Source organism: Podarcis vaucheri, assembly GCF_965113315.1.
Source record: "Podarcis vaucheri genome assembly, chromosome: 17".
NCBI lineage: Eukaryota > Metazoa > Chordata > Lepidosauria > Squamata > Lacertidae > Podarcis > Podarcis vaucheri.
In genome coordinates, this window is record NC_138755.1 from 6,147,376 (window position 1) to 6,202,672 (window position 55,297).

General features: G+C 48.5%; 1 protein-coding gene and 1 pseudogene across 13 annotated transcripts; one reads left to right on the forward strand and one right to left on the reverse strand.

The window, feature by feature from the left end:
* Positions 1-254: 254 nt before the first annotated feature.
* On the forward strand, positions 255-44,248 carry CCDC120 (coiled-coil domain containing 120). Of its 12 annotated transcripts, none has more exons than XM_082205461.1 (9): positions 255-404; positions 31,153-31,298; positions 33,414-33,547; positions 36,508-36,621; positions 36,708-36,930; positions 37,570-37,626; positions 39,151-39,394; positions 40,385-40,489; positions 41,332-44,248. In XM_082205461.1, exons 2-9 carry the CDS (start codon positions 31,250-31,252, stop codon positions 42,059-42,061), a joined length of 1,656 nt encoding a protein of 551 aa, XP_082061587.1. In that variant the 5' UTR covers positions 255-404; positions 31,153-31,249; the 3' UTR covers positions 42,062-44,248. The 12 variants fall into 12 exon arrangements, with proteins under 12 accessions (XP_082061587.1, XP_082061586.1, XP_082061593.1 ...); XM_082205460.1 differs by lacking the exon at positions 255-404 and adding an exon at positions 504-689; XM_082205467.1 differs by lacking the exon at positions 255-404 and adding an exon at positions 12,507-12,529.
* Positions 44,249-45,557: 1,309 nt separating this feature from the next.
* On the reverse strand, positions 45,558-46,954 carry LOC309522333 (THO complex subunit 7 homolog; annotated as a pseudogene). The gene is made up of 2 exons: positions 46,269-46,954; positions 45,558-45,813 (listed from the first exon to the last, which is right to left on the reverse strand). The product of its transcript is annotated as a THO complex subunit 7 homolog (transcript).
* Between the last annotated feature and the right edge of the window lie 8,343 nt (positions 46,955-55,297).

The window sequence follows — 55,297 nt, forward strand, 5'->3', positions numbered from 1 at the left end:
GCAACCTACGTCTTCTCTCAGCCCCCCAAACACACACCTGAGAGTATAAACGGCAGGGTCTTCCAGGATTAAAAGGGCGTGGAGGGGCTTCCGAGGAGGAGAGACCCCCGCCCCCTCGCACATACATATACACGCAGCAGGGATGTTCAGATCTGTGTCTCCAGCGCCCGAAGGGTTAAAGCAGAGAGCAGGAGAATAAGGCGCGCACACGCGCGCACATGCACACACACACACACACACACCCTGACACACACACACACACACCCCGTCCGTCGGGGTGTGCAGCCAACAGCCATCCTGCGCGACAGCCGGCCTCTGCGTGTCTGTGTTTGTGTGAAAGTGGGAGACGCGCGCACGCGCCACCGGGGAAGAAGGATGACCCGCCAGGGGCCGGACGCGAGGAGGTAAACAAACAATAAGACCACCTCTCCCCCCCCCCGCATTCCCGCCCGCCGTGTCTCCGCCTCCCCCGCCCCATCTCGCCCTCCTGCTCGGAACCCCGGGAAGGAGATTACCCGAGACCCCCTTGTCGATGGGGCGGAAGAAAGCTGGCTCGGCCGGCTGGAGATGGGGTCGGCGCCGGGAGTGAAGACCCCGGCCACACATACACACACCTGGCTTGTTTACACGGCTAAAAGGAAAAGCCCAACCCGGATCAAGAGGGAATCCACATTGTCGGGTAGGAAATGGTAAGCATTCAGGGAGATGGGCAATTGAGGAGGGGGCCTCTCATTTATATATGTGTGTGTGTATATGTGAAAATATATATATATATCTGGAGTCTCTATTGTAGTTCCCTATCCACCCACCTTAAAAGTTTCCAGGGGGTGGGGGGGAAAACCGCTCACCCATCTATTTCAGGGTACGAGGTGGAATATTGTGGGGAGGGGGAAACAGCCTTGGCGGTGGGCCAACCCTCCAACAGTGTGCTGGGGCTGGGGAGAGGAGGAGGAAGAGATGAAAACAACACAAAGGGGCAGAATTGGGACGGGAAGACTTTGCGCTCCATAGGAATTCCTTAGCTCTGATCCAAGGGTTTTGTGTGTTGTGCATGTTCTGTAGGGGCGTCGGGGGACAAGGGATCGGAAACCACATCTTTATTTAGATTTAAAGTCCGCCCCTTTCCTATGTTTCAAGGCAGTTAAAGGCATGCATGTTTCTCTCGGCTATCCTGCAAGGCGGCGTAATTGTCAGCATTGCTCCCATTTTACAGATCGTAAATTAGCAAGGAGAGACAGGGGCTTGCCCAGCACCAGTACCAAGATCTGTGGCAGGGCTGGGATCCGTGGCCACAGCTCTGTTCAATGGCTGTAGTGCAGCCCCAGGTTTAGGAACTGTGGGGATGGGTAAGGACAGCAGACAGAAGATCTGGTAAAGCACATCGCTTTGCCTTTAAGCAAGTCCCCCAGAGTTGTGGCAGAGCAAAACCCCCAATCTCTCCTTATAGGACACCCTGGCAGGCCTGTCTAGACCACTTCCCACTCCTCTGCAGGAGAATCTGTGTGAGTTGGTGGGCATGATTAAGTATCAGCTGCTATATATGGTAATGTTGGTAGGGGGCATGCAGCGGAAGGGAGCCTTTCTCCCCACCTCTGGAGAGTCAACAGAGGGCAGAAACCTCATTAGATGGACAAATGACATTTGAGTGATACCTGGATGTGGACACTGTGACCTTTTCCCCTCCTCTAGTCAGGAAGCGGCTGTGATTTGGTGTGGGTTAGTGCATTCCTGGCATAATAACCCCTCCCTGTGCAGGAGAAGTGTCTGAACCTTGAGTGTTTGGGTGAAGGATCGCTGCATAAACAGCTCCTCTCCGCAGCCACCCCAGAAATAGAAGCCTTTCCGTCTTGGAGAAATAAACCTCTTGAATACACAGTTGCTCAGCCTTCGCCAAAGAGGCGGCTGCATCGCTCTGGCAAGACAAACTTGCACTTCCCATTTGTTTGGGTTTTTGGTGCTGGTTGGGAAGATACAATCCCCTTGTGAATTAACCTGACGCCGAGACCAAAACCACCCTCTGTAGTAACCAGGGCTGACACCGATCGCGGCAGGAACACACCCACCCATCTCATATCACACTGCGAATTAGCCACAGGGACCGGTTAAATATTGAATGAGTGAAACAGGGCAGAAAGCGGAATGAAAGGAGACCCAGCCTGATCAGGGGCAAAGCCTGCGGGAGACAGCGGGTCAACAGCTCAGCAGTGTGTGGAGGGGTGCCTGAGAATCGGGACCCCTGTGTTTGGAAGCCACCCAAACAGCAGGAGTAAATGAAGTCTAGGAAGACCAAGGCTGGACGAACTTCTGGGTCCTGTTCCCAACTGCAAAGCAATTGCTGGCCTAGTGCAGGGAGACTGGGAGCAGCTCTGCGGCAGGCTGACCTAGTTTAATTTACCGGGCTGGTGGTGAATCCCATCCACTCCTCTCCCCCACCCCCACTAAAACCGGTGGAAGAATCAATGGGATTTTTCTGTAACTAGAAAGCAGACACCAGAGGGGTAGACATGCTAATCTACTCCATCAAAGATAACAAGGACGCATGAAGCTCAAAGTGGTACAGATTTATTGTGGCATCACTTGAGTCCACTTTTGTCAGGTGCAGACATCATCCAATAACTTAACCAGCGGCTGGGGGCCAGGCCTGGGAACTGAGAGAGGGCTGAATCAAAGGAGAAACAAGCTAGAACTCCTGGATTTGAATGTGTGCGCCAGGTGTGAACCCTGGATCAAATTTGGATCAGGACCCACAAGCCAGTCCAGGATTTCCACCTCCAAAGGTTATTAGTAAGGACTTCAGCATGTGCCAGGGTGGGGTGGGGAGAACACAGATTTGGTCCAAGGCAGATCAGCTGCTTCTGTGTCGCTTCCTGGACTGTTCCATTCCTCCAGGGAAGCCAGGGAGGAAGGAAGCACTTGGTGAATTGCCTAGCAACTATCTAATGTTGTTACCATTGGGAGGGAAGGGTTGCAGGGATGTGGGTGGCGCTGTGGTCTAAACCGCTGAACCTAGGGCTTGCCGATCAGAAGGTCGGCGGTTCGAATCTCTGCAACGGGGTGAGCTCCTGTTGCTCGGTCCCAGCTCCTGCCAACCTAGCAGTTCGAAAGCACACCAGTGCAAGTAGATAAATAGGTACTGCTCCAGTGGGAAGGTAAACGGCGTTTCCATGCGCTGCTCTGGTTTCGCCAGAAGCAGCTTAGTCATGCTGGCCACAAGACCCAGAAGCTGTCTGTGGACAAACGCTGGCTCCCTCGGCCTATAGAACGAGATGAGCTGGGACCTAACGGTCAGGGGTACCTTTACCTTTATCTGATGTTGTTATCATTGGGAGGGAAGGATTGCAAGTTTGTGAGCTGGGTCCACTTGGTGGAAATTGTAGAGAGACTGGCCTGAAGCATCTAAAACCTACTGGAACAGGAAGTGCAGGAACAGGAAAAACTGATTATACAGTGAAGAAAGCTTTGGCGGGGGTAATGAGAGGAGAGAGGAGAACATATTTCAGAGGAGTTTATCCCCCCCCCGCCCCCGCTACAATTTCCAAACTACAGTTCACAGTGTTGTTGGGGAGAAGTTATGTGTCTTTAATGTGTGGTGTGTATGCAGCCAAGACTGAGAAGGAAACAATGCTTTTGTTTTAGTTGACTGTACGCACGCACCCGTGGGAGCCTTTTTGGCTGGAATGTGGGGTAAAAACCGTGTGTTTGTGTGTCTGTGTGTCTTTGAAGCTCAGAGGCTAATAGTTTTCACAAGTCCTTATGCAAGGTGCAGTCCAGGTCTCCGCTGTGTGTGGTGCATTCCACGCCCTGAGTGCTTTCCTTTTAAGCTGGACTTTTCATGTTCACGATCCACATTCCTTCATTCCCCTCCTCAGGGCGGGTCCAGGAGAAAGGAATCTGGGCCCAGGGAAGGGAAAGGAGACCTGTTGTAGAGGATTAGAACAGGAAGAAGAGAGCGCCCTAGACTTCTGCTGTGTTGTGTGCGGACGGTGGGTGAAAGGATTTAGAGAGTTAAGCCCTCCAAATGCAATGGCAGGGAGCTTTGAGGGGGCCCCTTGTCTCCTGATGGGAAGGGGCATTAGTGGGAAGGAGCAGGGAGAATTATTCATCCGGCGTCCCTCCCTGGTCTCCCCCTTTTTTCCCCTTTCTAAGCCGATTTAAAGTCAGGTGACAGCTTCTTCCCCTGCAAACTTTCTAATCCCAACTTCAATGGAAGAGGAAGGAGTGGGAGGCAGACGGATAAGTGGGAACCAGAGAAAGTACTTAGTGGTCTAATCCTCACGCCCCACCCCCCACCCCAACAGACCCCAAATCCTGGCTTCCACTCTCTTGGCCCAAATCACCTAGACTCACCAAAGGAGGGACAAAGCCTGTGGACATCTTGCTGGGCACTTTTGAGAGCAGAATGTGGGACCAGATGTTCTCAGCTTAGGTCTTTATAGAGTCCCAGATTCTTTCTTCTCCTGGGTCTCCTCCCTCTCCTCTTGGAAGTGCTTGATGGGAAAATGATGAAATCAGTTCACGGGGTAGGAAGGTAGCTCCATGGGGCCTCATCTTTATGACAGGAGGGTGGCCTCCAACATTTCTCCGATGAAAATAGGGATGTCCATCACCAGTGCTTTGCTTCTAGAAAAAAAGTGCCAGCGCTGTATACCCATGCAAAATCCCAGAAAAAAACCCCCACTGATAATAATTTTATCACTTAGATTCACTCTGTCCCCTTATATGTGATTTGGTATATAAATTTCCCCTTGCCTTTTTTGCTGGCCCATGTAGGACCAGCATGGATAGCTGGCTCGGGTGAATACCTGATGTTTCCGCCCTATATGGTCTTGATTTATGGGCTACTACTAAAATGAGGCTGTATTTTAAGCTGTATTTTAATTAACTGTTTGTTGTTGTTGTTGTTGTTCTATTACATTTTATTGCAATTCATATTTGGTGTTAGCCGCCCTGAGCCTGGCCCTGGCGGGGAGGGCGGGGCATAAATAAATTTGTTGTTGTTGTTGTTGTTGTTTATACCCCTGGGTTTTCCCAGCCACTCTGGGCAGCTTCCGTCATATATAAAAACATGACAAAACATTAAACATTAAAAAACTTCCTTCAGATGTCTTCTAAAGGTTGTATAGTTACCGTATTTTTCGCCCTATAGGACGCACCGTCCCATAAGGCGCACCTAGTTTTTTGGGGGGAAAATAAAGGGAAAAAATTATTTCCCCCGCTGGGGCGGGGGAGACCCGAGCTTCCCCCGACCCCAGCCCCCAAACAGGCAGCTCTCTGCAAGCCGTGGGAGCCCAACGCTGGCTCCCGCTGCTTGCGGAGAGGTCCGCGAAGCCTGGATGCGCTGATCTCAGCGCGCAGGCTTCGGCATGCTGGCAACTCTCCGCAAGCAGCGGGAGCGCTCCCGCTGCTTGCGGAGAGGTCCGCGAAGCCTGGAGAGTGAGAGGGGTCAGTGCGCACCGGCCCCTCTCGCTCTCCAGGCTTCAGCGAAAGCCTGCATTTGCCCCATAGGACGCACACACATTTCCCCTTCATTTTTGGAGGGGAAAAAGTGCGTCCTATAGGGCAAAAAATACGGTACTTAGCTCCTTGGATCGGGGGTGGCATAACTCCATACCATCCAACATTTCTCCAATGCAAATAGGGATGTCCTAAGGAAAAGTGGGACCATCCAGAATCAAATCAGAAACCGGGATGGCTTCTGTCAATCAGGGACTGTCCCTGGGAAATAGGGACACTCAGAGGGTCTGGTGTGATGGGGGCCTAATTTTCCACCAGGGCCACATAGCCTTTTCCGTCAAGTCTGAAGTTAGAGCGAAACCCTCTCTCTCCCACCTTCATTCTGGCTCAGCAATTCTCTTTCCGTGGGAGGGCTTTACTAACAGGCAAATACCAATACAGGCATAATAAAATGTATTCTCGAAGGGGAGATCAGTTAGAAAGGAGTGGCTGGTGGTATTTTTCAAAAAATAAAAATGAACCTACCCTCATGAGCCGCCACAACTGAGTCTCAGGGGCTGTGTACACACCATGCATTTAAAACACATTTTTCTCCCCCAAAGAATACCGGGAACTGTAGTTTGTTATGGGTGCTGAGCATTGCAGCACTGCAAGGCATAAACTACAGTTCTCAGAATTATTTGAGGGGAGAACTCTATGGTGCATATGCAGCCGATCTAAGCCTCAAGAGATCTGCTGGCAACCCTAGGCAACCCTCGTTTCATTTCCACAGTCCTCCCCCCAACCTCCTGCCCCCAAAACACATTTCTTGTCATGAAGCCTTGACCTCTAGACACTTTTGGAAGTTATTTCGCCTGCTCCTGGCTGAATGTGAGAGCCAGTGAACCTTGTGCTGGCACCCAAAAACACTTCGTCATCAATTAAAGTGCAATTATTGGATCAATATCCATGTGCAGGTATGTTTTATTTTAGTAAAACTGAACTGCAAGTATTATTTTTCAGTGTTCCCTGATATGCCCTCTGTGGGATGGAGGTTGGATCCAATAACCATGACGTTATTTTCTTTATGGTTTCTTTGTTTTGTACGTTTATTGCCCTTCAGGAAAGTGTTCCCAGGGTGGTTTCTAGCAAAACAAAATAGCAATAAAATCGATACCAAGTTGAACACAAATAATCACCACCAAGACCCAGAAATTAAAAGCAGCTGATCAAAACAGTTTAAAACACACACCTTAAAGGCCTCGGAGAACAAAAATATATTTGCTTGGCACTGAAAATATATCCTGGTTGGGCAGGGAATTATAGAAATGGGGCGTCATTTCTGAGAAGGCCCTCTGCCCTGGCATCACCTAGCTCAGCTTAGCTCAGGCACCTAGTATTTTTTTTTCTGGGGGGATGCAGGGGTACGCATAACCCTAAACATTTTGTGAATCTTTGTAGTTTTGTCCATTTACAGTATTTATTTTTTCCCTACTTGAAATATAAAATGGTGATTTTCTTGAGTCAAAATGAGAGTAAATGTAAAGGTAAACGGACTGCTGACCATTAGGTCCAGTCGTGACCGACTCTGGGGTTGCGGCGCTCATCTCGCTTTATTGGCCGAGGGAGCCAGCGTACAGCTTCCGGGTCATGTGGCCAGCAGGACTAAGCCGCTTCTGGCGAACCAGAGCAGCGCATAGAAATGCCGTTTACCTTCCCGCTGGAGCGGTACCTATTTATCTACTTGCACTTTGACGTGATTTTGAACTGCTACGTTGGCAGGAGCAGGGACCGAGCAACGGGCGCTCACCCTGTCGCGGGGATTCGAACCGCCAACCTTCTGATCGGCATGTCCTAGGCTCTGTGGTTTAACCCACAGCGTCACCCGCGTCCCTCAAAATGACAGTACCCCTAAACATTTTTTTAAAAAAGCACTGGGGGCACCTAAAGGAGAGCCTGCACTAGAAGACTCAAGATTTGCCCACACTGGAGGACTGGCAGACGCAATTGATGAACTACATGGAACTAGCCGAGATGACTGCAAGGATCCGAGATTTGGGAGAAGAAGTAATGGAGGAGGATTGGAAAAAATTTAAGGACTATTTGCAAAAGTATTATAAGTTATATGAATCTTAAGATGTCGCGTGACTTGGAATGTTAGCCCCAGCAATGAAAGTGGAGTATATATGAAATTGGATAATATTTATGAAAAAATCAAAGTTTAAATGGGTAAAAATGATAATGTGTTACATTTTTAGAATAAGTGGAAAATAAGAGATTTAAACTTAAACTGCAATTGAGAGTACAAAGAAACACATGAAACAAGGTTATAATTTGCTGATAATTTTATTGTCAAGAATGCATTATGGGCGAGATGTGGGGAAGTCCGATAGAAATTCGAAATAAGTTGTTGAAATGGTTGTGATTTTTTGTCTTTTCTTTCTTTCTATTTTCTATGTTCTTTCTCTTTTTCTGTTCTATCTGCAATTTGGAAAAAATGTAATAAAAATTATTATAAAAAAAATATAAAGGAGAGCCTGCACTAATGGCTGTTGCATTCCACTACAAATACAGTTGCTCAGATCAGGCTTCTCTTATTAACAAACAGGCATAATCAAACAGGCATTAACAAACAGGCATAAACATAGGGAGCAAAATATAATGTTTGTTTCAGCAGAACATGTCTTCATGTTGAAAGTACCAGATTCTGGAGCCAAAGAACGATGATATTCTTGCAAGAAGCATCCAGTTGTGTTGGGCTGGTTGTTGCTGGGATCAGAATACTGGGGAAAGCGGCAAGTCAGTTTTTACTTTTCTCTCAGAACAGCAATACCTTTCGAACAGCTAGTTGTTTTAAAATATTGCAAGAGAACAGTTTTCTTCTCTTTGGCCCATAAATACAAGGCCAGATAATGAACATTGTTAACTGGGAGATGATGATATATTTAGTGATGTGTCTACACCACACTGGGCATTTTGTGTGCGTGGAAAAGTCACCTTAATTATAATGTGTATGCATATTAAATAAGCTTATCATGGTGATTAATAATAACAGCAATACTAACAATGATAAGTGGGCGTGTAGATTGTAACTGTTACTGGTGGCAGACCAGAATGTCTGATGGCCAGAGCACTTTATTTAAAGCGTATAATGAAGTATAATGACACAACAATTGGTTCAGAGGGGCTAACTACATCCATAGCACATAGTTGGTGGAGCTACAAGGAGGTATAACCTTGCAGACCTTCTAATTAATTATCCACACACTTTCCCAGAGTCCATTTGCATTTAGACAAAAGACCTCCTGATTACATTTGTTGACATGGGCTAGAATAGCAAAAGGGAGACATGAAGGATCCAAGCTTCCAATGGTCGGTTGCTACTGGGATTAGCTCAGAATGGGGAGCAGATTTCATCCTTGCCATCAGCCGTTGGGAAGAATTTCTCCCAGGAGAAAAATCCTCTGAGTGGTACCATGTGTAGAGATGGATGTGATTCCTGGCAGTCCAGAGGCACAACCACATTTGAGTCAGGCAGGTAGTAATCTGGTTATCACTGTCTGAGGCCAAGGCAAACCGGAGAGCAGGTTGCAAGCTACGCAATTGTAGTTTAATGTTTCCTCAGATTTTCCACACTGAGGAACAAGGTGTGGTTAATGGTGGACCTCCAGATGTTAACCACAGGTTAGCCATCCCACCCTTAAAAGGTGACCATTAGGTCCAGTCGTGGCTGACTCTGGGGTTGCGGCGCTCATCTTGCTTTATTGGCCGATGGAGCCGGCATACAGCTTCCGGGTCATGTGGCCAGCATGACTAAGCCGCTTCTGGAGAACCAGAGCAGCGCACAGAAACGCCGTTTACCTTCCCGCCGGAGCGGTACCTATTTATCTACTTGCACTTTGTGCTTTCGAACTGCTAGGTTGGCAGGAGCAGGGACTGAGCAATGGGACCTCACCCCGTCACAGGGATTTGAACCGCCGACCTTCTGATCGGCAAGTCCTAGGCTCTGTGGTTTAACCCACAGCACCACCCGCATCCCTGTATCTTTAAAATCACTGTGACCCCTTGTGTTACCACAACTGCTGAATCAGGACAGATAGCTAAAACTTTACTCGCATTAGCCAATGGCCATAACAACTGTAAACCATTACAGTTGTGTGAGGCCTTTCTTAGGCTGTACCAGGCGTTTCTTGCAGCTCTCTGTCTTTTTCATTTAATTAGTTGTTTGTACTTCCATCTAAAATAAATGTATGTAGTAAATAAGAGAGGCGACCTGGAGGTCCTATATTTACGGTAAGCTCTCTATAGGTGTCCCTTTGCCTGCTTGCACTCAGAGTCAAAGGTAAAGGTAGAGGGACCCCTGACAATTAGCTCCAGTCGTGGCCGACTCTGGGGTTGCGGCGCTCATCTCGCTTTATTGGCCGAGGGAGCTGGTGTACAGCAAACCAGGTGGCAAATTCCGTTAACCTTTTTGTGGCAGTATTTTGAATAATGGTTGTTAAGTGTAGTTGCTGAATCAGGACCTTTTGCTGAGCATTGGTGGTACCCAAGTCTCGTGGCTGCCAGTAGGCAGCTGCTGCTGCTGCTTCTACCCCAATATTACGGTGAATATGTTTGTGGATGGGCACAGTTTTGAAGCCTGCCTTTAAGATGCATTTAGCGAGTGTGCGTGGCAGCTGCTTTGGGGATGGAGGCCGTTGTTTATACAGCAATTCCTTGCCTAATGAGGCAGCTGCTTACAGATGAAATATATTGATTTGTATTCCCCCCCCCAATGAACTCACTACCCACCTCTCCATTTTATTTTCACAACATCCTTGTTAGGCGAGTTGGGCTGAGAGACGGTAACTATTCTGATGTTACCTGGCCCACTACTGGGCAGCCTGTTTATTGAGCATTCATCCTGATTCGTTTGCGGGGAGGTTAGACGCTGCTGCATCAAAACATGTATTGCCGCACACTTTTCGGTGCCTTTCCCCAGTTACTTTCCTTATTGCGAAAAGCCGGACCTTTGGGGGATGGTTCATTGTGAAAGACTTTCCAGTCGGAGAGAATTGCCGAGCCTGAATTTGCTGGCATGTGATGGAGGCCGGGCTGCGGCAGATTGAGTGGACGAGACCAATAGCGGGTCCAACAGTCAAGAAGGCAGTTACTGAATGTGCTGTAGGGAAATGAGGGGCAGATGGGGCTCGTCAACTTGGGAAGGTAGCCCGTCTAGGAGAAGGAAAGCCTTCGCTGCCTTGTAGCTGTTCTCATTCGTGAGAAAAGCTTTGTGTGATGGCCTGACGGGACTCGGGCTCGGACTCGGAACCAGAGGAGTCTCAGTCTGCACCGGATCCGTTGCCTCAGGCATCATCTGAACCAAGTCTGGGGCCTGATCCTGAAGAGGCCCAGTCTGCACAGGTTCTCCTGCAACAAACGCCATACCTGTCAACTTTTCCCTTTGAATCCTATTCGGAATAAGGGAATTTCCCTTTAAAAAAGGGAAACATTGACAGCTATGAACAAGCACCAGCTGGGCCGAGTCAGGGGCCGGAGCCTGCCCTGGCTCCAGATGCGGGGATTACCTCGTTGCCTTCAGCTGGGCCATCACTAACAGCTGCTCCACTACCAGTTGGGTCAGGAGAGGCTGAGGCAGCCCCTGGGTCTAGTAACCCACCGACATCTCCCAAGCTGCAGAGACGGAGGTCTGAGAGAAGGAGAGACCTGAGTACTCGCAGGAGGAGTGCTCGCCTTCAGGTGGAACAGGGAGGTGAGTCACCGGGGGATCAGGACTGACCGCTACCCTGACAAAGATAAAAGGCTGTCAGACCCTGCCCCAAGTTGCAGGAGCAACATTGCTAATTGCTAGATCCTGCACCTGTCCTTGCCTGGTTTCCTGCCTTGTGTCCTGCCTTGGCCCTGTCAGACTGATTCCTAGCAGAACCTTCAGATTCTGGACTGGACCTGGACCGTGTTTCCATGAGTTACCCCTGGGCTCAGCACACTTTGGGAGTAAACTCTGAGGGACAGTCAGCACCCACTGCTTTGTGCGACATCTTCGGGAGAAAAAAGGTCTAAGGAGTAAAGTCTACACAAATCTGGAGTGGAGTCCCTAAGGCGGTTGGATGGTGCCTTGTGCCCCTCATTCCGGCAATCAAGCTGGCGCCAAACGTCTTGCTCTGCTTTCCTTTGGACCGCATCAGAGAGGCCAAGAGGAGGGTTTTGTCTGGGCATCCCAGGACCTCCATACACACTGCCCAGGATTGTGCCCCAGAGAGGTCGCTTGGGTGCTGCAAACACAGCACAAACAATATGGAATGGAATCAGCACCAGCCTGGAAGGATTCCCAGATGAAGAATTGATTTGAATCTTTAATCTGGGCCTTCTCAGGAGCCCCAACACTGTAGCCCAGCAATGATCGGAAATAATAATAATAATAATAATAATAATAATAATAATTATTATTATTATTATTATTATTATTATTATTATTATTTCTTTACACCCCGCCCATCTGGCTGGGTTTCCCCAGCCACTCTGGGCGACTTCCAACAAAAGATTAAAAATACAGTAGACACACAGGTTGCGATTCGGCGCGTCTGCGCATGCACGATTTAGCGCTTCTGTGCATGCGCGACCGCCGAAACCCGGAAGTAACCCGTTCTGGTACTTCTGGGTTTTGGCGGTCCGCAACCCGAAAAAACGCAACCTGAAGCATCTGTAACTCAAGGTATGACTGTACATTAAAACACCAATCATTAAAAACTTCCCTAAGCAGGGCTGCCTTCAGATGTCAGGTAGTTGTTTATCTTTTTGACATCTGGTGGGAGGGTGTTCCACAGGGCGGGTGCCACTACCAAGAAGGCCCTCTGCCTGGTTCCCTGTAACTTCGCTTCTCGTAGTGAGGGAACCACCAGAAGGCCCTCCCCTTGCTGCTAGACTCCGGCTGTCATCATCCCTGATCGGGCTGGTGGGGGTTGGGGGTCAGCTACAGCTGGGGGGGGCTGCATTCAGGATGGCACCGGCAGACATAGAAGACTGCGTTTTCCAGAGAAGGTGGAGAGAGATGGCGGGTTCTGGAAACTGCTTATCTTTGATGCAGCCTCCTCTGAGGGTAGGAGCTGGCGATTTATGACGGCGATCCCTCACCGCCTGCCGTGGCGCCTCTCCAGTTGGAGAGTTAGGGAAGGGTTGCAAGATGCTGCTGGTTCCCGTTATTGACCAAAGGAGGGGGGGGCGGCGTGGGAGGATCCGGGAGAGCTTTGTTCACTTGCCTGCAGCCAGCAAAGCAAGTTTCCTGTGGCAGGAAACCCCAAGCTCTGCAAGTGCACTGGGAAGAGAATTAGCCAGGAAAGGTTTATTTCACATGATTCCTTTTCCGGCTTGGGGAAAGAAAGAAAGAAAGAAAAGAACCTAAATAACCCCAGAGCTGAACTGATTTCATTTGTTTCTTTTTTGCCTGCCACGCAAAGTAAGAAAGAGAAGGGTGGGAGTGACCCATGCCATTGTGATTCCATGTTAAAAGGAAAATACAAAACAGGCAAGATGGCCTTTTTAAATTATTTATCTCTGGATAAAGGAACCAGCGTTATGTCAAAAGCAGGGAGGGTGGGCAGCTGTATATTATAAATATTAAGATTCTCCTTTTAATATAGTCTCATCAATGTACACAGTGATTCATGGAGTTTCCATACACACGAAAAAAAGTCTGATTCCAGAAACCTAACAGTTTGACGGCGGAAGAGGCGATCAGGGCAGGGTTGCCATATTTCAAAACGTAAAATTCATTTTTTAAAGGAAACCACCAAAATTTTTGAGCGTTTTGGGTGAGACCACCCCCAAAAATCGTGATTTTGAGCTTTTGTAGCCATTTTTACACCTGAAAACCAGGACATAAGGGAAAGAAAGAAAGAAAGAAAGAAAGAAAGAAAGAAAGAAAGGAGGGAACGGGCAGAAAGTGTGTGGGGGGGGGAGAGTCAACAATAACAAGCCACAAATACGACAAAATGACCATTATATCCTGCACATTGAGGCTTGGCTATTTCTGTTATCGGTAGAGACTTGTCTGTGTGGGAAAGCTAAATAGGTTCTGGACTTGCTGTTCTGTCTTCTGCTGGGAATATTTCTGATAGGCTGGAGATGAGCACAAGGAAGAGTTTAGCAGGGCGGGCCACGTTATAGATCAAGGCCCAAAAGACCTGATCAATAGGCACTTTTCTGCTGCAAGAAATAAGACAATCACTAGGGGGCATTGCTGTGTCATAAGGACCCGTTTCCTCTTTCAACCGCCCCCCCAAAACAACACTCACTTGCAGAGGGTCTGTTTTTGGTGGTGAAAGAAAGCACTGCAGGTACGGAGGAAAACAGCCTAGGCTTCCGGCGAATAATTGCTGGTTTTGTATTTCCAAACAAGATTCTTCGCTTGGTTCTCTGCCTCAAAATACCTCTGCTTCACCCAGTTACAATGGTACCTTGGGTTCCATACGCTTCAGGTTCCATACACTTCAGGTTACAGACTCCTCTAACCCAGAAATAGTGCTTCAGGTTAAGAACTTTGCTTCAGGATGAGAACAGAAATCGGGCTCCGGCAGCAGCGGGAGGCCCCTTTAGCTAAAGTGGTGCTTCAGGTTAAGAACAGTTTCAGGTTAAGTACAGACCTCCGGAACGAATTAAGTACTTAACCCGAGGTACCACTGTTTAGATCTGGGTTAACACCAATGCAAGTGATCAACAAGAACTTCTTAAATCCAAACTCTGGCCTGAAATCTTGGAGAGCTTCCAGTCAGAGTGGACAGTCCTGAGCTAGATGGACCAACAGCCTGACTCAGGCTGGGCACACACATTACCGCTTCCTCTGGCTCCAGCATGCGCTCTCGCTGCTGGTGCTTGAAGCCAAGTGCACATGGTGTTAGCCGTGAGAGTGTACATTTCAAGCAGCCACTGCCCATGCGCAGAGGACAGCTTCAGTGAGTTTGGCGCAGGGAAACGCATCAGGTAATGGGCATTGGGCGAAGGCCTCTCCACCGCCTCTTTGATGTGAACAGCAGCGTAAAAAAGCTACTTTAAATGTGGGAGGGAGGAGGAAAATGCCCCTTCTGCCACGAATGTGCACATAGCCTCAGCAGAAACCCATTTCCTATGTCCCCATAACAATTGACCCCCACGGCGAGTGGGTCTGCTTCCTCCCTTTCCTCTATGGGGCTCAGACTCCCATCAGACTCCCAGGAGGTTAGATTGGCCTCAGCCAGGGCCAGGGCCTTTTCAGCTCTGGCCCCGGCCTGGTGGAATGCTCTGTCACAAGAGATCAGGGCCCTGTGGGATTTGACCTCTTTCTGCAGGGCCTGCAAGACGGAGCTGTTCCGCCTGGCCTTTGGGCTGGACTCAGTCTAACCCCCGCTCTCATTTTTTATTTTTTTAATGGAACCCCTTATATGGGATTTTGTATATAAATTTTCCCTCGGCTCTTTTGCTGGCTCATGTAGGACCAGCATGGATAGTTGGGTGAATATTTGTGAATATTTGACGTTTTCTCCCCTTATGGCTTTGATCTATGGGCTACCACTAAAATGAGGCTGCATTTTAAACTGTATTCAAACTTACCGTATTTTTTGCTCTATAAGACTCACTTTTTCCCTCCTAAAAAGTAAGGGGAAATGTGTGTGCGTCTTATGGAGTGAATGCAGGCTGCGCAGCTATCCCAGAAGCCAAAACAGCAAGAGGGATTGCTGCTTTCACTGCGCAGCGATCCCTCTTGCTGTTCTGGCTTCTGAGATTCAGAATATATTTTTTCTTGTTTTCCTCCTCTAAAAACTAGGTGCGTCTTGTGGTCTGGTGCGTCTTATAGAGCGAAAAATACGGTATATCTTAACCAATTGTTTGTTTGGTTTTTTGTTTGGTTTGGTTTTTAATGTTTTTACTGTATTTATATTTGGTGTTAGCCACCCTGAGCCTGGTCTTGGCCGGGGAGGGCGGGGTATAAATAAATAAATAAAAATTATTTATCTCCTGTTCTTCAACCCTGTGCTCTATGTAACAAGGCACAGTAGGAGGCAGCTGTTGGGGTGTGTCTGTCCTTGTTTTATGTCCTGGCTGCTTGTCAATAGAATCTTTTTCTTCCTTGGTGGGTCTTGAACCCTTCTGCCAGGAGGGCTCTCTGCAGACCTCCTGCCCAGGGGGCTATGTGGGCAGGGCGTTGCGTGGGCTCCTCCTTCTTTCCCATACGTGTGCTGTGCTCCAGAGCAGTGACTGTCAGGAGCAGAGCAGGATTTGAACCCTTGCCTGCAGAACTTTGAGTAATGGGTTCGTTGCAGGCTGCGGGTGATGTTTTGGGAACAGTGTGTGTGTCAAGGCCATGTCCCCTTTGTGAATTCAGTTGCTCTGTCTTTCCACGTGCAAGTGGCATATGAGCTTCAGAACCACCCCTGACTACAGTGGTGCCTTGGTTCTCAAACGCCTTGGTACTCAAACAACTTGGAACCCAAACACCGCAAACCAGGAAGTAAGTGTTCCAGTTTGCGAACCATTTTTGGAAGCTGAACGTGCTCTGTTTTGAGTGCCACACTTCTGTTTTGAGTGCCATGTTTCTGTTTTGAGTGTTATGCTGAGGTCTGTCTGTTTTTGCTATTTATTTTGCGTTTTTGTTTTTGAGGCTCTTTTTTCTTCTTTTTGTGACTGTGTGTAACCCAGTTCAGCTTTTGATTGATTGATTGATTGATTGATTGATTGATTGTGTGACTGCAGTACAGTGGAGCCTCGGGTTACATTGCCTTCTGTTTACGTCACCCTCGGCTTGCGACCATCGGAAACCCGGAAGTACTGGAACGGGTTTTACTTCTGGGTTCGCACCATTCGCGCACGCGCAGAAGCACTAAATCACCCCGTGCACATGCACAGACTTTGGGTTGCATCGTTTTCTGGTTGCGGCAGATCCCTGCCGTAACCTGAGGTTCCACTGTACATTGTTTACTGCTTTCATTTTATGGATCAATGGTCTCATTAGATAGTAAAATTCATGTTAAATGCCTGCTTTAGGGTTGTTTTTGAAAGTCTGGAACGGATTAATCCATTTTGCGTTACTTTCTATGGGAAAGCGCGCCTTGGTTTTGGAATGCTTTGGTTTTGGAACGGACTTCCGGAATGGATTAAGTTTGAGAACCAAGGTACCACTGTAGTGTGGTACAGCGGTGATTCTGGAGACACTGCGATCTCTACTCTGTCTTGGGATTTCCCGTCTTGTGTGCACTTTCCTCTCCCCTCCAGAGCACATGTCTTCAGAACGAAGCAGTGGCATATCTCTCTCTCACGCCTGACACAAATGTTCTGTTTAGCATCCAGCCTGAAGAAGTGTTCAGTGTAAGTCAAAAGCTTGCTTGCTCTGTCAAAAACTTTGGTTGTACCTAAGAAAGGCATTATTTGCAGCCCGCGCTAAAGAAGAAGATATCAAAGATCTGAGTTCCAGAATCAGACATTAGCAGACCTGCCTGTCCTGTGCTGTTCTTGGCTGTAAAAAATATTGGCATCAGACTGGAAGCAATGTTCTGCTCTTTGGGATTGGGGAGTGACCTGTGGGAGTACATGGTTTCTGATTCTCTGTTCTCCTGCATTCTTTCACAAGAGCAATGTGCCGGCATGTGAAATGTGCAGTGCAGCAGGAACCACAGAGGTTTTCTATCTAACTTCTCCCTGGTGTTCCATATCCAGAAGAACCTAAGGATGCTTTTTTAAAAAAAATAATTAATATTCTATTATTACACTTTTTAGAAGCCAAAATCATTATACAAGCTTGCTTGTCAAGTTGAAGTTGCTTAAGATCCTAGCCTGTACTTGTTTGTATAATATTCAATACTTCAGAAAAGTCTTAGATTTTTACAACTCCAAAAGATTCATTATTTTGAAAGGAAATAAAAGCTATATAGGGACACGGGTGGCACCGTGGGTTAAACCACAGAGCCTAGGACTTGCTGAGCAGAAGGTCAGTGGTTCGAATCCCCGCGACGGGGTGAGCTCCCGTTGCTTGGTCCCTGCTCCTGCCAACCTAGCAGTTCCAAAGCACGTCAAAGTGCAAGTAGATAAATAGGTACCGCTCTGGCGGGAAGGTAAACAGGCTTTCTGGTTCGCCAGAAGCGGCTTAGTCATGCTGGCCACATGACCCGGAAGCTGTACACCGGCTCCCTTGGCCAATAAAGCCAGATGAGCGCCACAACCCCGAAGTCGGCCACGACTGGACCTAATGGTCAGGGGTCCCTTTACCTTAAAAGCTACATATCCATGCACGTTTCAAGAAAAGGATTTCATAAAACCCCCAAATAATTTCCCGACTTACTTTCTGCTCAATTCTGTTAGCTTTTCAGAGACCAGCCAGCCCCTTTTTTCCCTCTGAGCATGTTACCCAGCCACACACAAAGGGTTTCGTTTCCCAGTTCTTCTCCCCTCCTCATCCCAGGAGCTTCAGCCATGGAGAGTAGGGGTTTTGTTGCAGGTCCTGGAGAGATCAAGGTAGTTTACTGGAGACGATGCATTTTTTGAACCATGAGCAACAGACTGAAGCTGGCAGGTAATTAAGAGTCTGCAGACTACGTTTCAGTGGACATTGCAAGGTAGGATAGCTCAGTAGCAGCAGCGAGTTGCAAAATATTGCAGCGAGTTTGGCAGGGCATCCTGTGGGCCATTTTTTGGGGGGGCGCAGGCTTCTAATGGATCAAAACTGAGAAAGGGATCATGATGCTGAATTGAAATTAAACAATAGATTGAACTCCCTCCTGCGGGGTAACTGCCTTAAAAAGTGTGGCGTGTTTTCTGTCTTACAGGTGTACGTACTGTATGCAGCCCTACCTGGCACCTGAGCTTGGGAATTTCTGCGTGCAAGGCAGATGTTCTGCCTTGGAGATGCAGTTTTTCCCCAAGCTGTTGCTTCCGAGCTAAAAACAGCACCATTCATAACATGCTTTAATGCATTCACAGCCATATCTGGTAGCTGAGCCAAAGGATAGGCTTGCCCTGGAATTTATCTGATTAACTGATCAATACGTCTTCTTAAAATTGCATCGCAGCCCTAGTAAGAATTACCAGGCGCAAGAAGTTCTTTGAATCCTTGAGCTGCGTTGTATGAATGGTTAGCGATAATATTTTTTTTAATTAAAAAAATAACTGTATGCCCATGGTGTTGTTAATTCGAGTCAGCTTGAAAGCTTGCTTTTTCCCTAGGAAGGTGGCAAGATGGAAATGGGCCGAGAGATGGTTCTTTCTTCTCGGCAGCTCTGTGGTTTTGGTTAGACCGAGATGTAGTGATAGCCGAAACTCTCACCCTCCCTCCCTCTCTCGGCAACACACTTTACTGTGCAACAATCTGCTGTTGTAAGAATGTGATAGGAACAGCAACCATATGGCCCTTGTTATACCAGTTCTTTTGAAATAAAAGGCAGGTCTTTGTGAAAGGGGTCAGACAACCACTAGATGGAGCGAGAGGCTCAGGGCGGTCACTCTGTGGGGCCCTTTGGCTCACGCTCTCTGCTTCTACCTGCAGGGCAGGGAGCCAGGAATGTGCGGAATCTGATCTCATCCCAGGCTAAGACAAACACAGGGCAGCAGTACAGAGCTGGGCTGTACCACCCCCTGGGACAGAGGGGTGGGAGGGGGCAGGGAGCCGGGACTGAGCTAGAGGAGGGGGTGCTCAGGAGTTTGCGGAATGAAAAGGTGTCTGGATTCACAGGAAAATGTTCCAGGTGGTGCAGATTATGTCTCACAAGCCTGTTCACACGCTTGACGTTTTATTATGTTTTTACAGGTGCTGGAAGCCGGCCAGAGTAGCTGGGGAAACACAGCCAGATGGGTGGGGTATAAATTATTATTATTATTAATTATTCTTACGTTACCCGCTGATTTATGGTTCATTGGTGCATGGCCTAAGGTGAATGGAGGGCTTTTATCTCAAGGCACCGAGTTCAAATCCCACGATTGCCATATATGGCTGGGAAAGTCCCTGTCTCGGAAGTCACGGGGGGGGGGGGGGGCGCTGTTGCCAATGGTCTGATGCAGGTGGCGCAGTGGGTTAAACCACAGATCCTAGGACTTGCCAATCAGAAGGTCGGCGGTTTGAATCTCCGCAACGGGGTGAGCTCCTGTTGCTCGGTCCCTGCTCCTGCCCACCTAGCAGTTCGAAAGCACGTCAAAGTGCAAGTAGATAAATAGGTACCACTCTGGCGGGAAGGTAAACGGCGTTTCCATGTCCTGCTCTGGTTCGCCCGAAGCGGCTTAGTCATGCTGGCCACATGACCCAGAAGCTGTATGCCGGCTCCCTCAGCCAATAAAGCGAGATGAGCGCCGCAACCCCAGAGTCGGCCACGACTGGACCTAATGGTCAGGAGTCCCTTTACCTTTTAGATTCCCACATTCCTTTGCTATACGCTGATGCCACGTTTATGGTATCATTTTAAAATCTGTGTACATGGCCAGGTCCCTACATGCAGCAGAAAGAAGTGGTAGAGTCCCAAGCAGGCGAACCTACCTTACAGGGGTGTTGTGAAGATAAAAAGGAAGCCAGAGGGGGGAGGGGAGGGCAGGATTTATGAGCTGCTTGGAAGGATGGGAAGTTGATCAATAGGTATAATGGATTGCATCACCGTGAGGGCGGCATTTTAAGCACAATTCTCTGGGTATACAAATGAATCTACCCTGAAAGCAAGTAGCACAACAGGGAGAAAGCTAGGCTTCTGCAACCTCTACCCTTATTTGATGCCATTTATTTCTGCAGGATTTTAAACAAATGCAACAGCAGCATTCAAACACAATCTTCTGGCCTCCAGGAATGGTGCAGCCCATTCCATTGCCACCTCCGTTCTTGCCCACGAGTAGACCAGGCTGCAATGTCCAGAACCAAGTGGTAGAATTCTGGACTGGAGTTCTTCAGACTGCAGTGTGGGGTGTGGATGTGCCCCCCCCCCCCCGATTTTCAGCACTTTCCCATGTTAAAAACAGCAAGACACAACTCCATACATACAGCAAACCTCCGTATTTCCTTGTTTTGTTGGCAGCTTTAAAGGTTCTTGTTCACCTGGGAGAACAGTGAAGAATGCACACACCCCACCTCTGGTCTGAAATGGTCCAGTCCAGAATTCTACCTGTTGGTTCATCCTGCAAAATATGTTAAAGGGCTCTCACCTCCCCAAGTTTCCTCCTCGAATCCAAATGGTTAGCAAAACAGCATGCAGGAAGCTAGAAACCAGGCAAAGCTACAACAACCTCATTTGGAGGTTTAAGCTGATGAAATCAGGAACTTTTTCCCCTCCAGGAATTATTCCTCAATGCAATTGTTGCAGGAGCATCTCTGAAAACAGACGTTAAATCAGTTCTCGGAATTGATCTGTGAACTCGGATTTTGCACAGTGTGAGCTAAACTATGGCAAGGGTTGGGCAGTGGGGGTGGTGTGTGTGTGTGTGTGTGTGTGTGTGTGTGTGTTTAAGGGTTTGGGGAAGAGTGTTTTTACTTGGCTTTTACATTCATTACTAAACCAGAAGCATAGAAAAAGAAAAGCAAAAATATCAAGGAAATCGAAAATAACCCATCAAGCTCACAAAAAAACAATGGCAGAAACTTTACAACCTACTTTCACTATCCTCTACACCAGGCTTAAATAAATCTGCCCCACGGGGCAGCAAAGAGAAAGGCAAATGTGTGTGTTATAACACTGTGTGTTACTTCAGTGGTACCTCTGGTTACGTACTTAATTCGTTCTGGAGGTCCGTTCTAAACCTGAAACTGTTCTTAACCTGAAGCATCACTTTAGCTAATGGGGCCTCCTGCCACCGTCGCACGATTTCTGTTGTTGTTTTTTTAAGAATTTTTTTTTTATTAACCGACCAATCACATCAAATCAAACCAAATTACATAAATTCCAAATTACACAGCGAAATTTTAAATTTTTGTTGGGGGTACCCATATTTCAAGTTCCGAAGGGGATCCAATCAGCTTCTTGCTTCTTGCTGCTGTTTTAATGTCCACAAATCTAACCTTATGATGTTCACAGTACTATCCAGTCCTTTCTTATTGTTTTTCCACATCTCTTGCTGTTATTTTCATATATTTTTCCTTTCTCTTTGTGACCTCTGATAGTCTCCACAAGCTGGTTAGAACAGTTTGTAATCCTGCGTGGATATTATTTTTTTTATCCAGGAGCCATATCCAGACGTTTTCCATATAACATCACTTCCATACATCAAAACAGTCTTAGCGTCATTAATTTTCACCAATCTGCCTCCTTTCTCAAAACCTCTGAGGAGATTCACCAGGAATGCAGTCTGAAAACAAGTCCGTTCCTCCTCTCGGCTATAAATCCTTTGGCAAGATGGCGACTCCGAATTAATGGCTGCGCCATTCCAAAAGCTCTTATTGCTTCCCGATCTCCATAAAGCATACTTTTGGTTAAAGTTTATCTCCACACAGATCTTAATCATCCTGCTTTGGTCAGTTCAACCGACGATTCTAATGAGGAGGGGTTCTTGTAAATCACATAGAAGGAAAGTAAAAAAGGTCCCCCCCATTCAGTCCTGTTGTCAACATACCCCGCCTTTGGTGTATCTTCATCGTAAAATATTCCTGTTTCTCCAACCCGTTGTCTTCTTTCGCAGAGGTCACTTAAATTAGCAGACTTCACTCCCCTTCTTCACTTGAAATATGTGCATTTGCTTCTTTTGTAATTAATTATTCCAAATTGCTGCAGCTAGTGCGCGATCTGTGGGAGGCAGTGGAGGACAGAAGTGCCTGGCGTGCTCTGGTCCATGGGGTCACGAAGAGTCGGACACGACTAAACGACTAAACAACAACAACAACAAGTGCGCGATCAGAGACAGCATCCAGGAGAGCCGAGGTCCACACGGGGGCATTCTGCCTAGGGCCCTCACCCCCTTCTTTCGAATTAGGGGGTGATTTATGGGCACAGCAGGCAAGGGCAGTGTTCCCCATTTCCTTGGGGCAACAAGGGAGCCTGCCTACTCCCGTAACAGCCTCTTAATTACCCCGTGTGGGTCGGAGAGATGGTATTGTCGGCCATCTTCCAATGCGCCCCCTAGTGGCCCCCCACGATTTCTGTTCTCATCCTGAAGCAAAGTTCTTAAGGTACTATTTCTGGGTTAGCAGAGTCTGTAACCTGAAGCGTCTGTAACCTGAAGTGTATGTAACCCGAGGTACCACTGTATATCCGCTGCTTGTTTGCCCATATGCATTGTGTGCCTCCATCCTGTTGGAAAGGATGAACTGCCTTGGGTTGTGTTTACTATGCAGAGGTGGCAACTAGTTCCTTTCAGCTGTTGGACTACAACTCTCAACTGCTGCCAGTATGGACAGTGGTCAGGGATGATGGGAATTGTAGTCCATCAACATCTGGCGGACACCATGTCCATTACCCCCCCCAACCAGATTATTGAGCATGGGGTGTGTGTCCCGTACCCTTCCCCATTCCCTGTGGAGGTGATGGCCCCTCTGCTGCCCCCTCCTGGCGGGGGAGAGGCGCCTTAGTTGCGGTTGGCTAGTTGTCCTTCACCCCTTCATGGATCACTGCCTTGCCGTGGCGAAGGGGCTTGAATAACTCAGAGAAGCTATGAGCTATGTGGTGCAGGGCCACCCAAGATGGACAGGTCATAGTGGAGAGTTTTGACCAAACGTGATCCACCTGGAGCAGGAACCGGCAAGCCACTCCAGTATCCCTGCCAAGAAAACTCCATGGGCAAAGACAACAGGCATATAAAAGTTATGACGCTGGAAGATGAGCCCCTCAGGTCGGAAGGCGTTCAACATGCTATTGAGGAAGAGCGGAGGACAAGTACAAGTAGATTCAGAGCTGATGAAGTGGCTGGGCCAAAGCTGAAAGGTCGCTCAGTTGCGGATATGCCTGGAAGCGAAAGGAAAGTCCAGTGCTGTAAAGAATAATATTGCATAGGAACCTGGAATGTAAGAATCATGAACCTTGGTAAGTTGGATGTGGTCAAAAATGAGATGGCAAAAATAAATATTGACATCCTGGGCATCAGTGAACTAAAATGGACGGGAATGGGCGAATTCAGTTCGGATGACCATCATACAGTGGTGCCCCGCAAGACGAATGCCTCGCAAGACGGAAAACTCGCTAGACGAAAGAGTTTTCCGTTTTGGAGGTGCTTCGCAAAACGAATTTCCTATGGGCTTGCTTCGCAAGACGACAATGTCTTGCGAGTTCCTGCGGGTTTTTTTTCCTCCCCCCCTTTTTCTAAGCCGCTAAGCTGCTTATCAGCTGATCCAATCAGCAGATAAGCCGCTAAAAGCCGCTAATAGTGCTAATCCGCTAATCCGTCAATGGGCTTGCTTCGCAAGACGAAAAAACCGCTAGACGATTTTCGTCTTGTGAGGCACTACTACTGTGGGCAAGAATCCCGTAAAAGAAATGGAGTGGCCCTCATAGTCATCAGAAGACAGGAGTGCCTGGCATCCTCTGGTCCATGGGGTCACGAAGAGTCGGACACGACTAAACAACAACAACAGTTGTCCTTCAAGGGTGCTTCTGAGCACGTGAAGAGCGTCCTTTTTGCCCACTGGGTGACTGCCGGCCACCCGCACACCCATGCCCATCTGGGGTGAAAGAAGAAGAAGGGCTCCCCCTCCCAAAGGATCTGCCCACCCACCTTTCCCCCTATCCCCTCCCCCACTCGCCTGCCAGCCTCTGCGCTTGGCCAGCCCGCGGCCAGGCGAGGGTTAACAGGTGTGGCCCCTCCCCCTCCCCGGCTGCCTTTGGCGGCGCCTTCTTCTTCTCCGCAGGCAGTTCGGGTTCGGCCAGCGCTGCCGCCGTTGGCCCCTTCTGGGTCTCCTCCCCAGCTCGCCCCCGAGCAGCCAAGGAAGGAGCGAGGTGAGGGCGCGCTTCGGCAAGGCGGGGGCGCGCGTCGCGGGGGAGGCGGCCACTTAGGAGTCGCCCAAAGTTCGGGCAAGTTTGCAAAAGTTTTTTTGGGGGGTGGGGGTGGAAAGCGACGGGGCAGGAGGGCGATCCCAGCCGCTTCCGGGGGGAGGCAGGGATCCTAACCCCCCCCCAAGACATCCCTCGGGATGGAAGCTCCTGGTTAAAGCCCCACGTTTCCTTTTTCTGCTTTGTTTCCTGATCTGCAAGCCGCCGGGCGGGGGTGGCGGCGCAGGGGGAGCCTGAGTTGGGGGGGGTCTCTCACGAGGCTGTCCCCCGAAGCCTGATCTAAGCTGACCCCCCCCAGGCGAAGGGGCACGAAGTGGGGGGCGCGCCTTGGAAACTTTGGAGAAGTTGCGGGTTTTTCCCACGAAGGTGCTGCTTCCAGGTGGGCGAGCGGAGAGAGGGGTCGGCGCCGGAGGAGAAGGAGCGCGCTCGGATTTGCTCCGAGCTGAGCACGGGACGAGGGTCCTGCCTTGAACCTTAAGAGTATTTGGCTTTGGAAGGAATTGGCCGCACCTTTCTGTCCTTAGAAAACACAGTAGGAAGACATGGGGGAAGGGGATGCTTCAGTCCTGTGTACATTATTCCCCCCAGTGAAGTCCCACTGAACTCAGTGGATCAGAGTTCCGAGTAGACGCGTGTCTTTTACAGCAGTGGATCAGAGTTCCGAGTAGACGCGTGTCTTTTACAGGAGGCTTTCTCAGAATGGGTGTGGGAGAGAAACCCAGGCAGATGGGATTATTATTTAAAACAAGGCTGGAAATATCCCCGATGCCTGATCACCGAGGCATTTGAAATGTAATGAAGGCACTGCTTCTCTTCCAAACACTAATTACTTTGTTGTACATTAATTTTATGTATAGACTTGGCACAGCTTTGTGGCTGTAAGAGACTAACTATGAATCAAAAGTCCTGGGTTTGAATCATGCATGCCTTTGCCATCAACTCACCAGGTGGCAAGCAGCTCTCTCCCAGATTCAGCCCCCACTCGTCTTCTGCAGTATAGAGAGAGAATCATAGAATTGTAAAGTTGGAAGGGACCACGAAGATCATTTAGTCCAACCCCCTGCAAGGCCGGAATCTTTCGCCCAACACAAAACGACCCTGAGATTAAGTCTCATGCTCTACCAACTGAGCTACCTGTGAGTAATAATGACGCTCACCTGCTTTATAAAGTTGCTGTAAATATTTTGAGCATGCAAAAACACTACACAAATGCCTGGGATAACTACTGTGCTTCTGTACAATTCTGAGGTCAGACACTAGCCATCCCATTGCACAGGTGAGGTAAACTGAGGGTAAGAGAGATCCCGGCTTGTTCCAGACCCACTGAATGAGTTATTGGCTTAAACAGGGATTTGAACCCCAGCTTCATTGCCAACCCAATATGACCCAGTGAAGAGAGGCATAGGACTGTACATGATGTCTTGCATGATTTGGTCTTCTTGCCACATGAGAAACACTGTGGTGTAGGTGGTTAGAGTGTCAGGCTAAGATTGGGGAGACCCAGGCTTCAAGTTCTCCCTCAGCCATGAAGCCTTGAGCGAACAATTGAGCTGGCTAAAGTAAGGAGGGCTGTGGAATATAGAGGAAAAATGTGAAATAGTTCTTCATTTCTGGCATTACTGGGACCTAAGACTGCGTAGAAATCTTCTTTATGGTGAAATCCTCTTTCTCTGTAATGTGTGGCGGAGCCTGATTGTGGCTCCGATTGTGGCACCCATGCTCAGAGGCTTTGTGTGTTCAGGGGTGAGCCCAGCTATTGAAAAAGAGTCCTGGGGCTGAGTCCTGGCTCAAAAACAGCTGTGACTGGAGGCCAGGATTCCTGGATGGTATATTTTGCTCTCGGAGATGATTCCATGGTGGAAATTAATGCTTTTCAAGGCAAGATCTAGGGGGGAGGGATTGCAGGAAATTGCTACCTTGCTGACTCTGGAAGATAGGTTTTGGCCTGCCCATTTTGACTCTTGTCTGGGGATTAGGTGAACCTTTGCCTCAGGCAGCCAGCCAAGATGACGTGACCAGGTGTTGCAAGGATTTCCGGGGAAGGGCTCCACCTGCTGAACTCTGCCCCTGCATCACAATCCCAGCTCATAAAATCTGGTTCTCTCCCTCCTTCCCCCCTCTTTCTCTTTATTTTTCCTGTCCTCCTCCTCAAACCTACCTGAATTTACCCTCCAGCTACTGTTCTCCTGGTCTCAACCTTGATTTGCTCTTTTGTTTTGAGAATAAGGCAGTGGTAAGAGTTTCAGAACCCTCCAGGCCTGGGCTCAGCCCCCTCCCTTTGGCTTTCTCCATTTCTGCCTTATGTAAAACAGGAATGATAGCATGGATTGGATGGGGGAAAGCCATACAGTCACCCAAGTGGGAAAATACATACCGGTAAATTGCAACCCTGTGGAAGCATCTCCACCCCCATCGTTCTGCCCTAACACTGAGGTCCAGTGCCGAGCACTTCTGGCGGTTCCCTTGCCTTGAGAGGTGATGTTACAGGGAACCAGGCAGAGGGCCTTCTCGGTAGTGGCACCCGCCCTGTGGAACGCCCTCCCACCAGATGTCAAAGAGAAAAACAACTACCAGACTTTTAGAAGACATCTGAAGGAAGCCCTATTTAGGGAAGCTTCTAATCTTTAATAGACATTAAATAGACAATGTTTAATGTTTTAATATTTTGTTGGAAGCCACCCAGAGTGGCTGGGGAAACCCAGCCAGATGGGTGGGGTATAAATTATTATTATTATTGTTACTGTGCCCCCTTTAGCACAACATAGTTCAAGGCTGATTATATTCTATGCCCTTGCATCATGTGTGCAGAGGGCCTGGTGCACAGGCTGGTAAAGGTAAAGGGACCCCTGGCCGTTAGGTCCAGTCATGACCGACTCTGGGGTTGCGGCGGTCATCTCGCTTTATTGGCCGAGGGAGCTGGCGTACAGCTTCTGGGTCATGTGGCTAGCATGACTAAGCTGCTTCTGGCGAACCAGAGCAGCGCATGGAAACGCTGTTTACCTTCCCACTGGAGTGGTACCTATTTATCTACTTGCACTTTTTGGCATGCTTTTGAACTGCTAGGTTGGCAGGAGCAGGGACTGAGCAACGGGAGCTCACCCCGTCGCGGGGATTTGAACCGCCGGCCTTCTGATCGGCAAGCCCCAAATGCCCCCATTCCATCTGCACATGAGAAAGTCAGAGTCTTGAGCAGAGCGAAAAAGCGTGTTTTCATAGGGTCATTGGAAGCTGCCTCATATCTGAGTCACATTGATCGGTCCATGTGACTCAGTATTCTTGATACTGATGGGTAGCGACTCTCTAGCGATTTGAATCTTTCTCAGCCCTACCCAGAGATGCCAGGGTTTGAACCGGGATCATTTGCACGCCAAGTGTGCCTGCTCTGCCCCTGAGCTAATGCGCTCTCTGCTGCAGGATAGAGGACTCTGCAGCTGGAGGGAATCTCAGGTAAGGTAAGGGGAGGGGTCCACTAATGTGCTCTTTCTCAAAGCACCACAAAGCTCTGGATCAGGGGTAGGCAACCTAAGGCCCGGGGGCCGGATGTGGTCCAATCTCCTTCTCAATCCAGCCTGCGGATGGTCCGGGAATCAGCCTGTTTTTACATGAGTAGAATGTCTTCTTTTATCTAAAATGCATCAGCATTATTTGTGGGGCATAGGAATTTGTTCATCCCCCCCCCAAAAAAAGGCCGGCCCTCCACAAGGTCTGAGGGACAGTGGACCGCCCCCCCCCCACTGAAAAAGCTTGCTGACCCCTGATCTAGTCCATGGGTAGGCAAACTAAGACCCGGGGGGGCCAGATCCAGCCCAACCACCTTCTAAATCCGGCCCGTGGATGGTCCGGGAATCAGTGTGTTTTTACATGACTAGAATGTGTGCTTTTATTTAGAATGCATCTCTGGGTTATTTGTGGGGCATAGGAATTCGGCCCCCCCCCCCAAAAATATATAGTTCGGCCCACCACATGGTCTGAGGGCGAGTGGACAGGCCCATGGCTGAAAAAGGTTGCTGACCCCTGCTCTGGATCTACACCAGGCTGTCACCTTGAACCCTCAGCAACACCCCTCCCCCTGGACATTTTATTTCAGGAGAAAAAGTTCTTCAAAGCAATAGAATATGCGGGGAGCTGATGTGCTGTCAGCACTCAATTTGGGTTTCCTTGGCTCAGCTTTGCTTGTTGCTGTTGTTTTTACCACAGGGTACATGCAACAGCTCTGCCTTCTTCCGCCCTGTCTCATAGCAGATCCCTCCCTCATCCACTCCCTGGGAACAGGGAGCCGCCAGCAGTGGCTGGGAGGGGTAGGGAGAAAGGTGTTGACACTAAACAGTCATAGCAAAGGAATTGACTGCGGTAGAGCCTGGGGCAGGGAAGGGGGAGAGGAGAGACTGGCAGAGCCTCTGCGCTGTGCCACCCCATACCTTTCCCTTTCCCACGTTCGTCACGCTGGCGTGCAACGCGACCCATCTTCTCATTGAGGCATAGACGTGAATTTCGGCTCTGTGGATTCACATTTGGCAATGCTGTGTGTGTACGAGAAAGAGAATTGGGGGTGGGAGTGATGAATGCATTAAGTGTTGTGGCACAAGGAAGAAGAATCTTTGGTGCAAGGCGCGTCTACGCTCCGCAGGGCATGTGGAGAACGCTTTCTGCGGCCCTTGTACCTGATGCGAATGTCGTTCTCGGTGTGATTCATGCCGAGAGCAGTTCTGGTCTCTGCTGCGACTGGGATTAGTTACGTAACTCGGGGAGGCTTCCTGGCTGTTCTCTGGACTCCCAGCTGAGCTCGGCCTTGATCTGGTCTCGCAGGGAAGCAGCTGTGGGCTTTGGCCCGGGCCCAGAAATGTGGAGAGCTGGCCAGCTGTCTCGCTGCCCCCAGACTTCCCACCGTGGATGTCTGTGGACATATGAGTTGAGTGGCGAGCAGGGCAGAGGGGAGGGGAGCTGGGGGTGGGGGCACTTCAGCTTCTACCCCCATCCGGAGTGCTGGCTTTGAGCCAGCCTCAGGTACGAGGGAGAGGTTCGGGTTTCTCTCCCTCTCTAATAACTGGGTCTCGTTCTCTGTCAAGGAAACCCTGAATTATACCAATCAACGTAATACACGTAAAACGCTTCTTTCAGTGGAGAGCACTATTGCGGGGGCATGAGACAGGCAAACCATAGCTTTTAAAAGCTTGTCTAGCCAATTAGAGTGAAGCTACAGCAGGGAAATGTAATTGCTAAATGCAGTGTCCATATTCAAGAGGCAATATGCCTGTGATTATTAGATGCCGAGGGGCAAGCAAGATGACAGTGGTAGTGTTTCTCTTCACATGGTTTCCTGGACCATTTATCTGGCCGCATACTGCTGGACTAGGTGGTCTGACCCTGGCAGAGCCTAATGTTTGTTCCTAATCCATGATACCCCCACAATTACTGACTTAACCTCAGCAACTCAAAATTGGCCAAAATACTGCCCCTGAACAGGGATGGGAAGGGAGCCTTTGGTCATCCAAATGCTGTTGTACTACAACTCCCATCATCCCTGGCTGCTGGGTTATGGTTCCAAGAAGCCCCAGAATGTGGTCCAGGAATGGCCAGGTTGAGGTGGTTCTGTCTGTACTCGCTGGAGCCCCTAGTCACCATGAAGTAGGTTGAGTGACCTGTTGAAGCTGAGGATCTTCTGAGAAAGGAGTCTCTTCTGCAAGAAGCCCTCCCACTCCTCATGGCGAGAATGCCAGCATGACCAGTAGTCAGGGGTGATGGGAGTTGTAGTCCAAAAACATCTGGAGCACCACAGGTAAACACAGCCCTGATGTAAGAGAAAGGCTGGGATCCCACAGCCAATCGTAGTCTCCTTCTGGGACCTGCCCATCGGGTGGATCTGCGACGGCTGTCATGGCTTGCACTTTACGTACATGGAAGAGTTCCTGAAGAAAGACCCGGGGAGATTAATAATAATAATTTATTATTTATCCCCCTCCCATCTGGCTGGGCTTCCCCAGCCACTCTGGGCGGCTTCCAACAAAATATTAAAATACCATAATACATCAAACATGAAAAGCTTCCCTAAACAGGGCTGCCTTCAGATGTCTTCTAAAAGTCTGGTAGTTGTTGTTCTCTTTGACATCTGGTGGGAGGGCGTTCCACAGGGCAGGCGCCACTACCGAGAAGGCCCTCTGCGTGGTTCCCTGTAACTTCGCTTCTCGCAGGGAGGGAACTGCCAGAAGGCGCTTGGCATTGGACCTCAGTGTCCAGGCAGAATGATGGGGATGGAGACGCTCCTTCAGATAATAAGGAAACATTTCCTCTTTCCTTCTTTAGTGCAGCCTTGATTCCAGCACACTTGTGGGGCTAGCAATGCTTGGGCAAAATGTCATTCTTGGGACACTTCAGCCCACGTTGCTCTGCCTCCCTTTCCAATACCATATAAGCCCCGCTGTGCCCCATGGCGGAGATGGGGGGTAAAGAACTTACCCAGCCCTGCTCTGACCATTGGCTGTGTGTCATGGAAGAACCTGGAAATGCCAGCCTCATTCAAGGGCTACCTGTGGAGTGGCAGCTGAGGGAAGGAGAGTGGCTTTCCGGAACCTCCTCTGTGCCCAGCTTTCCTAACCCTGAATAGATGTGCTCCTCAGCTCTCCATACTCTGAGATGCTTCTCTACCATCTTGCCTTCTCCTTGTGATATTGCCTGCCCTCCACTGACTTCAGGCAGATCCTATCTCTCTTTTTTTTCATCCCTCTCCTGTAGCATCCTGCCCTCCACAGATGACTCAGCTGCTTGCATCTGCAGAGTCACACCCGCTTCTTACTCTTTTCTTCTTTCCCTATGGCAGTAACCAGCTGAGGCCCCCCATCCGGGAGTTCCAGATGGGTCTTGGATCAAAGTGATTCCCGTCCCTCGGAAGCAGGAGACAAACCAATCTTCCAGAGATGGAGGTGAAGGGGCAACTCATCAACTCATCCAGCTACAGCTCTTCAGGTACCTTCCTACTGATCCATCTGATGACACCCGCCCCCCCAAAAACCCCCCACAATTTTTCTCCTTCCTGCCTGGCTGATCACCTTGTCCTCCCATTTCTGCACCCTGTGAGAGTTAAATCTTTTTTTAAAAAATATTTTTTATTTAAGTATTTTATTATTAAAATAATTCAACATTAATACATACGTAGTACGAATATACAAACATTGTACAGTGGTGCCCCGCAAGACGAATGCCTTGCAAGACGGAAAACCCGCTAGACGAAAGAGTTTTCCGTTTTGGAGGTGCTTCGCAAAACGAATTTCCTATGGGCTTGCTTCGCAAGATGACAATGTCTTGCGAGTTCCTGCTGGTTTTTTTTCCTCCCCCCCCCCCTTTTCTAAGCCACTAAAAGCCGCAAATCCGCTAATCCGTCAATGGGCTTGCTTTGCAAGAGGAAAAAACCGCTAGATGAAGAGAATCACAGAATGGATTCTTTTCATCTTGTGAGGCACCACTGTATGAAATGTATGTTTCTGTGAGAGTTAAATCTCGGACTTGCCATGGATTTCAAACCTTCACTGACCCTTTTATTCAGGTGTGGGAAAACACGGACCTGGGGGCTCAATGTTGCCCTGCAGACCCCTTTATGGGGCCCTTGAAACTCACTCTCAGCCAAATCCCCTCTCCCCAGGCCTCACCCCTCACGCTGCTTTGCACCCCAAGTGTGTCCCTTGAACTCTGACCCTGCCTCTTGACAAACAGGGAGGGTGTGTTTTGTGTACGTGTGTGGGTGTAGAAACTCGCCTACCATACAAAGATGAAATTTGAAATGTTCCATCGCCCTGTTGTCGAATTTCCCCCATTAATTTGGCTATTTCTGCATATTCCAGAAGAGTGGCAGTACAAGGTCATGGAATATGCAGAAATAGCCAAATTAACGGGGGAAATTCGACAACAGGGTGATGAAACATTTCAAAAAGAATGGGGGGAAATTATGTTATATATAGGATAAGGTGAAATAGTGAAATCAGTAGAATGGAAATAAACCTCATAATGGAAAATTAAAAGAAACTTTATTGGACGTTAATGACAATATGAATTAAAATGTAAAATACAATCAAGGTAACTAATTGTATCTGTAAATTAATATTTTTTTCCAAAAAAATTATTGATTTTGCAGTTTTATATCAAACAGAAAACATAAACAAACAAACAAACATTTATCCTAGCTATAATAATTCCATTTTTGCTAACATTGTTAAATGACTTCCTCGAATCCCCCTAGCTGAGTTTCCATAAAGTCCATTGTAGCAGTTTTCCAAAACTATTTTCACATAAAATTGTATCTGTAAATGAATATAGACAAACAACAAGACGTGTACATACAGAAATATTTATTTGTATATAGACACTGTACAGATAAATTTGAAAGAAGAACAACAATATATAAAATCGATAAAGACAATGTGAAAAACTTAGAGACGACAGTAAAAAGCCAGAAGAAGGAAGGAGGGAGTAAATGGGAGTAAATGTAAATGTAAAGTAACGTGTATATGCATAGTTGGGACACGGGTGGCACTGTGGGTTAAACCACAGGACCTAGGACTTGCCGATCAGAAAGTCGGCGGTTCAAATCCCCACGACGGGGTGAGCTCCCATTGCTCGGTCCCAGCTCCTGCCAACCTAGCAGTTCCAAAGCACGTCCAAGTGCAAGTAGATAAATAGGTACCACTCCAGCGGGAAGGTAAATGGCGTTTCCATGCGCTGCTCTGGTTCGCCAGAAGCGGCTTAGTAATGCTGGCCACATGACCCAGAAGCTGTACACCGGCTCCCTTGGCCAGTAAAGCGAGATGAGCGCCGCAACCCCAGAGTCGGCCATGACTGGACCTAATGGTCAGGGCTCCCTTTACCCTTTATATGTATAGTATGTAGTTATAAAATCAATAAAGATCATTTTCCAAAAAAAAAAAAGAAAAAAGGAGAAGATGAAATTTGAGCTAGCTTTTGCCTCTGGCCCCACCCACCCCTGGCATGTGGCCCTCAGAACATTGCCCACAAGGGACTGTGGCCCTCAGACTAGAAAAGGATCCCCCCCCCCCGCTTTAATCATCTGCTCCTCTCTTTCCTCCGCAGAGGCTTTGCAGAGGGACCTCTGTCCGCGGATCCGGCTGGAGCGGGTGCAAGAGCTGCTGGAGAAGCAGCGGTCTCTCCAGCAAGTTCTCAGCCTGCGCCTGAAGGAGCTGCGCCGCATTTGCCTTCAGGAGGCTGTGAGTACCCGTTGGCCGGAGCACGGCTTGATGTGGGGGGGCGAGGGGCTGGCGCTGCCTCTAGGACTAGCCAAGACAGTTCCGGCAGCGTGGAAAGTTGAAATCGTCCCTGGGTGTAGAAAGCAGCCTGTGTCCCGTCAAGACGGTTAATTCTCGAGAATCTCCATTTCAAGAGGGCAAATTCCTGGTCTGTGTTTGCTGGGGAGCAGAGGGTGAAATCCGAGGAGATGTAAAAAGTAGAGACCTCTTGAAATTTTCCTCCCTATTTGTGGGTAGAGAAATTGGGGCAGAGGAACCCAGGAGATGAACAGCGATCCAGTGGTGTCTTGGGGAAGGAGGTCACCCTTAGCAGTGGCAGGAGCACAGTTTATTTCTTTTTTCCCTAAAAAGGGGGCGGGTTGTGTGACCAACACACACACACACACATATACACACACACCCAAATAAAGTGAAGGGTGTTTGAAAAAAATTCTGCCAAGCGGACTCCTTTTTCTTTTTTACAAACAATTTTATTGATTTTCCAATAAAAACAGCCAATCAACATATCCACATCATAATCCACTTAAAAACAAGAAACTAAAATTTTAAAAAGACCAAATTGTAATCCAAATTGTAATTATTAATTTTTCCGGGCTCCCCATAGTCTGGAGTCTGGACCTCTGAAGCATATCTCCAAATCTTCAGTCCTGCCTCTTCTCATTGTTTTCATATTTTCCGCCTTCTGGTCTTAACGCTTTAAAGTTCTCCGTCCCTGGCTATGCGATTCTCAATCATGAAAAAACTTCTGCCAAGCGGACTCCTTTTTCTAAGAAAAAAAGAAAAACCTTGACTTTTTCTCTGGAAAAAATGTCTCCTAAAGATTTCAGTGCTGCTCTAGTTTAAAGCTGACATTGGAAAGAGTTTGGGTAATGGGCTGGCTGTCCTCCTCCACATGTAAGAAAATGCCAGCAGATGCCACCCCCAAGTAGGTCCTGCTATGTGCTTTGTTAGACATACCGTATTTTTCGCCCCATAAGACGCACTTTTTCCCCTCCAAAAATGAAGGGGAAATCGGGGTGCGTCTTATGGGGCGAATGCCTGCAAGCCTCGCGCGCCCGGCAGGAGGTCCCACCGGGTGCGCGAGGCTTGGGGCGGCAGCCTGTCGCCCGAAGCAGGGGGAGCCCTCCGGAGGGCTCCCCCTGCTTCGGGCGAGTGTCTGCAAGCCTCGCGCACCCGGCAGGATGTCCCACCGGGTGCGCGAGGCTTGGGGCGGCAGCCTGTTGCCCGAAGCAGGGGGAGCCTCCTGCCGGGCGCGCGAGGCTTGCTGACGCTCGCCCGAAGCAGGGGAAGCCCTCCGGAGGGCTTCCCCTGCTTCGTGCAGGTGAGCGCAAGGCTTGGGGCAGCAGCCAGGGCTGGGGGGGGGAAATATTTTTTTTAATTCATTTCCCCCCCCCCAAAAAAAAATGAGGTGCGTCCTATGGGCCGGTGCGCCTTATAGGACGAAAAATACGGTAGATAGGTCAGAGTTCCATCCCTGGGCCTGAAAGCATAAAGAGGAGCACACAGGGGGAAGGCCTCTTTGAGAAATAATACTTCCAGCCTGGGCTGGTCAGGCCACTGGGCGCCACATTCTCAAACAGGAGCGCAACTTGAGCAGGGCAGACAGATGGGTCAGGGGGTGTAGAAACTCAAGTGATTTGAGGAACGGTTGAAAAACAGATGGGCGCTTATAGCCAGGAGAAGAGGAGATGAAGGTGAGACTCAACAGCCGTCTTCAAGCATCTGGAGAGCTGTCACACAGAAGATGGAGTAGACTTGTTCTCTGTTACTCCAGAAGGAAAGACTAGTAGAACCAAGCAGTATCCAAGCAGGTTATATTCAGAGCAGGCCCAGTGGAATGAATGGACCCAAGTTAACCACATCCACCAATTTCATTTGGTCTACTCTGGAGTATGACTAATGTGGGATACAATGCAAGGAAAGTTCAGGGATTCGGAGTTTGGCCTGGCAGGATGTCCTGCCAAACATATGGCCAAACTCTGGTTCCCTGCACTTTCCTTGGGTTGCATCCCACATCCCACAGTGCAGCATCCCGGACAGGTAGCCAACCAGCCTCTGTTTAAATCCCTCCAGCAAAGGATGGCTCGCCAGCAACTTGGAAGGCAGCCTGTTCCACTGTCAAACAACTCTTAATGATGCTGCACTGCAGGTCCTGTGTTGAGCAAGGGTGAGAAGGCTAGTTGACCATCAAGATTCCATCCAACCTTATTCTAGATAAGTTGGGTTCATATCATCTAGGACGGGAATGGGGAGCCTGTGGCCCTCCAGTTGCTGTTGGGAGTCCAGCTCCCTTCAGTCACTCTCATCAGCATGCCCAGTGTTCAAGGATGATGGGAGATGGAGTCCAGCAGCCTCTGGGGGGGGGCATAGATTCATCATCCCTGAAGCAAAGCTTTTATTTATTTCTTTTTCAAGAAAGAACGGGGAAGGTTTATTTAGGAGAACCACTGTAAGCGAATGAAAACGCTAGCAGGATCCTAATAACACTTGAAACGTAACAAATACCATGGGCGATACGGAGAGATGCAAAATACGGATGGTGAAATATTACACCGTTGAAAACATTGAGAATATAGGACCCAGGAAGGGGATGGAGGGAAGTCTGGAGTTTTGGAGAAATCTCTAAAATATGAAAATGTATTTGGTATTGTTATAACTTTACACTTGTGATATCAAATAGAAATTATTGAAGTAAAGCTTTTAGAGGTTGCGAACCGCGACAGATCGATTTTGGAAGTGGGCTGCAGAACAAATAAATGCATGCAGATCTGGCTGGTTTTGTGTGAGCTACCAAAATCCAGCTGGTCTTGGTGCAGAATTTTAATCTTGAGCACAGAAGATGAACAGGTGTCTCAGCCTGGCCCAGGATGCCTCACCTGGGCAGTATTGACAATGCCGCTTGCATCCCTTCCCATTGCCAGGAACTGACAGGACAGTTGCCTCCCGAATACCCCCTGGAGCCAGGGGAAAGACCCCAGCCTGTGCGCCGGAGGACGGCAGTTGCCTACCGAATTCCCACTGCCCTCAAGAATGAGGTGAGCGGAGGGGGCGGGGGAGAGCGAGTGGTGGGGAGAGGGGGGGTTTCAGGGGCGGCTCTGACAATCCTCCCGTTGCCTTGCAGGAAGCGCCTTCCCTGGAGGAGTTGACTCAGGAGCTGGCTTTGCAACAGCAAGTGGCGGAGGCCGCCCGGCGCCTCACCGTGGCTCCAGATCTGACGGCTGAGCAGCGCCGCCGCCGGAGGCAGGTCCAGGCAGATGCCGCCCAGCGCCTGCGGGAGCTGGAGGCTCAGGTGGCAGAGTTCCGGGTGCGACTAGGCAAAGGGCCCTCCCAGAGGGGCAGCCATGGTGCGTTGCTCGCCCACCCTTTAAACCCCGTCCCCCTGCCATCTGTGGGTCCATTCCACCCTGCTGTACCGCTTGTGCAGAAGATTTCTGCTTGTGCCCAGGGTGGGGGAGCCAGAGAGGTCCTTCACGTGTTGCCAGACTCCAGCTCCCAACATTGACCGTGCAGCCTGGAGGCGAAGGGAGTGGGAGTCCAGCAACGCTGGGAGGGCCACATGTTCCCCACCTATGGTTTGTGCCATGGAACTTCTTCCCCGTCCTCTCCATTCCACCTTCAGAATCTGAAGCACGCCTTCAAAATCTTCACGGGAGCAGGGAGACCTTCCAGGGCATACTTTGTGGGTGGCCTTAACCATTACTGGAATGCAGCCCTTTGACAGCTTTCCACTGGGATAAGGACTCTTGGTCCAAAAGGTGTCCCTTCCCCCGGTAGCCCAATAGACTGAGTGCACTTCCTGGCAATGTGAGGGTTTCCTACCATGATTCCTCCTCTTGTGTTGGAAGTGAACTTGTGTGAAGGTAGCCGTTCTCCTACCCAAGCTGCTCGCTGCCCACCCTATCCTTCTGGTATCTTAGTCATCACACCCTGTTTTCTGATTGATCCCTGATTTATCTCTCTTTCATCAAAACAAAACACAAAAGAAGAGGCTTTCCATTCAGAGAGCAGCTCCCTCTCCGAATCGGCCAGCCATGAAAATGGTAAGTGTGGTCTGCGGCCCCCGGCGTTTCTTTCCTAGATTAAGGAGGGAGCGGTTGGTGGTTCTGGGTAAATGACAAGAGGTTAAAGGGGTGCCTTTGTCAGGCTTAAGGTGCTGGTTTTAACCTTTAAAGCCCCATACGGCCTCGGACCCTCGTACCTACGGGACCGCCTCTCCTGGTATGTCCCACAGAGCACCTTATGGTCTTCAAATAAAAAAACATCTTGGAGATCCCAGGCCACAGGGAGGTTAGGCTGGCCTCAGCCAGAGGCAGGGCTTTTTCGGCTGTGGCCCCGATCTGGTGGAACGCTCTGTTACAGGAGACTAGGGCCCTGCGGGACTTGACATCTTTCTGCATGGCCTGCAAGACAGAGCTGTTCCACCAGGCCTTTGGCCAAGGCACAGTCTGACCCCCTCCTTTGGTAATCCTCACAGAACTCTAGCCCAATGGTTGCCATTAATTTGATTCTGAACTGATTTTAGAATGTATTTCAATTAATTGACTGATTTTTTGTAAATTGTGCTATTTTTACTGTTGTTAGCCGCTCTGAGCCTGGCTTTGCCTGGGGAGGGTGGGATATAAATAAATTATTATTATTATTATTATTATTATTATTATTATTATTATTATTTATTATCACCGTAAATGAGAGCTGCTGAAGGCTCAGGCTCACTTGGTCGCTCATCTTTTGCCCCGGAGATGATGAAGCAAAGAGACTCTTCATTAAGTGAGCTCAAAGTCTTACCTGCCCGTCTGCTGGTATAAAGGGGTGTCTTTCTGGGTGGCGTCTTAATGAACGAACGAATTGAAAGTAAACCCTACTTTGGAGTCAGCTTCTTGGAAGAAGCATGTGCTAACGTGGAAGGGGTCAGGGTGGGGGGAGAGAACCCTTCTCATAGCACATTTGCCAGACCAAATCAAAGGTGGCGAAGAAACCCTCAAATGTAACGTGGCCAAAACAGCTTTGTTGGTGTTACTTATTTTCTGCCCTGAAAATGGGCACATCTAAGGAGGGTGACTCATTGGCCTGTAGCATTGTTTACTGTCCCCACAGTGTTGGGGCACCAGGAGAACAGAGGAACAGGTTGTGGCCCCAGCATTGAGCAGTGCTGTCGATTCACCCAGCCGAGTGAGAGCACAGAACCCAGTTGATGCTGCACGCCGGGGGTAACTGAGTCGGATGAGTTGGTACCTTCCCTAGGAACCCCCTGGTCCTCCTCTGAAGGACCCTCATCCTATGGTAAAACTGCTCCTGGGCTGTGTCATTCCAGACTGCAGGCAGCAGCTGCATAACGGCATGCTTTCTGCCCCTTTCTGCTAGGACTTCTAACTTTCTCCCTTGCGTTGTGTCCAGCCGCCTGCAATGCAGGAATATGCAGCTGTCCCTTATGGGGATCAAACCTGCAACCATGGCGTCATCAGCCTCTGAAATATCCAGGCTGAGGATGATCACATTTATGTTCAGAAAGCATAAACTGTTGGACTACCATATTTTTTTATTGTTGTTGTTTTTTGCCGAGGTAGGGGTGTGTGGATGCTTCTACTCTGTGCCCTGTGCTCTGTCCTCAGACGACCCCCACAGCTTCCACCCCTCCAAAGTCTCCAACCACCAGGGGACTTTTTTTGACCGTCCTTCGCCACCTAAGGCCCGAGATCACCTGCGTGCCATCTCCAGTAGCCCCGACCGCCGACCAGGATGGCGGCTTTTGCAGCCGGACCTGTACAACGAGGGCAAGGACCGCAGGAACTCTGTTGCCAGCCCTGCCAGGTGACTAGCAGATGCCTTGGGCCTTTTGCATGTGTCTCTCCAGTAACAAAAGTGAACCAGAGGAAGGAGGGAGTTTGCTGCTGAACTGATTGATGCCCAGGGACCCCCCTTAAGGGCCCATTGCAAGGACACAAGCAGCAAAAGGAGGTGGGACTGTAGAACGTCAGGCTGAAGAGGCAGGGTGCCATTTTTGAATGCTGCCCCACATAAAAATGCAAAACACACAGCTCCCCGCCAATGGAAAGCTGGCCTATGACGGAGAAAGGGAGTGAGCTAGACTGTAACCCAAGTGCTGGCCTTCTATGGCAGGGTGTTTGGGTTTGTTTCTTCAACAGAGGGGGGGGGGAAATGATGCCTGCCTAGCAATCTTAAATTATGGATTAGAAACCAGTTCAGGGCCCTGTTTCGATGTATTCACCTTCATCAGCTATTTTTTAAAGGGTCGTGTAAGTTTGAAGACTTTTGGATAAATATATCTTGTTATTTTCTACGTTTCTCAAGAATAACAAAATGCACAGAAAAGCTCAAATAACGCTGCAGGGCGAGAGGCTAATTGTAGCTAATTGTACACGAACATGTACAGTGGTGCCCCACAAGACGAATGCCTCGCAAGACGGAAAACTCGCTAGACAAAAGAGTTTTCCGTTTTGGAGGTGCTTCGCAAAATGAATTTCCTATGGGCTTGCTTCGCAAGATGACAATGTCTTGCGAGTTCCTGCTGGTTTTTTCCCTCCCCCCCCACCTTTTTCTAAGCCGCTAAGCCGCTTGTCAGCTGATCCGATCAGCAGATAAGCCGCTAAAAGCCGCTAATAGCGCTAATCTGCTAATCCTTCAATGGGCTTGCTTCACAAGACGAAAAAACCGCTAGACGAAGAGAATCACAGAACGGATTCTTTTCGTCTTGCGAGGCACCACTGTACAGAGTGGTGTATGTAGGGGCTGAATGGGACTGGCTCTTTTAGGAATGATTTTGTCTTCACTTGTTTTCAGCCCAAGCCGCACGCTCCCCAGGAGTGCTTCCAGCTTTGAGGGCCGGAGTGTGCCTGCAACCCCAGTGCTGGCAAGAAGCGCTTGCACAGGCGGCCACCAGTTCAGGTAGGCAAAATGCTGGGTTCCACCCCCAGGGGCTGGAGGCAGAGTGGGGTGGGGGTGTATGTGGAATTTGTGAGAAGTGTAGCTGATCATAATCAGTGCTTTTTTTCGGGGGGGGTGCGCAAGGATACGCATACCCCTAAACATTTTGTGAATTTAAGTTTGGCCTCACTGAGGGGCAGTATTTCAACATGAGTAGGAAAATGAGAGTACCCCTAAACATTTTTTAGAAAGAAAAAAAAGCACTGATCATAATTATTATTATAAGATAAGACAGTCACATTTTTATAGATGTTTTTATAAATTATAGACCTACTACATTCTAACAGTCACCAAATTGACATCTAAATCATTCTACGTTAAAATAAAATTTAACCTCATGTGATACAGCTATAAATACATTCTAAAATGTTATATTAAATATTGTTTTAAGTTTCTGTATTGCAAATTATTATAACTGAAGCACTGAAAAGGCTTTAAATAATTCTAGTTGATGTTCTCGTTTCATATATTTAATAAAGGGGGATCTTTCTCTACCTTTATGTTTGCCTTAAACAGACCGTTTCTGTTAATTTAGTCATAGTGGCAACAAATTTTATCAAGCGATTCTTGTTGTGTTAGAACTATTGGAGTATGCCATTTCAATATTTTGGCAGCTGTTAACAAAGCCCCATCTAAATTAGAATGTTCTGATCTCACATCTTCCTTTAAGATACCCTAGAAGAACTATCACAGAGTATGCGATACACCTGCCAAACCCGTGACTTTCTCTTCACATCTGCAACAGGTTCCACAAACATCTGGAAAGGCTTCTCTTGACACCTCTCTCTCTTTCTCTGTCTCAGGTCTGAGGCCCCAGCTCTACACCCCCGGCAATGGTCAGGCAGCCACGACTCCCAGCTCGGACCCCCTAGCCGCGACACCAGCGCTGACCGGGCCTCCCTCTTCGCCGCTCGGACCCGTCGCAGCAACAGCTCGGAAGCCCTGATTGAGCGGGCCCCTTCGGATGACCCCCTGTTCCCCGCTGCGCCCCCTTTTAAAAGTGCAGAGGCCCTGACCCCTTCCATCTCTGGCCGCAACCCTCGGCCCCCTTACAACGACCTCCTTCTGGACTACTACCTGGAACGCAGGTGCTGGGGCGGCGGCGACCACCTTTCACGCCGGGACGGGCCCCCCCAGCTGGAGTGGGGGGCCTTTCCCGAGAGCCCGCTGCAGCGCCGAGCCCGCCCGGCTGCCCGCACCAAATCCTGCGGCCCGCTGTTGCCCCCCCAGTCCCGGGAGGTCGGTTACGGGCCCCCGCTGCCCCCTCAGCGCAACTTCCACAAAGCCCTGGCCCTGGAGGGACTCCGGGACTGGTACATGCGCAACGCCGGAGTCAGCCAGCGGGGGGCGCTGGAGAGACGGGGACCCTCGCACCCCAGCCATCAGCCGCTCCGCGGCTACTACGAGCCAGCTGCTGCCAACCCCGAGACGGGCTACTATGGGGCGCCAGGGGGGCTGCCCCACTCAGTGAGCTATGCCGGGCAGCCGCTATATGGCAGGTATGGGGCACGACTGCACTATTTGCCCCGGTAACTGCATCCGCCCCGTTCATTCTGCTTGCCTTACGCCACACCCCCTAACACCAATTCCGCAGAGTCTGTCTGTCATTCTTTCTGCTCTCTCTCTTTTTTTCGGGCACTTCCACCATGCTGCACTTTTCCCCAGCTGCTTGCGAATTCTTGTGCTTTGTTTTCTGTTGTTGTTTCTCCCCACCCACTAAAAGTGCATTACTGGGGGGGGGGGTTTGGGGGGGTGGAGGAGCACTCTTTTGTTGCTGCCTCTTGGTCCATTTCTGGAGGATTTTGAGCGGCCAGGGGGCTGGAGTTTGGGGTGGACTGTCATGGGATGAAAGGAAGATATCTATACTTCTTGCTGTGTTCCTCCTTGCCTAATTCTTTTCTTCTTCTTTTTCTCTCTCTCCCTCCCTTCCGCCTTTTGATGCCCTGCTATGCCCCCTCAAGACCCTTTGGGGAACTCCTTTACATGGATGACTCTGCTGGCCTCTACAGCTTGGACTCCACAGAGCAGCCACCCCCGGGGACATTGGTCTGACCCCCCCTCTGCTTTTTTCCCCCAAGGGGAAATGGAGTTTGGTCTCTTTTTCTTTTCTTCGCTGGTGCCTCGTGTGTGCGTGTGTTACACCATGTTGGGGGGGGGCGGGAATTCCCTGCTGGCAGGGTTTATATACTATATCTATATATCTGTGTGTGTATGTGTGTGTGAGAGAGAAATTGAGAGTGTGAAGGGGGGTTGTTGCATGTCACACTGGACACACAACTGGGGGGAGACCAGGGATGTCTCTCCAGTTCTTCCTACACATTATTAAACTTTTCTGATTTGAGATTTTTTTTAGGGGGGGATATGTATTTACTGTACCCCACTGCCACTCACTCCCCTCCCCAAGTGTTTAACTGCTGCAGGTTGCATCCTCTTGTGTTCCCTCGGGAGTGGTGCAACATTTCCGCCCTGGTGCTGTGGGTCAGGGTGTGGCGTTTCCAACCCGAGACCCTGGAATGTATCGTGGAGGGGTGTGCAGATGTTTCTTGTGGGCAAAAGGCTGCATAGCGCAGACTGTGGAATTTCAGTTCTCTTTAAAAATGTCCGGAAAAGGGGGAAATAATCTACACCCACCCACCCCCCACACCACATGAGCAATTTCTGTTCATCCCCCTGCCCACTTCTGACAAGGGGTGTTTTGGGGGAGACTTCTGCAGAAAAGGGACTTCAGGTAAGGGAAATGCAAGCTCCTTTTTAAAAAAAACAACTCTAGCTGCTTCCTGGCAGGTGAAACTGGGATGGGTGCTATAGAATGAGAGTTCTTGCTTTCAGTTCATCTCAAATCGAAGGTGAGGAACATGTCTCTCTCCACCCCCTGCCCCCCGTCATTGCCCAGAGGTTGTTGCATAACAGTGCCCATCACCCATGGCTTTGCTCCCTGGGACTTAAAGGGAGTAGGGAACCCAACAAGACCTTTGAGGGCCACACGCTTAGTGCCACATAATAATTAAAAAAATTATGTAGAAAGTGGAGTGGTGTCAGAAGCTACCGGCTGAAACGGCTGCCTGTTATGGTGGCTGTGGGAACCGCGGGGGTTTCTGTTACAGCTGCAAGTGCGAAATTTGACTCAGTCCGCGGGCAAGTGTGGCTCCCACGGGAAAACAGGCAGGCAGACTTTTCACATGTGGGAAGATCTCTGTAAACATGGGCGTTTGCCACACAGCAGCCCCAATGCGCAGCGCTGCCTGTCCCATGTCTAAAAAGCACAGGCAGAGAGACCCCTTCACGAACCCCATTCAACCATGCCACCGCTGCCCCCCCCCCCGCGCAATGTTACGAAGGGGAAAAAACACCCTTGCTTTCATTTAAAAGCTTTTTAAAAAATGTGATGGTTTTTCCTCTTCACAGCTGCACAACAAGTGGTCACGTTGTTTAATAATCTCTGTTTTTGCCCATTGAATCCAGATCATATTTGGGGACAGGGGCGGCGTAAGGGAGGGGGTGGGGTGAAGGAGGGATAAAGGAGGGCTCTTCTCCCCACCCCCACCCCTCTCGCCACTTCCCTCTGTGACGGACCAAGGTTCACAGCAGCAGAGTCACTGTCTTGCGTGTCTTTTTAATATTCACTGCTGTACAGATTGTATTTTGGGGGCCTGAATGTAAAACTGAGCACTGTGCATATGAAATGAGAAAGGGTTTCTATAATAAAGATTGTAAAGGCGAGCGAGGCTGTGTTGTGTGGTGGCTTCAGGTACCGAGTCGAAGTGTCTTGTGTTCTTGGTGCAAACAGCATGCCCCGGGAGGCAAGAGCAGAGATGGCCCTCTGGATTGGGCTGGGTGTTCATCAGTATGCGGATGACACCCAGCTCTACCTCTCTTTTAAATCAGAAGCAGTGAAGGTCCTGCGTGAGTGTCTGGAGGCGGTTGGAGGATGGATGGCGGCAACAGATTGAGGTTGAATCCTGACAAGACAGAAGTACTGTTTTGGGGGGACAGGAGGTGGGCAGGTGTGGAGGATTCCCTGGTCCTGAATGGGGTAACTGTGCCCCTGAAGGACCAGGTGCGCAGCCTGGGAGTCACTTTGGACTCACAGCTGTCCATGGAGGCACAGGTCAAATCTGTGTCCAGGGCAGCTGTTTACCAGCTCCATCTGGTACGTAGGCTGAGACCCTATCTGTCTGCGGACTGTCTCGCCAGAGTGGTGCATGCTCTGGTTATCTCCTGCTTGGACTACTGCAATGCACTCTACGTGGGGCTACCTTTGAAGGTGACTCGGAAACTACAACTAATCCAGAATGCGGCAGCTAGACTGGTGACTGGGGGCGGCCGCCAAGACCATATAACACCGGTCTTGAAAGACCTACATTGGCTCCCAGTACGTTTCCGAGCACAATTCAAAGTGTTTGTGCTGACCTTTAAAGCCCTAAACGGCCTTGGTCCAGTATACCTGAAGGAGCGTCTCCACCCCCATCATTCTGCCCGGACGCTGAGGTCCAGCGCTGAGGGCCTTCTGGCGGTTCCCTCATTGTGAGAAGCAAAGCTACAGGGAACCAGGCAGAGGGCCTTCTCGGTAGTGGCGCCTGCCCTGTGGAACGCCCTTCCAGCAGATGTCAAAGCGATAAACAACTACCTGACATTCAGAAGACATCTTAAGGCAGCCCTGTTCAGGGAAGTTTTTAACGTGTGATATTTTACTGTATTTTTGGTTTCTATGGAAGCCGCCCAGAGTGGCTGGGGAGGCCCAGCCAGATGGGCGGGGTATAAATAATAAATTATTATTATTATTATTATTATTCTGTTTTGCTCTGCATTAATCGGGATTGGCTACTCTTTCCTGGTTCTATACATGAAGTCACTAAGAGAGCAATCAGAATTTCTCCCCTGTGCGCCGAGAGGCAACGGGAGGCATCCACCTTGACTGGGAACAGGCTTAAGAGGAGCGACTAGCCCCCAGTGACTTGACCAATGTAAAAATTTGGAAAGTTTTTAGTTCGTAGGTATCATACCCCTCAATATCTCATATATTTTTTTAATGTAATACCAACTATTTATTGTATTAAAAAGACATTTCAAACATTAAGTCAAATGCATTCCAATGGAAATACAATCTAGTTTCTCAGGAGACCAAAAGAAAAGGAAAAAGTATCCTGCCAGGCTGCCAGGCTATGGAGCTATATCCAGGGTCTGTCTATTGTTTATCTGCAGATACCATCGGTGTATCTGAGGCATCTTCTGCTTCTGAAAGCTGCTCATCATTTTCCAGTGTTTGCTGAAGTTCATGGATGGTGCTCAGAAGCAGTGGCGTAGCGGGGGTGCAAGGGGGGCAGGCCGCACCGGGCGCAACATGGGGGGGCGCGCTCGCTGCCTCCGGAGTCGCCGAAGAGCCTCGGGCGCAGGCTGTAGCAGAGCCGCATGTCTCGTGGAACCGACGAGCTGTGCGCACGCCCGGGCTGAAGGCGTCCGGCAGGCAGCGGCTCTCAGCCCCGCGCGTCAGGGCTGCGGAGGACGCGCCAGGCAGCCCCTCCTCACAGCCCCGCCTCCGCTGCTGCTGCTGCAGCTGCTGGGCCATGTTGCATTTTCCTCGCCTCTCTGCCCCCCTTCTTCTCCTGGCAAGCGGCGTCGTTTGGGCGGCAGCGCCAGCGGCAACTCGCAGGTTAGGGGTTAGGGGGGGCGCAAATTACTTGCCTTGCCCCGGGTTAGGGGGCGCAAATTACTTGCGTTGCCCCGGGTGCTGACAACTCACGCTACGCCGCTGCTCAGAAGTACATGGAACTGCTTTCGTCTCAACTCCAGTTTGTCTTCTACATTTTCTTTGATATGGGAGAGATGCTGAAGTTCTTTTCCCAGAGCTTCTAACTGCTTGAGTGTTTCATGCCTATCCAGATGATGCTGTATTACTTAAGGCAAAGCATCATATTCTTGGCAATTTTTTCGTATTCTTTTTGCCTGAAGAATCTGCTTTTTGCACTCTGCAATTTTCTCATGTGCTGCAGCTATTTCTGTATCATTGTAGATTTTTTCATAGTTCTCCATTTCTCTGAGGTTCATATCATATACAAGCAAGGTTTTCCCCATTGAAAATTCACACTGTGACAGAGTGCTCAGCATGCATTGGTACTGGGTGTAGACACCTTCATGGGATCCGGAGTTGCACTTGATGAAACTCTTCACCAACAAATTTGTCTGTCGTCGCCAGCACCATCTCCGTCAATCAATAGTCGTTTGCGAATAACTTCATCATCGGTATGGCGCCCATGGCGGCGAGCGAGCGAGCCAATATCCCATTTTCTTTGAGCCATGCTCTCGTGTGAGATTGTGGTTTCCTCTGGGACATGTTGTGGGGTATAAGATGTATACACACACACACACACACACACACACACACTGGGCTGTGTGATTAGTTTACCCTCCCTGCCACACACACTTATCTTGTTCTTGATGTCCTCAAAAGTAGGTTGGTTGCAGCACCAACACCAAAAGTATTCTCTAGTCTGTAAATCCTTCGCTTGTAATTGCTACGCGTGGTGAAAACTCCATAATTACTCGGTGGGCAGAGGAAAAACTCCACCTGCACCAAAATTGCCGCAAACACTTCCAGCCCTTCCTCAACACATTGCAAGGGGGCCCTGCAACAAAATGTTGTAGTGCGCTCTCACTTCTTGGCAAGAGCGCTCCCATTTCGGCAATGGGCCATTCTACTAGTGGAATGACCATAGCCAGAACGATAGCTAGGTGATCTTGCGCCCCTGGCAGAACCATCCAGATCGCAACTCCTAGTCCATGGACAAATTAGGTCTTTTTACCGCCTCTCCTCCAAACCCCACCCCCTCCACCCATTCAATTCACCCTTTATTCAAAACCTTTTCTTAAGAGGCAATAATTGATATTTTTGTTTGTAGACATATTTATGGACATATTTTAAAGCCGATTTTGCTCCCCCTCCTCACCTGCACCCTTGGCGGGGCCCACCAAGATACAGTCCTGACCATAGCTCAGTGGTGGTACAACTGTTTTGCATGCAGAAGGCTGCTGATTTTGATCCCCTGCATCTCCCGGTAGGGCTGCAAATCACTCCTGGTCTCAAATCTTAGAGAGCTGTGACCAGGCTGTGTAGACAATGGGAGACTACATGAGCCAAGACTCACTCTGGTACAAGGCTGGTCCCAATGTTCCTTAGGGCTTTCTCATCCACCTGGCAAGCTTTTCTGTATTAATTTTTCAGCTGATTAAACATTCAGCATGCTTATTGCACTTTTTTTTGGTGGGATTACCTCCTCAAGGTTTTCCTCTCTTTTTCTGCGTTTCAGCAAACCTCAGAGTTTGCCGATTCCTCCCTCCTGGGCCCACATTTTGTGTCCGATCTTTGGCAGCACTCTCCATCCAAGATCACTATTGGAGCAAACTGCTGTTGATTGAGATGCAAAACAACTGTTTTAAGTAAAGCAACTCACTAATTCAAGTGTATATCCAAAATAGTGTCGTGGTAAGCACCGTCCCTTTATTTTCAAGAGTATGCAGAAATGTAAAAAAAAACTAGACAGAATAGGTTGCAGTATATAACTGTTTTTTAAAAAAATGCAAATATAACTCACACTTCTTTTTTCATGGCTGCATCCTGTCTGAACATGTGCACTGGATGAACTCGAGCAAACCCAAGCGCTGGGTGAAATTGAGTGAATGGGCTGGATCTAGAGTTTCTCCTCTGCCAACAGAAGGACTCCCTTGTTTGTGGAGGGGGCTGGGGTCCATGGAGCCGCCTTGCTTGAGAAAGGGATCAGGACAGAATTTAAGCCGATTCCTCCCCATCAGGACTGCCTCCCATGCTGTTTCTCACAAGCATTCTGAAGCAACTTTTTAGGCGGCTGCAGTGATTAGGAGGAATTGCTACTCCCTCCAGTAGAAGCAAAACGCCGCTGCACACAAACCAATTCCTTTCTCTTTCTTCTTGTTTTGTGCATCAAGTTCCATGTGTGGATCAGTTTCCAAAGCCGTCAATTTGCAATAGCAAATCTGCATTTAAATACCATATTGAATTCTAGGAACAGCCAGAGTAATAACAATTTAAACTTGACTCAATTAGTTTAATAATAATAATATTAATTTATTATTTGTACCCCGGCCATCTGACTGGGTTTTCCCAGCCACTCTGGGCAGCTTCCAACAAAGATTAAAAATACATTAAAATGGCACACATTAAAAACTTCCCTAAACAGGGCTGCTTTCAGGTGTCTTCTGAATGTGAGGTAGTTGTTTATCTCTTTGACATCTGATGGGAGGGCGTTCCACAGGGAGGGTGCCACTACCGAGAAGGCCCTCTGCCTGGTTCCCTGTAGCCTCACTTCTCACAGTGAGGGAACTGCCAGAAGGCCCTCGGAGCTGGACCTCAGTGTCCGGGCAGAACAATGGGGGTGGAGACGCTCCTTCAGGTATACAGGATCAAGGCCATTTAGGGCTTTCAAGGTCAGCACCAACACTTTGAATTGTGCTCGGAAACGTACTGGGAGCCAGTGTAGGACTTTCAGGACCAGTGTTATGCGGTCTCAGCAGCCGCTCCCAGTCACCAGTCTAGCTGCCACATTCTGGATTAGTTGTAGTTTCCAGGTCACCTTCAAAGGTAGCCCCACTTAGAGCACATTGCACTAGTCCAAGCAAGAGATAACTAGAGCACGCACCACTTTGGCGAGACAGTCCATGGGCTGGTAGGGTCTCAGCCTGTGTACCAGATGGAGCTGGTAGACAGCTGCCCTGGATACAGAATTAACCTGCACCTCTATGGACAGCTGTGAGTCCAAAATGACTCCCAGGCTACATACCTGGTCCTGCAGGGACACAGTTACCCCATTCAAGACCAGAGAGTCCTCCACACCAGCCCGCCCCGTTCCCCCAAGAACAGTACAGTGGTACCTCGGGTTAAGTACTTAATTCGTTCCGGAGGTCCATTCTTAACCTGAAGCACGGCTTTAGCTAATGGGGCCTCTTGCTGCTGCCGCACCGCCAGAGCACGATTTCTGTTCTCACCCTGAAGCAAAGTTCTTAACCCGAGGTACTATTTCTGGGTTAGCGGAGTCTGTAACCTGAAGCGTATGTAACCTGAGGTACAGTGGTGCCTCGCAAGACGAAATTAATCCGTTCCGTGAGTCTCTTCGTCTTGCGGTTTTTTCATCTTGCGAAGCACAGCTATTAGCGGCTTAGCGGCTATTAACGGCTTAGCAGCTTTAAGAAAAAGGAAACAAACTCGCAAGACGTTTCATCTTGCGAAGCAAGCCCATAGGGAAATTCGTCTTGTGGAACGACTCAAAAAACAGAAAACTCTTTCGTCTTGCGCGTTTTTCGTCTTGCGAAGCATTCGTCTTGCGAGGTACCACTGTACTTCAGTTTTGTCAGGATTCAACCTCAATCCATTAGCTGCCATCCATCCTCCAACCGCCTCCAGGCACTCACACAGGACCTTCACTGGTTCTGATCTGAAAGAGAGGTAGAGCTGGGTATCATCTGCATATTGATGGACACCCAGACCAAATCCCCTGATGATTTCTCCCAGCGGCTTCATGTAGATGTTAAAAAGATAATAATAATAATAATAATAATAATAATAATAATAATAATAATAATTCATTTAAATTGTATTTTAATCAACTTGTTTTTATTATTGGTTGTTAGCCGCCCTGAGCCCAGTCTTGGCTGGGGAGGGCAGGGTATAAATAAAAATTTATTATTATTGTTATTGTTATTATTAAAAAGCAGCAGTTATGAGCACTTCACAATGCCCACAACTATCCCTACAGTGGTACCTCAGGTTACGAACTTAATTCGTTCTGGAGGTCCATTTTTAACCTGAGGCACGCTTTTGCTAATGGGACCTCCCGCTGCCGCCACACAATTTCCATTCTCAACCTGGGGCAAAGTTCGCAAACTGGAGCAACTACTTCCAGGTTAGTGGAGTTTGTAATGCAAAGCGTTTGTAACTCGAGAGACCACTGTATTTTGTTGGAAGTCCCAGAGATGTTGATAAGTATGCTTAAGGTAGCAACTACCTTAAGCTTTAGAACAGTTCGCTTTGCTTCCTCAGTTGATGGCTGGGCTGAATTAAATGCATCTGCGACAGACCTTTCATATCTCCTCAAGCACTGTGATGTTAAATTGGGTTCCCACTCATGCAGGCATTTAGCCATCAAGGCTGAGAGAACTGAGAGATGCATCCTGACCCAACTTCTACTGCAGTGTTCCTAGAGTGTGCTCCAATTGGGAGAAAATTAATGTTTTCACAAATTGCAGTTCCTCAGAAAATACTGCAGGGAAGTTTGTAATTATAATATAGGAAAATAACTCTTAGTTGTGGTTATCAAATGCTGTATCCCATTAACTCAAGGATGCAGGGCCACAAATGAGAGACTGCATGCTTTGGACAGGAGGCCCCTAATGAAATAATTGGCAGGACCCGCAGAAACTGCAGGGTTGACACAAACTCCCTGCAGACCTGGGAGAGCTGCTGACTGAATTTCATCAGATGGGACGCAGTTTCCGATTTGTCTACTTTTGTTTTTAAGCCCACATTGTCATTCATAGTCAACCTGTGACAACTTGTTGGTTAGTACCATGTGTTTTCTTAATCCTCTGTAAAACAAATTTGAGGAGTGGGGTGGGGTTTAGTGTTGGAAAGCAGGTCCTGAAAATACTGTGCACTGCCTGGGGGATAAAAGGGTTAATGAAGAAAGCCTCTGCTGTTAAGTTCAAAACGACTTTTAAAGCTCTAAATGGCTTTGGTCCTGTATACCCAAAGGAGCATCTCCACCCCCATCATTCAGCCCAGACAGGGAGATTCAGCACCGAGGGCCTTCTGACAGTTCCCTCACTGTAAGAAGTGAAGGTACAGGGAACCAGGCACAGGGCCTTCTCGGTAGTGGCACCCTCTCTGTGGAACACCCTTCCATCAGATGTCAAGGAAATAAACAACTATCTGACTTTCCTGAGACATCTGAAGTCAGCCCCGTATAGAGAAGTTTTTAATGTCTGAGGTTTTTAGTATTTTGTGGGAAGCTGCCCAAAGTGGCTGGGGCAGCATATAAATATTATTATTATTATTCTACTCAGTCCAACTGACCTCATCTTTAGCAAGCTGGCCCAAGAAATAGGAAGAATGGGTACCCAACCACACTCCCAGGAAGGAGGGGACAAGACTGACTTCACCATTAGGTAGGGTGTGAGGTGAGCAGGTTTTGGGTGTCGTGAAAGCAACTTGTTATGGAATTACTTTGTGGGATTTTCTGACTCCAGGTGCCAAAATAACTTGGCTGGCACTGGGAGCTATGCGGCTGGACTCGGGGGGGGGGGCATCCATGGGCAGCAAAACATCTTGGACCAGTTGTGAACACAAGAAGAACCCCGAGGGATCAGGCCAAGAGCTGACCCTGACCTCAAGAGTGGCCAACATCTGGAATCCTACAGGTTCCCCAGCTGTGACGTAAGAGAAGGCCTTTGAGCACTGGCAAGTGTTGTAGAAATACTTAGTTGGCACTGCTGCCGAGCACACAGATGGCTGAAACCAAAGCACAACCTATGGCGAGAGCCAAGAAAGGACTCCTTCAGCTATGGATTCCTGGTCTTATACATACAGGGCTGGATTCAGCGAAACAGATGCACTAGCAAGAACCAGCACAAAGAGTTCTGCTAGCATAACAGGCCTTGTCCTCCCAAATTGGTTCAGGGGATGGTTAGAGAACCCCTAGAAGAACAGGCAGGGGGAGGAGAGGGAAGATTGTCCCATCCAGCAAGCAGAAATGTTTGCTGTCACAGAACAATCAAATTAGCACACAGTTTAATCGAGGGGCACATTGGCAGAAGGGTCATGAATCGGGTGAGAGAGATTGAAGGAATTCACTGCTGGGCATAGGGCTCCTGAAAGGCAAGCGAGAGTAAAAGGAAGCGCGATTCATGGAGGTTGCAATGGTTGTGCTTGCTTTTTCCTTCCTCATACACACAAAATTGAGGGGTACAGAGGCAGCCACCTCCCCTTCACACACACACACACACAGAGAGAGAGAGAGAGAGAGAGAGAGAGAGAGAGACTTGGTGATTAAGTCATTTTGTCAATGACTGTCGTTTAAATACAAAGGAAAGAAGATAAAAATCAAAACGAAAGAGGATAGCCAGAAGTTTCTACACGATCACGGAGAAGACCTACAGAAAGGAGCGGCAGCTATTTGGCCACCACCAGAGTCAGGAAAAGAGTTACCACCCTCGGATTCGGACAAAAAAGAAGACACCCAACAAGAGTAAAAACAGATTGACACAGGATGTCTCTGCAGCTGTACAGTTGGAACATTAATGGCGCGAATTCCCCTGAAAAACGCAAAAGGATCTTCCATATTTTAAAGAAAGAGAATTTGGATATAATTTGTTTGCAAGAAACACATGTGACCAGGCTACACAGGAAGGTGTTAACAAATAAAAGATTAGGCCAAGAATTTATCTCATCAGACAGAGTAAAGAAGAGAGGCGTGGTGATTTACGCCAAAGAGAATCTTTCACCAAAATTTTTGTTTAAAGATGAACAAGGAAGAATCCTGGCTATTGAAATTTCGACCCAAGGAGAAAAAGTTTTGATATTGGGAATTTATGCACCAAATGAGGGGAAATCAGAATTTTATAAGAAGCTGCATGAGACATTATTGGACTATCTGGACTATTCCAACATCATTATGATGGGAGATATGAATGGGGTTGTCTCTACTTTGATGGATAAGTCGCAGAATCAGAACTTGACTAAAGATGGAAGACTACCAAAAACTTTCTTTGAATTAACTGACAATATGGATTTAATCGATCTATGGAGGACGAGAAACCCCCTAGGTAAAGAAGGAACTTTCTTTTCTGAAGCCCACCTGTCATGGACAAGAATCGACCAAATTTGGACAACTAGAGGGCTGGCACCTAAGACTTCAAAAATAGAAATTTGCCCAAAGACTTGCTCCGACCATAACGCTTTGAAAATGGAAATGAGATTTACTACTGCCGATTCCTTCAGATGGAAAATGAATGACAACCTGCTAAGAGATCAAGAGATTGTAAAGAAGGCCCAAAAAGCTTTAAAGGACTATTTTGAAATCAACTTAAATACCTCGGTGGAAAAAAGAACAATCTGGGACGCGAGTAAAGCTGTTATGAGAGGGTTTCTGATACAACAGAATACGATTAAGAAAAAACTCTGGAATGGTAAAAAAGACAAGATATTGGAGAAGATAAGAGACGGTGAGAAAAAACTAAGATTGAATCCAAAATCAAAAGAGACTCTAAGAGAAATTAAATTCCACCAGTCACAATATGCGCAACTGATTAACCAAGAAGTGGAATGGAGAATTAAACAAATGAAACAAAGATCATTTGAGTCGGCAAATAAATGTGGGAAACTGCTAGCTTGGCAGTTGAAAAAGAGACAAAAATTAAATTATGTTACCAATCTAGAAGTTGAAGGAAAGAACATTCAGAAACCCGGAGAAATTAGAAAGTGCTTCCAGAAATATTTTAAAAAACTATACACACAAGGATCCGAGGATGTAGCCGAGATAGAACAATTTTTGAAAGAAAATGGCCTTCCAGAACTATCTCAAGAGAAGAGATCAATCTTGAATTGTAAAATAACACAACAGGAAATTGAGGATGCCATTCAGAACATGCAGTTGGGCAAATCTCCAGGACCGGATGGACTCACCTCCAAGTATTATAGGACGTTAAAAGACTATTTGATACAACCACTAGAGGAGGTTTGCAACCAGATTATGGGGGGAGGGAAGGCACCAGATACGTGGAAAGAAGCATTCATCACACTGATACCTAAAGTGGAAACTGAAAAGACTCAACTTAAGAACTACCGCCCCATCTCACTCCTAAACGTGGATTACAAAATATTTGCGGATGTTTTGGCTAACAGATTTAAAAAAGTATTAAATGAAGTAATCCATAAGGACCAAGCAGGCTTTCTCCCAGGTAGACATTTGTTTGATAATACCAGGAATATTATCGATATTCTGGAACTTTTACAAACAAATATTAACACCAAAGCAGTGTTAATTTTTATTGATGCGGAGAAGGCCTTTGACAATATTTCTTGGAAATTTATGAAGAAAAACTTGGAAGGGATGGGAGTGGGAAGGGGGTTTGAGAACGGAATAGAGGCAATCTATTCTGAACAAAAAGCTAAGTTGATAGTGAACAATGTGGTGACAGAAGAACTTCATATTGAAAAAGGAACACGCCAGGGGTGCCCCCTATCCCCTTTACTGTTTATTTCAGTCCTGGAGGTTTTGCTGAACATGATAAGGGAGGATCGGCAGGTACAAGGAATACGGGTCGGAGCGAAACAATATAAACTGAAAGCATTCGCAGATGATCTGGTTTTAACACTACAGGAGCCAGAACCCAGTACAAAAAGAGTTTTGGATCTGATCCAGAAATTTGGTCGGGTGGCGGGTTTTAAGCTGAACAAGCAAAAAACTAAGGTGTTAGGGAAAAATCTGACGGCTATGGAAACAGAAGGGTTTCAGAAAGAGACAGAACTAAACATTGTTAAAAAAGTGAAATACCTGGGGGTGAATCTGTCTTCTAAGAATTTGAATTTATTTAAAGACAATTATGAGAAATGTTGGCTAGAAGTTAAAAAAGATTTAGAAATTTGGTCAAGACTGAAATTATCCTTGTTAGGCCGAATTGCAGCTATAAAGATGAACGTTTTGCCAAAGATGTTGTTTTTGTTTCAGGCCCTGCAGATTGTGGACA

Excerpts from the sequence above, each read along its gene's own strand:
- CCDC120 (XM_082205461.1), top strand. The coding sequence starts at position 31,250 with ATGGAGGTGAAGGGGCAACTCATCAACTCATCCAGCTACAGCTCTTCA. Across the intron at positions 31,299-33,413 it reads ATCCAGCTACAGCTCTTCAG|AGGCTTTGCAGAGGGACCTC; the intron begins GTACCTTCCTAC and ends TTTCCTCCGCAG. Across the intron at positions 40,490-41,331 it reads ACAGGCGGCCACCAGTTCAG|GTCTGAGGCCCCAGCTCTAC; the intron begins GTAGGCAAAATG and ends TCTCTGTCTCAG.